The 72089-nt window shown below is 38.7% G+C and overlaps 2 protein-coding genes across 2 annotated transcripts; one reads left to right on the top strand and one right to left on the bottom strand.

The window, feature by feature from the left end:
* Nucleotides 1-31441: 31441 nt before the first annotated feature.
* Nucleotides 31442-32212, bottom strand: LOC140861011 (uncharacterized). The gene is made up of 3 exons (XM_073264010.1): nucleotides 32144-32212; nucleotides 31783-32052; nucleotides 31442-31714 (listed from the first exon to the last, which is right to left on the bottom strand). The coding sequence occupies exons 1-3, from the start codon at nucleotides 32210-32212 to the stop codon at nucleotides 31442-31444; spliced, it is 612 nt and encodes a 203-aa protein (XP_073120111.1).
* A 24689-nt stretch (nucleotides 32213-56901) lies between these two features.
* Nucleotides 56902-58524, top strand: LOC140861010 (uncharacterized). The gene has a single exon (XM_073264009.1). It carries the CDS (start codon nucleotides 56902-56904, stop codon nucleotides 58522-58524), a length of 1623 nt encoding a protein of 540 aa, XP_073120110.1.
* Nucleotides 58525-72089: the final 13565 nt, after the last annotated feature.

The following is a 72089-nucleotide window of genomic DNA, read 5'->3' as shown; positions in this document are numbered from 1 at the left end:
CGAATGGTGTATAATAACCCATGTGGTTTCTGAAAGAGTGGGTGCCCGGTGAGCCAACTTGTGGCTAAGGGCTTTGATGACTCTTTGTATAAACAATCTTTTGTTTAATATTATTTACACTTTTATTAAAGGCAATGACTTTATCTTTCTTCATATTGTTATATTGTGATATACTATTGTTGTTTTGATAAAGACCTTGAATATACTATAGTGTATGTAAGATGTGGTAGAACATGGAGATGTCTATCATGAAACACATCTTATAGTCACTGTATATTCTAAACTGTTCCTAGTCGATTGAGCCGTCCGATAATAAGGATAAGGATCGCTCGAGTTTGAGACTAGAATTTGCGATGCAGAGTACCACGTTTTATTGGTAAGGAACATAGAGATGTTCGAAGCATGCAAATGGATATTCATACGATGAATGATCGAACTACCCTATCCGGACTTTCCAAGTGGTTATCACTTATCGAGTGGATATAGTTCGCGGTTTTGGTTGTACACCATTAGTCCTTACTACTTGAAACATCATTGAGACTCTATATGCTAGTACTGTGCTTTGACTCATTTACCGACTCTATTGGGGTCATCAGGTGTCGGGATTGGGTACAGTTACAACACATATAGGAGTCGATGCTTTGTTGTCAAGGATTCACCACATACTTGCGAGTGTGGATATCCTATGCGATCTGAGGAGATATTAGTGTGACGAATCTCTGGCCAGAGTACATGATGTGGTTTAAGAAATGGTTTCTTAGTAGCACATGCGATGTCACTATTTGATCTTCAAGATGTGTTGCATAGTTATCGAATCTCGAGCGACTCTCGATATACCAATGGTTGTTGATTCGATCGGGATATATGGATGAAGGGACCGTACTGTACGCTAACCAAAATCTATTGGTTCTTGTAGGCACTATCAGTGATACCTAGGGAATCATGGGGCGATGTTGCTAGACGCTCTTACCATGATTCGATGGGCAAGTCGAAAATTGTTGTTCCGAGTCACAAGGAGTTGTGAGCCCACGGCTAGCTGTATCCCTGAACCATTGAGGGTCACACAGTGTAATGGATTTTTAATCCCCGTTGAGATAGTTAAATTTAAAGAGTTAAATTTAATGAACAAAGAAGTTGGACTTCTTATATATGAGTATAGGAGTAAGATTTCCTAAAATGACATAGGGATGGACATTTTTGGAAATCACTGAATTCGGATTCAGAAAAATTTATCTTGACTTTAAAAGGTGCAGAAATGGTTTCTGTGCACATTGGTGAAATCAGTTTATCAATCGGAGTCACGATGAATTTTATATTAATTTCTGAACATGCGGGCTTTGCTTGTCGGGCTTGAACTTATGACTAATGGGCCCTAAGCTGTTAGTGGCCTACATTATAAATAAGTTATTGCAGTACAGAAATAACACACAACAAGTCACAATTTTCGAAAACCTAAGTATTTTCTATCAATAGTGGCCGCCCCCTCCCCTCTCTACTCGGTAAAATCCAGCCTGTGATTTTGAATTACAGTCTGGTTTAACGGATCAAATTCGTTAATCTCTTCGTAGAAACTTCTGATAGATTTTCTGTAAGAGTGGGTGCCCAGTGAGCCAACTGTGTGGCTATGGGCTTTGTTGACTCTTTGTATAAACAATCTTTTGTTTAATATTATTTACACTTTTATGGCAATGACTTTATATTACTTCATATTGTTATATTGTGATATACTATTGTTGTTTTGATAAAGACCTTGAATATACTATAGTGTATGTAAGATGTGGTAGAACATGGAGATGTCTATCATGAAATACATCTTATAGTCACTGTATATTCTAAAACCGTTCCTAGTCGATTGAGCCGTCCGAAAATAAGGATAAGGATCGCTCGAGTTTGAGACTAGCATTTGCGATGCGGAGTACCACGTTTCATTGGTAGGGAACATGGAGATGTTCGAAGCATGCAAATGGATTTTTCATAGGATGAATAATCGAACTACCCTATCCGGACTTTCCAAGTGGTTATCACTTATCGAGTGGAAAAAGTCCGCGGTTTTGGTTGTACACCATTAGTCCTTACGACTTGAAACATCATGGAGACTCTATATGCTAGTACTGTGCTTTGACTCGTTTACCGACTCTGAGGGGGTCATCAGGTGTCGAGATTGGGTACAGTTACGACACATATAGGAGTCAATGCATTGTTGTCAAGGATTCACCACATACTTGCGAGTGTGGATATCCTATGCGATCTGAGGAGATATTAGTGTGACAAATCTCTGGCCAGAGTACTTGATGTGATTTAAGAAATGGTTTCTTAGTAGCACATGCGATGTCACTAATTTGATCTTCAAGATGCATTGCATAGTTATCGAATCTTGAGCGACTCTCGATATACCAATGGTTGTTGATTCGATCGGGATATATGGATGAAGGGACCGTACTGTACGTTAACCAAAATCTACTGGTTCTTGTAGGCACTATCAGTGATACCTAGGGAATCATGGGGCGATGTTGCTAGGCGCTTTACCATGATTCGTTGGGCAAGTCGGAAAGTGTTGTTCCGAGTCACAAGGAGTTGTGAGCCCACGGCTAGCTGTATCCCTGAACCATTGAGGGTCACACAGTGTAATGGAGTTTTAATCCCCGTTGAGATAGTTAAATTTAAAGAGTTAAATTTAATGAACTAAGGAGTTGGACTTCTTAAATAAGAGTAAGGGAGTAGGATTTCCTAAAATGACATAGGGATGGACATTTTTGGAAACCACTGAATTCGGATTCAGGAAAATTTATTTTGACTTTAAAACGTGCAGAAATGGTTTCTGTGCACATTGGTGAAATCGTTTCATCAATCGGAGTCACGATGAATTTTATATTAATTTCTGAACGAGCGGGCTTTGCTTGTCGGGCCCCAGCTTATGACTAATGGGCCCTAAGGTGTTAGTGGCCTGCATTATAAATAAGTTATTTCAGTACAGAAATTACACACAACAGGTCATTATTTTGAGAGACAAAATTCGAAAAACCCTAGCCCCTATTCTCTCACAATTCGGCCGAACCCTCCCTACCTCTGCCCGAGATTTTCCGGTCTGTGATTTTGAATCGCAGTAAGGAATAACGAATCAAATTCGTGTATTCTCTTCGCAGAAAACTTCTGATAGATTTTCTAGTGCAATCTATCAGAGGGATTAAACCTCTGTTCGTGGACCTGATTGAAGGCGTTCATCGGTTCCAGGGAGAGACAACAAGAGCAGAATTGTTCTGTTGGTGTCCATTAATCTCGTTGCGAGATTTGAGGTAAAATTTATTTAATTGTTATTTAAATTTTACACACACGTAATTCAATCGATGAACGGTTGATACCCATACCATGGAAACGTTCCATGAAAAATTTTTAAACTTCCGCTGCACCGGGTATCAATCGTAATTGGTCTGGGAACTCGCCAGTTTTCCAACAGTGGTATCAGAGCCAGGTTGCTCAGATCAATCGATTGAATTAATCAATTGTACAAAATTTTTGAGTCTCGGTTTATGAAACAAAATAAATATTTTTAATAAAAAAAATTTTTTTCGGGGCAAAACCCGGGCAGCGATTGGATCGCTGCCCGGTGGGGCAGCAATTGTTGCTGCCCCGGGCGGCGCACGGCGCCGCCCAAAGGGGGCGCACAGCGCCGCCCAAGGCGGCGACCGTCGCCGCCCAGGGCGGCGCACGGCGCCGCCCAGGGCAGCGCTGTGCGCTGCCCAGCGCAGCGCTGGGCGCTGCGCAGGGCAGCGCTCGGCGCTGCCCAGGGGCGGCGCTCGGCGCCGCCCAGGGCAGCGCACGGCGCCGCCCAGGGGCGGCGCCAGGCGCTGCCCTAAGGGGGCAGCCGGGCTGCCCCCGGCCCGCGCCCCGGGTGCGGGCCGACCCGGGAGTGTCCCGGGTGGCCCGCGGGAAAAATTAATTTTTAATTTTTTATTAATTTTAATATTTAAAAATTTTATTTTTGGTCCGGTCAAAAATTGTTTTTGATTGGTTCACGAGATTTCGGATCGAATTGTTCGAGTCCGTAAATTTTAAAATTGATTTTGGATAAATTTGAATTTTTGGAAAATTTTAATATTTTATCCGTAAATTGAATTTTGAAATCAATTATTTTGGTACAATTGATGATAAGATATGATCTTATGATATATTAGATAAAATATGATTTTATTTGTAAAATTGGATTTTATAGATAAAATATATGATTTTATATGTGAAATGTGATTTTATATATAAAATATGATTTTATCTTGTTTAAATTTGAATTGCCACAGCATGTTATCCAATAAATTAATTTTGAATTAAATGTTATTGGATAAGGATGATCGATTGCCATGACCAATTTTGTAGGTGTATGTTAGGAATTTACATTTTGTCTTTATTGTTGTTGGTTTTATTAATGGGCCTGGTTTATGGCCCGATATGAATGTCATATGTAATAAAAGTGGGCTTGGTTTATAGCCCGTTCCCACCCCCTAAAAATGTATCCCCTACTTGTCATTGTTATTTAATTGTAAATACATTAGATTTAGTGGGAGATCAAGATTTGAAGATGGTGGGCCCAGCAGACAATGAAGACTGAAGAAATGTAAATTGGAAGCATATGTAATAGGATTGCATTTGCATACTGCATATTACCTAGGATTGGACTAAGACCCGTGATTGGCAACCACGGATCAATTAGAAATGGAATCGATCATCCTATATAATATGTGATATTATGATTGTATGCATGTTTAGACATAAATTGCGTGAATCCGGCAATGCATGCAATAAATTAAAAATGATGAGACAAATATTTTTTATAAATAAAATCCCTCATTTTAAATATGATTTAAAATTTATATCAAGATAAATAAAGGAAATTTAAATATTGTTTAAATGTTCCTACCTTCCATCAACGGTCAATGTATGTGATGCTACCCGTGGATACGGTCCGGCTCATATTATTGGGGGGGCCCGTCCGTCGGAAAGCTGTACATTGGATCGACAAATGTTGTAAGTTGGGTGGAACTCCCATGGGATCGGCTCATATTATTGGGGGATCCACATGGCGACCGTCCATCACAACTTAATATTGATGGGTCATCTTGACATGTCACTTTAAACGGCGTCATATTATTGGGCCCTTATTGGACATGAGGTAAAAACATGGGGGTTGCTTTGGAAGCAATTGGGCTCTACCTTTTGAGAATTATGGTTGGCTGATATTATTCGGGACCATAAGTTTGTCAAATGGACTCCATGTTCTCACTAAGGAAAAAGTTTCCCGTTTTCACTAGAGGGTGGTGAAATCGTTAAAATAGTGGGAGTGAGATTCATAAAATTAAATTCGCCTATTTTATGTCTTAGTAAATTGTTAAACAATCATTGATATATGTCTGTTTTTCCTTTTCAGTATTTCATACAATGAATTCGCGAAATCCTTTATTCTCGATCCTCGAACAAAACAAGCTGACTGGCGCCAACTATACGGAATGGTTCCGGAAGTTGAAGATTGTCTTAACTTCGGAGAAAATGCTCTACGTGTTAGAGAAAGCACCTCCGAAGGAAGCACCAGCTGACATAAGTCCGGAGGAATTGGCCAAACTTGATGCATGGTGTGACCATGACATCAAGACCAAATGCTATATGCAAGCCTCGATGTCTGATGAACTCCAGAGGCGATTTGAGGACACGGTGAATGCTGCTGACATTCACACGCAACTCAAGGAACTTTTTGGGCTCAGTCGAGGGCTGAAAGGTTCTCTACTGTTAAGGAGTTGATGACGTGCCGCATGCGTGAAGGGACTTCGGTCCGTGATCATGGGGTACGAGTGATTTGGCTCATACAGAAGTTAGCGACCCTTGATTTGGTGTTGGAGCATGAACTCAATGTGGACTTGCTGCTTCTATCTCTTCCTTCTTCATTTGATGGATTCGTGATAAATTTTAATATGAACAAGATAGAGGCCACCCTTGAAGAGATGGTCAATATGCTCGTTACATATGAATCCACACTTAAGAAGGATAAGCCAGCTTTCTTGGTGGGCTCCTCATCTTCTGCAAAGAAGGGGCCAAGTATGAAGGGCAAGAAACGTTCTGCCCCACCCAAGAAAGTGGAACCCGAGAAGAAGCAAAAGACAAAGGCTTCAAACGATGGAAAATCCAAGGATGTTTGCCATTACTGCAAGAAGCCGGGTCATTGGAAGCGCAACTGCAAGGAGTATCTTGGGCAGTTAGGAACTGCAAAGGGTATGTTCTATATCGAAATAAACATGTCACTTAATACAACTTCTTGGGTATTGGATACCGGATGTGGATCTCACATTTGCAATGATTTGCAGGTGATGACAAGAAGTCGCAGGCTTAGAATGGGTGAGACCCAGCTGAGGCTCGGGAATGGTTCCAGAGTTGAAGCTACGGCCATTGGAGATGTTTGTTTGATTTTGCAGAATGGTTTTAAATTATTGTTGAGAGATGTTTTATTTGTGCCAGATTTAATTAAAAACATTATTTCTATTTCTATGCTTGATAGAGATGGTTATTCTTGTAATTTTGTGAATGGGATTTGCAGTATTTACAAGAATGAATGTTTAATTGGAAATGGACAACTTGAAAACGATCTATACAATTTAAAACTAAAAGACGTTCCAGTGAATTGTATTGACAAACCGGCAACAACAAACAAAAGGAAAATCGATAGTCAAAACCCGGCAAACCTATGGCACGCTAGACTAGGTCATATTTCCTCAAGGAGGATGAACAAGCTAGTGGGAGAGGGCATGTTTGATATGTCTGATATTAACTCTCTACCTACTTGTGAATCCTGCCTAAAAGGGAAAATGACTAAATCTCCTTTTAAGGGGAAGCCTGAACGTAGTCAAAATCTGTTGGATTTGATCCATACAGATGTTTGTGGTCCATTTAGAGTAGGGACTCAACATGGCCACACCTACTTCATTACCTTTACTGATGATTATTCTAGGTATGGGTATTTATATTTAATGAAATATAAGTCTGAAGCATTTGAAAAGTTCAAAGAATTCAAGGCTGAAGTAGAAAACAAGCTAGGTAAAAGTATTAAAGCACTTCGATCGGATCGAGGTGGAGAATACTTGAGTACCGAGTTTTTGGACTATCTAAAAGAGAATGGGATTCTCTCTCAGTGGACTCCTCCTATGACACCACAGCTTAATGGTGTATCGGAGCGTCGTAATCGAACTTTGTTGGACATGGTTCGATCCATGATGAGCTTCACTGAGCTTCCACCTTCGTTTTGGGGCTATGCGCTTGAAACGGCGGTATTGTTGTTGAATAACGTCCACACTAAAGCAGTGGACAAAACACCATACGAGTTATGGAATGGCAAAGCTCCTAAGTATTCGTACTTGAGGATTTGGGGATGTCCTGCTTACGTGAAGCGGACAGTGGGAGATAAGTTGGATAGTCGATCCAGCTTGTGTTATTTTGTGGGGTATCCGAAGAATTCAATCGGATATTATTTCTATTATCCTGCTGAAACAAAGGTGTTTGTTTCACGGAATGCCACCTTCTTGGAGAAGGAGTTCTTATTGGATAAGAAAGGCGAGATGATGGAACTCGAAGAAGTTCGAGAAGAACCCGAAATACAAAATAACGATCCCACACCTCAGGAACCATTGCTGGACACGCCTGCACCTAGAAGATCCGAAAGGACTTCTAGACCTCCAGTTCGATATGGTCTTCTTCTTGAAGAGGGTCAAGATGAACCCGACATTGGATGTGATCCAAGAAGCTTCAAGGAAGCAATTTCTGATGCGGATTCGAATTTATGGCTTGAAGCTATGCAGTCAGAATTGGATTCGATGCATACTAACCAAGTCTGGTCTTTAGTGGATCCTCCCGATGGAATTGTTCCAATAGGGTGTAAATGGATCTACAAAAGAAAGCTTGGGCCTGATGGTAAGGTATTGACCTACAAGGCGCGATTGGTGGCGAAAGGTTATACTCAAAGGCAAGGAGTTGACTATGACGAAACCTTTTCACCAGTTGCAATGTTCAAGTCCATAAGAATCCTTATTGCCATAGCTGCATGGTATGACTATGAGATATGGCAAATGGATGTGAAGACTGCTTTTCTTAATGGAGACATTAAGGAAGAAATCTATATGAAGCAGCCTGAGGGGTACACATCCATGGGAAGCGAGCATAAGGTATGCAAGCTTCAGAGATCAATTTATGGTCTAAAACAAGCATCAAGAAGTTGGAACCAGAAATTTGATGAAACAATAAAAGATTTTGGTTTCATCAAGAACCCGGAGGAACCTTGCGTGTACAAGAAAGTAGTTAAGGATGCGGTGACATTCTTAGTACTTTATGTTGATGACATCCTACTCATTGGAAATGATGTAGGGATGTTGCAGTCAACAAAGATATGGTTATCAGGTAGATTTTCGATGAAGGATTTGGGTGAGGCATCCTACATTCTTGGGATACAGATCTATAGGGATAGATCTAAGAGAATGATAGGACTCACTCAATCAACCTACATCGATACCATATTGAAACGGTTTTCAATGGATGGGTCCAAGAGAGGACATCTACCCATGTGTCATGGAGTTTCTCTATCCAAGTCTATGTGTCCCAAGACTGATGCAGAGATAGAGAATATGACACATGTACCATATGCGTCAGCTATAGGTAGTATCATGTATGGGATGATATCTACCAGACCGGATGTAGCATTTGCTCTGAGTGTCACGAGCAGATATCAGTCTAATCCTGGTCAGATGCATTGGAAAGCCGTGAAGGACATTCTTAAGTACTTGCGAAGGACTAAGAATATGTTCATGGTTTATGGAGGACGAGAACTCAAACTGGAAGGCTATACCGACTCTAGCTTCCAAAGTGATGTGGATGACTCGAAGTCAACCTCTGGATTTGTGTTCATGCTCAATGGTGGTGCTGTCTCTTGGAAGAGTTCCAAGCAGGACACCACAGCGGATTCCACCACTGAGGCTGAATACATTGCAGCATCAGCTGCTGCTAAAGAGGCCGTTTGGATGAGGAATTTCGTCCAAGAGTTGGGCGTCATTCCTGAATTTGTTGGTCCAGTCCCGGTGTACTGCGACAACACGGGTGCCGTTGCTCAAGCAAAGGAACCAAGGTCTCATCAAAGATCCAAACACGTACTGAGGAAATACCACATAATCCGGGAGATTGTGGAAAGAGGAGACATCAGTGTCGAACGAGTGGCCTCTGCAGACAATATCGCTGATCCACTTACTAAGCCTTTGCCAGGACCATTGTTTGACAAACATCGCGAAGCAATGGGTCTACGTAGTATGACTAGTTGGCTATAGGGCAAGTGGGAGATTGTAAGAGTGGGTGCCCAGTGAGCCAACTGTGTGGCTATGGGCTTTGTTGACTCTTTGTATAAACAATCTTTTGTTTAATATTATTTACACTTTTATGGCAATGACTTTATATTACTTCATATTGTTATATTGTGATATACTATTGTTGTTTTGATAAAGACCTTGAATATACTATAGTGTATGTAAGATGTGGTAGAACATGGAGATGTCTATCATGAAATACATCTTATAGTCACTGTATATTCTAAAACCGTTCCTAGTCGATTGAGCCGTCCGAAAATAAGGATAAGGATCGCTCGAGTTTGAGACTAGCATTTGCGATGCGGAGTACCACGTTTCATTGGTAGGGAACATGGAGATGTTCGAAGCATGCAAATGGATTTTTCATAGGATGAATAATCGAACTACCCTATCCGGACTTTCCAAGTGGTTATCACTTATCGAGTGGAAAAAGTCCGCGGTTTTGGTTGTACACCATTAGTCCTTACGACTTGAAACATCATGGAGACTCTATATGCTAGTACTGTGCTTTGACTCGTTTACCGACTCTGAGGGGGTCATCAGGTGTCGAGATTGGGTACAGTTACGACACATATAGGAGTCAATGCATTGTTGTCAAGGATTCACCACATACTTGCGAGTGTGGATATCCTATGCGATCTGAGGAGATATTAGTGTGACAAATCTCTGGCCAGAGTACTTGATGTGATTTAAGAAATGGTTTCTTAGTAGCACATGCGATGTCACTAATTTGATCTTCAAGATGCATTGCATAGTTATCGAATCTTGAGCGACTCTCGATATACCAATGGTTGTTGATTCGATCGGGATATATGGATGAAGGGACCGTACTGTACGTTAACCAAAATCTACTGGTTCTTGTAGGCACTATCAGTGATACCTAGGGAATCATGGGGCGATGTTGCTAGGCGCTTTACCATGATTCGTTGGGCAAGTCGGAAAGTGTTGTTCCGAGTCACAAGGAGTTGTGAGCCCACGGCTAGCTGTATCCCTGAACCATTGAGGGTCACACAGTGTAATGGAGTTTTAATCCCCGTTGAGATAGTTAAATTTAAAGAGTTAAATTTAATGAACTAAGGAGTTGGACTTCTTAAATAAGAGTAAGGGAGTAGGATTTCCTAAAATGACATAGGGATGGACATTTTTGGAAACCACTGAATTCGGATTCAGGAAAATTTATTTTGACTTTAAAACGTGCAGAAATGGTTTCTGTGCACATTGGTGAAATCGTTTCATCAATCGGAGTCACGATGAATTTTATATTAATTTCTGAACGAGCGGGCTTTGCTTGTCGGGCCCCAGCTTATGACTAATGGGCCCTAAGGTGTTAGTGGCCTGCATTATAAATAAGTTATTTCAGTACAGAAATTACACACAACAGGTCATTATTTTGAGAGACAAAATTCGAAAAACCCTAGCCCCTATTCTCTCACAATTCGGCCGAACCCTCCCTACCTCTGCCCGAGATTTTCCGGTCTGTGATTTTGAATCGCAGTAAGGAATAACGAATCAAATTCGTGTATTCTCTTCGCAGAAAACTTCTGATAGATTTTCTAGTGCAATCTATCAGAGGGATTAAACCTCTGTTCGTGGACCTGATTGAAGGCGTTCATCGGTTCCAGGGAGAGACAACAAGAGCAGAATTGTTCTGTTGGTGTCCATTAATCTCGTTGCGAGATTTGAGGTAAAATTTATTTAATTGTTATTTAAATTTTACACACACGTAATTCAATCGATGAACGGTTGATACCCATACCATGGAAACGTTCCATGAAAAATTTTTAAACTTCCGCTGCACCGGGTATCAATCGTAATTGGTCTGGGAACTCGCCAGTTTTCCAACATTTTCTAGTGCAATCTATCAGAGGGATTAAATATCCGTTCGTGGACCTGATTGAAGAACAGTTCGTCCATCAGTTCCAGGGATATACAACAAGAGCAGAGAAATCTGTTGGTGTCCAAAATCTCGATTCGAGATTAAAGGTAAAAATTTTATAATCGTTATTTAATTTTTACACACACAATTTAATCGTAAGGTTGGTACCCATTATGGAATCGTTCCATATAAAAAAAATTTTAAACTTCCGCTGCACCGGGTATCAATCCTGATTGATCTGACCGCCTCGTTCTCCAACAGTTTCAGTCCAAAGAGATTCTCCACTCGTAGCTGGAGAGATTGTCAGATAGACCTTCATAGGAGATACCTTGAGTGCCTAAGGCATGACAGGTTTCGAGCGTAAGGTCTGTAAACTTGTGCAGAACATGGTTTTGCCGGTATGCTTGTGGTAATGGATTAACATGGGGTTAGTCTAGGTGTTTTCCTAGGATTGACCTAATTGGTCGTTCGACTAGGTTAGTGACAGTGATGAGGTGATTCATCTGGGGGCATGGAAATTTTGATCTTGTTTGAAATTTTGAGTTTCGTTATAGGTTGTTTTCGTAGAACAATAGCCTGATTGACCTTCATAGGTTGGGAATTCGTGATGATGGAATTTCATCATGAACCAGTTGAGTACATATCGAGAGTTGTGGACTATGATCATGACTAGACATGATGGAGCGCGACCCTATGCTAGTATTACTCTGGGAGTCTTTTGTACTTTGGAGAATACCTGGAAGCCTTCGTGCTTCAGGATTGGCGGTGGGAAAGCTACCTAGTCTAGAGTTTTGGTAACAGTCACGATGGGGTATGACATTGGATTAGATGCCTGGTTAGGTATCAGCAGTTTAGATATTGACTGACTGTCGTCAGAGATATTGGTTTGTAGTTTTGTCATAAGGACCAGTCTTGGAGGGATTTCCTTGACAAGTGCGTTTGGATGCTCTTGTGATAAGGGCTATCCAGGAGATGGTTTGTGAACTTCCTGTAACATTTGACTTAGGGATGAGTATTTTCCGGCAAAGATAGTTTTCTTCAGTGATAGATTATATCTGATGCTAAGGATTGTACATGACTATTTGAGGTGTGAGGAAAGCATGACTTATGCCAGTGTACACTTGGTGGTGATTTCAGGTGGGATATCGTGGAAAGTTACCTCAGTCTCGATTTTCTGCCGTCATAGAAAGAGATATAGTTATCAGGAACATGTTCAGCGATAGCTGGAATCTTTCGGACTTGTATTGCGGCTTGGGTTGAACAAGTCCTTATGATCATCTTGAATGAATATAGACAGTGGATAGTATGTCTAGACTGGGATATCGATTTGATTGATCAGATTATTCCAATCTGTACTGATTGGGATATAGTGAATCAAGAAGTACTTGGAATAGTACTTAAGTATGGTATGCTTTGATATAGAGATTCAAGTGCATTTAGGGAATTCTTTAGTCTCTAAGGAATCTCCAGGGATGCTAGAATCGGGGATTTTGGATTCTGCAGATCACGAGAGTAGCCATAGCATGGCTCTTGTGATCATTTTCTAGTTAATAACATTACTGAGATTATCATTGACGTATTTGGATCTGAACATTGCTTGGTTTTAGCAATGCTTTATCCAGTTTGCGGAAATAGGATTCAGTGATTGTCCCAGGATTGTCAGTGGACAAATTTTGGGGAATATTAGTCAGAATGTTTAGCTTGAGGGCTTCCAGCAGATTTCTCGAGATTTGTTCTTGAGAGGCGATTCGACAAGTGCTCATGGATTTCAATGAACATTAGCAGGTTAGCATTAGTTGTTTCATGGGATGAGACAGCAGCTGAGACTTATGTTTCTGAGTCTGGCAGGATTGTTGTCACTGATATCCTTGTGCGTTTTGATATGTTGTGTCATAGAAAGGATCAGATAACGTAATTGCCACTAGTATTGATAGATTCTGTGCGGGATCAAGGTGAATCAGTTTGGTTATCCCCTCTAGTGAGCCAAGGGTTTGGTTATCTGGAACAGGATAATCAGAATCATTTCGTCGATACTATCTCTAGTTCCGAGATAGAAGTAAGCATTCGATATAGGCTACTAATGCTGAGGGTGGTGTTGGTCCATCTGAGGGTTTCAGCAGGATGGTAGTGAATTTCGAGGCGACGACCTCGAAGGATGCATTTAGACAAGAAATTGTGTATAAAGATTTTGTCATCTGTTTACTTAGTTGGTGTTCTTTGGGAAACATTCATCGGGCAGAGTGAGTACTAAAAGTGTGTACTATGACGCCAGGAATTGTCAGGATTTTGTTGTTATCCATGGAAGGATGACTAATGCGATCGAGTAGATGCTATCTACGATAGCGGGATTCGGATCAAGGTTTATCGCAATCAGTCTGAGGATTTCAGATGGTAAGAGTGGTGGCAGTGATGCGATTGCTTTGCGAACTGGTGGCCGGTAGTTGCCATTTCTATTCACATAAGGTACTGTTTTGGGAAGAAATATTTTATCCTTAGTGATAAAGAGTAACTCACATGAGTTCTTGGAAAAAGGATATCTAGGATTTGACCGAAAGTCAAATCTAGATCAATTTGTTTAGAACTTTGCGATAACGTCAAGGGATGCGATGTTACCATTAGACTAGTGAAATACAATGTGTTGTATCTGGTTTTATCGTGGGCAGCGATGGAGTTCGGGCATGTCTAGAAAATAGCTGATGGCTAGTTACGATCTTAGCAGGAGTGTCATCGCTAAGATTTGTAGGCAGTGTGGCTGATACAGTCGGCAATTTGGACCGAAGGTGCCGTGTTGTTGCGGTTATCGATGGATAACTGACGATAGTCAGTAGTGTTACTCGATTATCGCAGGATTGCTGATAAGAAGGCAGTGATTTCCAGAGTGATCGTTAAAAGCGGGCGAGTTTGAAATCAGTGCGAATAATAAATCGAGTTTATGTTCTGATGTGGTTCAGTGAATGAACAGACCCTGCAGGTTTAGCGAGGTTTGGTATTGTCGAAGGTTATTTGACCAAATGTTTTGAACCGGAACTACTAATGAATTGGACGAATGGTTTATACTATAGTCCCGAGGTTTACCTTAGATTTCGAGGACGAAATCCTTTTAAGGTGGATGGAATGTAGTGGCCCATATCCAGAATTAACGATAATGAGTAATTATCATGAGATCATGTTAGATTTAGAAAATGTGATTAAGAAGACTTCTAAATGGATTAACGGAGCCCGAAAATAGACCCAAAATGATCAGAAATGGTCCGGAGGGTCAGAGAGATCGGAAGCTCCGAAGTTAGGATCGGATGCTCCGAAGGTCATCGGAAGCTCCGATGAACGATCGGAAGCTCCGATCGAATTACGTCATCCATGACGTGTGGTTGATCGGAAGCTCCGATCACCCCTATCCGAAGTCAACCAGTGAGATTTTGACACGTGGCAGATGAGGATGTTCGGAAGCTCCGATGGCAGGATCGGACATTCCGATCAAGGATCGGAAGTTCCGATCGAGGATCGAAGGTTCTGATCGATGCCTATAAATATAAGGTTTGAGACCTTCATTTCTTGCCAATTCCGAATTCTCTCCTTCGCCCTCGTGGCTCTATTTTAGGGCTTTGGGTACTCTTATTTTAGAGTTGGAGTAGAATATTTGTTTTAATATAGTCAGACAGTGTCTGACATAATAGCGGAGTAGTGCTCGTGTTGTAGAGCCGTGTTTGAGGCTGTGGATTCGCAGCAGGGGAGTGCCCTAGTTGCAGGATAGTCGCCATCAGTGGGCTGACGACGGACGCAGATATAGCTATGGTATCTTTAAATTATTTAGGAGTATGCAATAGCTTAGTTAAGGCTTTAAGAGCTTATTGAATGATGCATGGGTATTTGCATTGTAGACTTGATGATAGGCTTGGAACCTAGAGTGGGACTACTAGGACTGCCTTAGAAAGGTTCGTAAGTACTGACTGAGATTGCCAGCGGATATGCATGCTTATATGTTGCATTTATGAGTTTGCATGTTATTATTGTTATGCGGCATGTGCATATCATCTTGTGCTTGAACATCTGTATATCTTTCGAGATGAGCCAGTTAGGGTTGCTCAGCCCTGTTAGGACGTTTGATATCGAGTACCCTTAGGTTCTGATACCTCGAGGACTCCGTGGTCCGCGTCCGTGATTCGGGAATGAGTGGTCGCACACAGTGGTTAGCTACCCCGATGTGAGGAGCTTATATCCCAGGCACCAGTCTGAGCAGTTCGTATACAGTTATCCCAAATATGGATACCCTGTCATTTGCATGCATCATATTTGTATGTTTATCCATGCTTTCGTATTGAGCTTAGAGCTCACGTCCAGTATTTTCTGTGTATCTGGATACCCTATTCGACGGGGCAGGTGTAGGTGCAGGATTGAGCACCAGGAGCCTGGAGTAGCCAGTGACCTTGAAGACAGCAGGATTAGCTGTAGATTTGAAATTTTTTAAATTTTGGGCGAATAAATTATTGTCATAGCTTGATGTATGTCTTACAAATTTAAATTGTTGAATTGATGGAATTGTTTGAGATTTTTTACGATTATAGAGGTGGTGTTGAGTTTTCGTGCATCGAGTTAGTTTTACAGATTAGCTTACCAATATCAATTTTTACGTATGTTGCTGGGAATGCAGTTCATTTGATGAGCATTTGTGATAGATTATTAGCTGATATTTTGTATTGTTCTCGATTATAAAATTTAATTCTTAATTTGGGGGCTTTAGTGTTGTACTATTACATTTATTATGTGAATAAAATTATTAGAATTAAAATCTAATATTCTTAAAAAAATTTATTTTGTACTATTTGTGTGTAATATATTATGAAAGAATGTATTATGCTTCGATTTAATGTATTGATGAACATTCCCCTTTTGTAGTTTGAGAATGGAATCTGGAAGTGGTCCTTGCAATCTTTCGTTTTTGGGATATTGTAAATTCAAGAAGCAGTTGTTTGTCATCTCAATCTTGAGAAAAAAATGTGCAGAAATATCTCCGAAATACATTATTCTTCAATACGTAGCTCCATTGCATAAGATGCGTGTGTCATTGAATGATGATGATGATGTCCTAAATATGATTCATCTTCATATGTGTGTAAAGCTTACGACGATTTAATTGAGGGCAAAGAAAAGAAATGAACACTTCAACAACTTGAATGATGGGAGGTAAAATACTTTATTAGACGTATTTTCATTATCCTGTTTTGATATGTTTAGTAACATGTTTAATAAAAAAATTAAAGTTAAAATTTTGTAATAAATTATGAATTAGATGGTTGAAACCAAGATTAATTTTTAAAATTTTAAATTTTGTTTTTGTGGTTATTGTTCTTTTTTATATTATTAATTGTATATTAAACTGATAAGGGTTGATTACGAAGACACGCAGTCGAAGAGTGATAACGAGGTTGAACAGGCCCCTTGCTCCAACACTATAGATGCGTGGATTAATTGCATTTGTGGTGTATGACAAACATTCAAGGGTTCCGGTGAATTTAGGAAATGTTTGAAAAACTTTTCTCTTGCTACAAGACGTTCATTTTTTTATGTAAAAAATGACAACGAGAAGGTTATTGTGATTTGTAGTGAAAAAAGCTGTGATTGGAGAATTTATTCTTTGAAACATAAACGAGACAATCTTTTTGCTATCAGAAAATGTAAACTGCAACATAGATGTTGTAAGGCCCGGGATTATTTAATTTAATCCGAGTTTATTTAATTTTAATTTTAGTATATTTAATTTGAGAATATTTAGAGTTTCGATTTAAATTCTAATATTCTTAAATTATTTAGGATTGAAATTGAATTAAAATAAGGGCCGAGGACCGAATTGCAAATACTGAAGAATATAGGGGCTAAACTGCAATTATAATGGAAGTTATCCGCTTATTATTTGATTTATCAGCATGTATACGTGTATTTCACATAAAATTTCAGAAACTTGAACTGAGGAAGCCGAGATTTTCATATTTCTTTTGTTTTCCGATTTTCAAAACCCCGTAACTTTTGATCCGATCGTCCGATTTTGATTGCGAAAATTGTTCTGGAATCCTTGCAACAAGGTCTTTGATCTAGTGTAAGTTTTTATTTATTTCGGCATGGTTTGAAGATTAAGATATGGTAGAGATCATAATTTGAGTATATTGTTATGTTCTTGAGATTATTTGTTGTATTGTATCGCCACCGACTCAACGAACGATTATTGTTTAGAGTTGATATGATTTCTACCATGTATTTCAAACTAAATAGCTTCTAAGATGCTGGTTATGCTGAGTTTGTTGGTTTGTTAATGATATGAAGTGATTCGATGTTGATATTGGTTTCGATATTATGTCGGTTACCGATTTTCAATCGCTACATTGTTGGGTTGTGTTTTAAGACCGTTTTGATAGCCGATGATTGAGCTGAGATGTTCTTAGAGATTTTGTTGACGTTGTAGTATTTTTATTCTTAAATTTCAGACTAGTTTTTAAGGCTAACGAATCAAGAACTTGAATTCAAACCGAAGAAGAAGAAGTCGAGGTTGAAGTGATTTTGATTGAAGATATATTGATGATTTTGAATCGATTTTGAAATGATAGAGTTGAATGAAGTTTGATATGAATGTTTTGATGTTATGTTTTAGATTTGAAGCGTTCAAAACCAAGAAAACCAGAAGGTATAAGACGACATTGCAAGTCAGATATTTGAAACTCGAGAATGAAGCTTCTTGAGTTGTCCCGCCAAAATCACATACTTGTTTATTGTAGGGACCCTACCCGGATCCACTACCTAATCAGAGTTAAGGGCATAATTAAACATGCATTAAATAAATCGTTGCGGAAGACTTTAAATAAAAACAGACCGGCAGAATACAATCGGTTAAATAAATTCGATTATACAACCCAATCGAATAAATAAATCCTAAAGGCAAAACCTACAGCTAATCCTGTTGTCTTCACTGGTCACTGGCTACTTCAAGCTCCTGGTGCTCAATCCTGCACCTAAACCTGCCCCGTCGAATGGGGTGTCCAGATACATAGAAAAGACTGAACGTGAGCTCTAAACTCAATACGAAAGTACAGGGTAAAACATACAAATATGATGCATGCAAATGATAGGGTATCCATATCTGGGATAACTGTATATAATTGCTCAGTAATGGCACCTAGTACATGAGTGGTACAACCCGGGGAGCAAACCCTGTGTACACTGCTCATTCCTACAGGACGTAGACTGTGTCCCCAGATGCTAATCACCCATGACCCGTCAGTTACTAGGCCCTAGACATCAACCGTCCTAACAGGGCTGAGCGGCCCTACATGGCTCATCTCAAAAGATGGACAGGCACAATATGATATGCACATGCTGCATAATAATATGACACATAAATGCAACATATAAGCATGCAAAACCCGCTGGCTATCTCAGTCTGTACTTACGTACCTTACTACATGCAGTTCCTAGCTGTCCCGCTCTAGGTTCCAAGCCTATATCAGTTCTACAATGCAAATACCCATGCATCAATAATTAAGCTCTAAAAGCCTTAATTAAGCTATTGCATACTCCTAAATAATTTAAGAAGACCATAGCTATACCTGCGTCCGTCGTCAGCCCGCTAATGACAATTGCCTCAAAACTTAGGCACATCTCCGCCTCGACGTCGGGATCGCTATGCCACTTTCGGATTTCCAATAGGATGCCTAGAACTCCCTAGATCTGAGTTAGAAGGCTAAGGAATCAGAGAGAAAAGAGAGAAAGGTGCGAGTTGAAAATGAAATTTCGGACCTCTATTTATAGACGAAGTTCGGAGCCTCCGAACCCGGTTCAGAACGTCCGAACACGATCGGAACCTCTGATCCCATCTTCGGAGCGTCTGATCGCCCAATATTATGTCAGCCATGATGTCACCTTGCTGACGTAAGCGATGACGTGCGCCCTAGTCCCGATCGGAACGTCCGATCTCACCGACGGAGCTTCCGATCTCGATCGGAGCCTCCGATCAGAGTTCGGATCCTCCGATTTTTGGTTTGGATCCTCCGATCCATCCGAACCCTCGGAACCTTCCCGACCATTTTCGAGTGTCCTGAATCCATTTCTGGACTCCGTTAACCCATTCGGAATTTCTTTAATCATGTTTTACTTAATCTAAACATGATTACACGATTAATATACTCATTAATCGCTAATTCTGGATATGGGTTACTACATTCTCCCCTCTTAAAAGATTTCGTCCTCGAAATCTAGGGTAAAACCTCGAGAACGTACAAGAAACCTTGGCTCGAGTGTCTGGTCGAAATATCCTCCGACACACTCAGACTCCCGTCGAATTCTTTGCAAGCTTCATTAATGCTGAACCGCATTAAAATTTTCCCAGCTGAAAATTTCTGCGCTACTGGTCGACAATCGAACTTCCTTAATGCTAGCGTATCGTAACACTGATACACCTTTCACTCGGACCACGATCTTCCTGACCACGAAGGATACAATACCCGCTTGATCAATATCATCGTCCCAAAGTAATTTTAGACTAACGAAGACCAAGTCATAACTTGACTGGCTTACGACAATCATCGAATCACTAATCAAATTAACCATCCAATGGTTCCAAAAGTTCCCGGTGCTCAACACCTCTAGTTAGGAAAACACTAATCCCCAACATTGTGCTGACACATTCTAACATGAATCTCTCTTTAAGATAATCTAGTTGACTCAAGTCTATACTTCAACATAACTGCTCACAATGTTCCCTAGACTGGTTACCCTCCCCACTCTCCCTGAAGCACAACCGGTTTCCCAAGGAATACTGGGACTTAAACCATCATGTCTAGTACATTCTATTGTCCACGTTTCTCAGTATAACCTCAACACTGTGCCCTGATGATAACTATCATCACTTGCAATTCATGACGCTACGTCATCTCCTAGCCATTGGCCTGCGAAGTCACGCATACATTGCAATGGAAGTAATCACGCCGCTGATGATCTACATCACCTCGATCATAGGTTATTCACCTCATGAATTTCAATCGATAGACATCCTCTGGTTAGTTATACATACTCGCAACCACTGTACACACATCAAGACTAAGGCAAGCTCCCACCAATATGCTCGACTGGGACATTCCACAGTGCACAGACATATGGAAAAGCTTCCTATTCTGTCTCGAAACTCGACAGTCATTGTACCTGGTATAACTCAACTCAGAATCTCAGATAATACCATCAGCTCATACCAATCTCCCAAGGTTGAACATACTGATCCTGGAACTAAATCCCAACGGATTCTCAATAGTCAAATCGCTTCCTTGCTAAACGCATCATCTTTAGCACTGAAAAGCCGAAGATCCCTGATGAACACGTCATCCCTGGAATATCGCAATTCACTTTTTACCAAATTACTTGTCACCTAACACACGTCCGACTATCGTCCATTGCTAAAGCTCAATATCCTTGACAAATAGTCCGCACGGATGTGACTCACAGCTTGAAAAGAACAAACCTGATCCCTCCCGATCTTGCGAAATCTTCAATTCCCACAACAATCTTGTTGGCTACTAAGTTGAAATTCTACTATCTCTGTCATTTCAGAGACATCGTTCATCACACGCTTGAAGGCTAGTAACAACTCCTGCTAGACCTCGAGGATCAGATCCTAGCTAATGTCACACAGATCAGACAACTGATGTTTCCTTGCTAATGTCCATTAGCATTTCCAACTACTTGTCGGATCCAACCACAACGGTACACATAGATGCCCTCACTTAACCAAAATGTCCGGTCAACAATCTTCACTATTGTTGTTCAATGGAAAACTCTCACATGAAACAACAACATGATCCTTTCTTGATCTATTGCTATCACTAAGCAATTGATTGGATCAATATCAGTTTTCTTCTTAACAAGAATGCACTATACTGGAAACTACCAACTCTCTTTCTTGTCTCCACTATCAAGTTAGCACCTAACTTAATCATACAAGTCCACTTGCAATCATTCCCGATTACAGCAATCCCAAAAGATTCATCTCTGACGATCATTGAGACCAAATAACTCAAATCTCCGATTTCTCTGAGATGGTATTCAGTACTCTTCCCATAAGCATTCTTGACAAAATACTATCCCAAGTATTTCTTAATTTCTACATCCTGATCAACCCTGATTGGCTCAATCAATCGAACTCGTCGATCTACTTAAGCTCGCACACATTTGGTCAGACGACCACTGATCATTCAACCTGCATGGCTCGGTCAATAACTATGACTCAGCTTCCACAAAGAACCATTTCCAAACGGTGTCAGATCACAGTACATAAGTAGTTTACTTGGCACAAGTCCTGCGCCTTTTCAGCACTACTAACCGTTGCTTCATATTCTGAACTTAATCATCCTAACTCTGACAGAGTTACCCAATAACCACTAGTAGTCACTGGCACAGATCCCGTGCCACCTTAGTACTACCAATCGTTGTCTTATTCACCCAAGGCAAACATAAACTAAGCCCATTTCATCCCATGGAAAATCCTACGCTCAATCTCTGAAAATATCAGACAGTACTTAGCGCAACCACTGGACTCAATATCCTTACCTCGTTCATTCAGAATGAACACCACGACTCGTCAAGTCCAAGAAGAATAACTAAAGAATCCCAAAGATTTCCACAATCTTCGGACACAATCTTGATTATATCCCTCGCTAAGATTGTTCAACAAATTAAGACCGAGGTAGCCTACCACTATGTCCCACCTGGAATCACCACCAAGTGTATACTGGCATCACGCTTCCCTCATGCCTCAATTAGTCTTATACAATCCTTAGGATGAACAAACCCATTACTGATGAAAGACTAACATCGCTGGAATTACTCACCTCCGAGTCAACATCTTTGATAGTCTTCACTCTCCCCTCCTAAATAAGTCTCATATCAGGAGAATCCAATCATATTTCTAATATGATACTAGTCAGATGATATCCCCAATCATCATGGTGTAGTCCTCGTATTCGAGTCAAAGTCTCGTAACAACATCCCATCCAATATCTTGGATAATTCCTATCACAAGGAAATTCTAACCACAACTTTGATGACAACCCATAGCCATCGCTGGTAGAATCCGTCCACCTACTAGATCCATACGTCTAGTAGTAACCCAAAGGTTAAAACCTATCTGCCCAGAGTACACACTTGTCAAGAAAATCCCTCCATGACTGGTTCCTACAGCAGAATACTCAAACTATATCTCTGGCACACCAGAAGATATCGAACCATTGATATCAAACCTGATATCTAATCCAAGGTCATACCCTGTCGTGACTGTCACCAAATCTCTAGACTGAACAGCCTTCCCATCGCCAATCCTGAAGCACATGGCTCCGAGATAACCTCTGAAGTACAAGGACTCCCAGAGTAACACTGGCATAGGGTCGCGCCCCATCACGTCTAGTCCTGGTCATGGTCCACAACTCTCGGCATATAATGGACCTGGCATCCTGATGAAAACCCATCATCACAAGTCTCAACCTAACGAAGGTTAGACAGCCTACTGTTCTAAGGAAACAACCTAGAACAAAGCCCAAATGTTCTAAACCGAACAATACCCTTATGCCCCTAGATTAGTCCACTCATCGCTGGCACTAACATAGTCCACTGACTAACCAGGTCAATCCTAGGAAAACGCCTAGACTAACCACAAGTAAAACCGTCATAGTCGGCCCACTCAAATCCCATGAGCTACAGCAGTTGAACACTAATCAACTAAAACAATGCCAATCCTAGCAAAATCACTTGCAATCGTCCACGAATTTCTGGATAAATAAAATATGTATCATTGCTTCCATTTATGTACAATTTCTCAATTATAATCCCATGTAATACATACAGTATTCAAAATACAATGAAATATACAATCGAACTTGAAATGATACAACCATAGTATGATGATTCATTATAACTGAAATACTGTTTACAACTACAACGATACAGTATTTAAATCATCGTACTAGTCTTCGTTTCTTGAGCATGAAGTTTCTAATCGACACACGCATCGATACAATCATACTCCCGACCAAGTCTCTCTACATGTCCTCCTACGAAGAACTCTGGAGAAATGGCTCGTGATAGCTAACCAGCTATGCTCTGCGTCAGTGCATGTCAGTCGACCCCTTCTGCTCACGATCTACCATCAGCGTTCTTCTTGTATTCATATCATGCTTTTGAACATGAAGTTTTCCGTTTGCCTACCGAAAGCATCGATACAAGCATACCGGCAAAACCATGTTCTGCATGAGGTTAAAGACCTCACGCTAAAAACCTGTCATGCTTTAGGCACTCGAGGCATTCTCTGGTGAAGGTATATCTGACAATCTCTCCATCTACGACTGGAGAATCTTCAGAGTAGTGTTATCATGGTATGGACGATACAGATGCAAGCATCAAGTGCATCCCATCCAATGCTCTGCCACTGCCTCTGGCATCCGGTACTTGATCCAAAGCTAGGATCCACATGAGTAGAAGTCTTGAAAACTCGGACACGATCCATCACTCCTATCCGCACTTGCTGGTATCCCATAAGCCAAATCTTTAGAAATCCTGCCGATGATGATAGTCTCTGGGCAAACTAATTGCCGCATCATCACTTCTTCCAAGGTCTCATCCATCCTATAAGGATAACCCAAAGTCTCATAACTATATCCCAAGTCTCTTGCATGCATATGCTCTGATACCAAAAATTTAGGGACCCTACCCGGATCCACTACCTAATCAGAGTTAAGAGCATAATTAAACATGCATTAAATAAATCGCTGCGGAAGACTTTAAATAAAAACAGACCGGCAAAATACAACCGGTAAAATAAATTCTATTATACAACCCAATCGAATAAATAAACCCTAAATGCAAAACCTACAGCTAATCCTGCTGTCTTCACTGGTCACTGGCTACTCCAAGCTCCTGGTGCTCAATCCTGCACCTACACCTGCCCCGTCGAATGAACGTGAGCTTTAAGCTCAATACGAAAGCACTGGGTAAAACATACAAATATGATGCATGCAAATGATAGGGTATCCATATCTGGGATAACTGTATATAATTGCTCAGTAATGGCGCCTAGGACATGAGTGGTACAATCCGAGGAGAAAACCCTGTGTACACTGCTCCTTCCTACAGGACGTAGATAGTGTCCCCAGATGCTAATCACCCATGACCCGTCAGTCACTAGGCCCTAGACATCAACCGTCCTAACAGGGCTGAGCGACCCTACATGGCTCATCTCAAAAGATGGACAGGCACAATATGATATGCACATGCTGCATAATAATATGACACATAAATGCAACATATAAGCATGCAAAACCCGCTGGCTATCTCAGTCTGTACTTACGTACCTTACTACAGGTAGTTCCTAGCTGTCCCGCTCTAGGTTCCAAGCCTATATCAGTTCTACAATGCAAATACCCATGCATCAATAATTAAGCTCTAAAAGCCTTAATTAAGCTATTGCATACTCCTAAATAATTTAAGGAGACCATAGCTATACCTGTGTCCGTCATCAGCCCGCTGATGACAATTACCTCAAAAATTAGGCACATCTCCGCCTCGACGTCGGGATCGCTATGCCACTTCCGGATTCCCAATAGGATGCCTAGAACTCCCTAAATCTGAGTTAGAAGGCTAAGGAATCAGAGAGAAAAGAGGGAAAGGTGCGAGTTGAAAATGAAATTTCGGACCTTTATTTATAGACGGAGTTCGCAGCCTCCGAACCCGGTTCGGAACGTCCGAACACGATCGGAACCTCCGATCCCATCTTCGGAGCGTCCGATCGCCCAATATTACGTCAGCCATGACATCACCTTGCTGATGTAAGCGATGACGTGTGCCCTGGTCCCGATCGGAACATCCAATCTCACCGACGGAGCTTTCGATCTCGATCGGAGCCTCCGATCCGAGTTCAGATCCTCTGAACCCGTTCGGATCCTCCGATCGATCCGAACCCTCAGAACCTTCCCGACCATTTTTGAGTGTCCTGAATCCCTTTTTGGACTCCGTTAACCCATTTGGAATTTCCTTAATCATGTTTTACTTAATCTAAACATGATTACACGATTAATATACTCATTAATCGCTAATTCTGGATACGGGTTACTACATTTATTGTTTTGATTTGATTTTGATGTTGTAGATCCATCTCAGGTAGCGGATCTTTGAGTCGATATGATTACGATGATAATATGATATGATATTGAATTGATTCTATGCCGAGGTCGGAGGCGATCTTATTTTCTACTCCAGAATCACAACGATAGACGGATATCCATGTCAAGATCATTTACGAATCTTGATGGCAACGACGTTATATGAATCAATTCTTGATCGATATATGCGTTATTTACTCTATTGTTGAGTCGATTATGATTAGAATCGATATGATTTATTTAACGCTTTATATATGTCGACTATACTGAGAATGATTTCTCATCGGAGTTTATCCGGCTGTTGCTTTGTTTTGTATGTGTGCATGGCAACAGAGGGGGCAGGAGCTGGTCAAAGACATCATTGACAGTTCAGGAAAGAGTTTAGCACGTGAGGACTCGGGTTTTAGCTAAAATTAGAAGGTTTAGAAACATCAAACATGATAGAATATTATGGTTGGAAGTACACTTTTGAGAGTTTTTATAGTTGTGTCGTTTATCGCTTTATTATCGACAAGTTTGATGTAATAAATGCATGAATTGATGCTTGAGACTTATTTTATGTATATATGCATGTTTGAGAATTCTTAAACCAAGATTCAAGTTGATTTTTGGATGTTTGAGATTTAATTTCCAGATTGTGACAGCAAAATGGTTCTGTAGATTTTTCTGGACAGGGAGTCCGGTCGATCAGGTGAACTCCTTCGATCAAGCGCGACCCGTGAATTTGCAAACCAGAGAATTTGATTTTTGGGCTCGCTCGATCGGGTGAGTTCCACCGATCGAGTGCAGCCAAAAATATTTCAAACCCGAGAGTTTGAACTCCTAGCTCGCTCGATCGGCTGAATTTGCCCGATCGAGCGAGGTCCTGTGTATTTTAAAAAAATAATTTTTTTCATTTGGTTTGAGTATTATTTTAAATACTTGATTAATTGTTTTATTAATCATTAATTGCCCTAAGATGAGATTAGCAACCCGAGGTCCCCACAGATGTCGTGAGAACATTCTACGTAGCAGAGTGCATCCTAGAGCCGATGCTTATTGGATAGCGAATGTTGTGAAAGAAAAATTTATAGGAGAACCCTCTTATCGTCCGTGTACAATGCAGATGGACTTGCAAAGAGATTTTGGGGTAGAGTTAGAATACCGCAAAGTGTGGAAGGGTAAGGAGTTGGCGATGCATGAAATTCATGGCATAGATGAAGGATGCAATGATAGATTAAGATGGTACTGTGATGCTGTTAAAAAGACTAATCCAGGTAGTGTTGTATAGTGTGAGATTGAACCTTTGACTAAAAAATTCAAACGATTGTTCATTTGTTTTCATGCATGTGCCGTTGGTTTTGTTAGTGGTTGTCGGCCATTGATATTTTTTGATGGTACTCATATAAAGAATAAGTATAAAGGATGTATCTTAGTTGCAGTGTCGAAAGATGAGAACGATGATCTGTTCACAATTGCTGATGCCAGAGTAGATGCGAAGAATGTTTCGAACTGGGATTGGTTTTGTTATCATTTGAGTCGTGTGCTCCTTTACTATCAATGCATTCCATTCGACGAGTTCACATTTTTCTCGGACAGACATCCCAGTATCATCAAGGCAGTGAATCAAGTATTTGTTGGGAGTCTCCATGCTTATTGCTTGAGACATTTAGTGGATAATTTCGTGAAGCAGGTACATTCGAAATTACGCATCCTTGAGATATTTGAATTTAATTTTTTCATATTATCTGATCATTTTTTAAGCTCACTCTAAATTGTTATTAATCTTTTTAAGTTTTGAGAAGTTATCCCAAACATAACAAAAAGAATTGGTCTTCGGTATTCAAGAAAGCTGTGTATGCTCCGTCTTTTCAAGAGTACGAACAACATATAAACAATATATTTGAGTCAATTCCACTTGCCAGAGGGTTTATTGTAAATTCTTATCCACATATTTGGGCCAATGCATTGTTTTTTGGTAATATATGGGGTGTTATAAATAACAATATAGCTGAGTGTTGGAATAGTTGGGTTAGGCCAGCTCGTCATCTGTTTATTGTTGTTATGGTTGATCACATACGCGTGCAGATAATATAATGAAAATGATGCACCGATGACGTGAATCAACTTTACTCATGACCAGGGAATTAAGTCCAAGAAAATAAAAGTCTGTTGCAAACGTATATATTGAATCCCGAACATTGAGAGTTCAGCGTTTGTGGGATTGGAAGTTTGAGGTTGTTGATGGTGAAAAGTGATTTGTCGTGGATTTAGTGGATATGACTTGTTCATGTAGATCTTGGAAGATCAATAAGCTTCCGTGCAAGCACGGCTGCTCTGCCATTGAGACGAAAATGCTGTCTGTGTATGATTTTTGTGAAAAGTATTTCAAGATCTAAGTGTATCGTGTTGCGTACAAAGAACATATTAATCCTATCCCAAACTTTGACATCAGTGAGTCTTGTGTTGCTGAATCCGATGTAATCCAGGCTCCTTTTGTGCGTAGTCAGCCCGGTCATAGATTGACGAAGAGAATACCATTTCAAGTTAATACACGTGTCTTAACATGTGGTCGTTGTCATGAGAGAGGAAACAATAGACGCAATTGCAAGGAACCTATAGAGTAGATGTAATTGTTTCAAAAAATAGTGTTTCAATTATTTGTTATTTATTAGAAAAACTTTTTAACAAAACTTTTTCAGAAATTAATCTTGACTATTCTACAAATATGGAGGAGAAAGCGATTACTGGAAGGGGGTTCGATCATGAAATTGCAATCGAAAAGGAATACACGTTCGAGTGGAAGCATTGCTGGATTGCGCTTGGTTTGAGGCTTTTGGTGGAACCATCTGATGTGTCATTTTAACTTGAGTTGTGGTTGTAGTGTAGTCAAGTGTATTGTATTGTCTTAGGTTCTTCTAAAACCATCTCTGTTTGTGGTAAACAATCATGCTACACATTGGACAAATATGTAATTTTCTAATTTGAGAAATGATATTTGTCATTAATGTTTCAGTGAAAGATGTCTTCCCACTTAACTAAGAAAATAATTCGTTGCTTTAAATTTTCATATTTCAGGGACTAACTGATATGTATTTTGAACAACTTGTATTTAATATGAAATAAAGCTTCATAAATTTGGAACTTATTATCTGATTATTACAATAAATAGAGCTACAAGTAATATTAGCACAAGAACAAAACATGTGCAACCAAAACAACAACATATTCCTATGATATGGTCGGGAGCTGGTGCACTAATAGACTGGTTGTGTAGCGCATCAGAGAATGAATTCTCATTACGCTTGTAATTCAGCTGTTCCGTTGAATCATGGATGGTGGAAGATGCAGATTGTTGAGGCATTGAATACACACAGCTCTCTTTACCTTGCTTACTTGGGGTTGGTTTCAACTTAGACGATTCCTAAAGAGATTCACCGTGATAATCATCGTACCAGAAAAATCGATTCGGATGTTGCAACTCACAAGGACAGAGGTAATACAACTCTCCCGGGCTGGTCGAACGGGTTCCAACTCTTCATAATATCATTTCCCCGAAACCACACAGACATTGTGGTGCAATCTTTATCTCCATTGTGCTCGATCTCGAAAACAGAAATTTTATTTTAAAAGGTAAAACCCTAACCAAACTGGAATCAAAAAGTGAGTGGATAGGATGAAGTGTACCGACAGAGATTAATAATGAGGGGTAGGTGGTGGTCAAAGTCTTTGATTGGTCAATGTGAGTATGACCCTCATGGCCCATAATGTGTGTCCTACAATCAGAACAGATTGTTCTCGATTCAATAATATTTATCCCATCCCTGCGTACTAGTTGTGCTCGATCTCGCACTCAAATGTTCTGAAATATTCGTGGAATTAGAGTAATTGATAGTCCTTAAATATGAGAAACTATCATATTAAACAAGTTACGAGTTTGGATTTTGTAAAGTATACCCATATTGTGTACATTGAGTGGCAATGAACATCCACAAATGGTGCTCGCATGGGGTAATGATCAATATCTTCCTCCTGCACCTTAGAAAATAGGGCAAGACACATTACTATACAAACACTCGGGTGATGGTTCTACCAATATCTAGGGATTGAAACTCCTCTCCACTTGTGTGATGCAGTGTTTTATAGGGTCTTGGTGCTTGCTAACATGGGCATGAATTCTTGTTCCCCAAATCAAATAGATTATTCTGCATAATTCTGAGATTGTTCCTAATACATGACATTTTGATCCAAATCCACTTTAACTAGAAGAGTGTGACCCTCATGGCCCGCAATGTGTGTCCTACAATCGAAACAGATTGTTCTCGATTCAATAATTTTATCTCATCCCTGCGTACTAGTTGTGTTTGATCTCGCACTCAAATGTTCTGAAATATGAGTGGAGTTAGAGTAACTGATAGTCCTGAAATATGAGAAAGCATCATATTAAACATGTTACGAGTTTGGATTTTTGAAAGTATACTCCTATTGTGCACATTAAGTGGCAATGGACATCCATAAATGGTGATCTCATTGGGTAATAATCAATGTCTTTCTCCTACACCTTAGACAAGAAGTGTGGCACAATACATTACAAGAAAAACACTTGGGTGATGGTTCCACCAATCTCGGGGTATTTAAAACTCCTCTCCACTTGTGTGATGGAGTGTTTTATAGGATCTTTGTGCTTGCTAACATGTGCATGACTTCTTGTTCCCCAAATCAATAGATTATTCTTCATAATTCTGAGATTGTTCCTAATACATGACATTTTGATCCAAAGCCACTTTCACTAGGAGAGTGAGACCCTCATGGCCCACAATGTGTGTCTACAATCGGAACAGATTGTTCTTGATTCAATAATATTTATCTCATCCCTGTGTACTAGTTGTGCTCGATCTCGCACTCAAATTTTCTGAAATATTTGTGGAATTAGAGTAATTGATAGTCCTCAAATATGAGAAAGCATCATATTAACAAGTTACGAGTTTGTATTTTTGAAAATAAACCCCTATTGTGTACATTGAGTGGCAATGGACATCCACAAATGGTGATCTCATTGGGTAATGATCAATGTCTTCCTCCTACACCTTAGACAAGAAGTGTGGCACAAGACATTACAAGAAAAACACTTGGGTGGTGGTTCCACCAGTCTCGAGGTATTGAAAACTCCTCTGAATGGGTGTCTTGCAGTGTATTAGAGCATCTTGGAGCATGTTCACAAGGACATGTCATCTTGTGCTATAATTCAAGAAGATTATTCCAAATTAAAATTGGATTGTTCTACATAACTGACATTTTGATCCAAAGCCACTTCCACTAGGGGAGTGTGATCTTAATTACCCACAATGGTTGTCCAACAATCGGAACGCAATGTTTCTGATTCAATGAAATTTATCTCATCCATGCGTACTAGTTGTGCTCGATCTCCCGGTTGCATGTTCCTAAATTTGAGTGGAATTAGAGTAAATGATAGTCCTCAAATTGTTTAAGTAGACAAGATAAAATCATATGAAGCATCTCACGAGTTTGGAATTTGGAAAATAAGCCCCTATTGCATACATTTTGTGTCAACGGACATTGTGATCCAAAGACACTTCCACTAGGAGTGAGTGATTCTCATTGCCCACAATGTTTGTCCTACAATCGGAATACATTGTTCTCGATTGAGTAATATTTATCCCAACAATGTGCACTAGTTTTGCTCGATCTCACAGTCACATGTTATTAAAGATGAGTGGAATTATACTAAGTGTTAGTCCTCAAATTGTTGTAGTAGATCAAAAAATAATAGTCATATTTTATTCTATCACTGCATACGTCTTACAAATTCTGTTCAAGTCCATGATTCGCACCACACAAGAGAGATTATTCCATTTATTCAAGAGATTATTCTTAATATGTGATAATTTATTCCTGAATTCAATTGAACAAAATATGAGGCTACTCGAACTTGTTTCATCCCAAATGGACTTTTACAAAATAATATAAACAGACATGCGTACTATAGATTGCTCCATCAATCACAAACCTTACAAAGACAGTTGATCAAAATTGTTTTTGAGCAATCCCCTTTCATGAGATAAAATACTTGCAGCCAGTCGAGCACGATATGTGTCAATCTTCACTGTATTCTGATATTCCCACATCTCAGCCGAGTCACGGGCTAGACAATCTACCCAAATGCATGCAAAAACACCACAATCAAGCGAGACACCTTGATGACGCGTACGTTCTCTCAACACATTATAGTCGGATATGACAAAATTTGAATTATGGCGAACCCAACCAACCAGAAAACTTGCCTTTAAAGATAAAGATTATGAAAAAAACATTCGTACAAATCACATGACATGACACAATAAAGACTCACCAAATTTCTACACGCCCTTAAGATGAAAGAATCAGGAAGTGAATTCCACATTTTGAATATCCCCTCTTTTGCGTGAAATACTAGCAAGAACCAATGCACTCTGCTATTAATTGGGAAAATGAGGTATTTGCATCTCTTGAACGTATCTCCGTTAATTTTCTGCAAACAAGACTTAGAGGCACCAGAGAGTCCCGCAAAAAAGGAGTCGTAGTCATTGTTTTGGACCTTCATTTTTTTCCCGACTCTTTCGAGGAGATTAAACACTTCTCTCTACGTTAGAAAAAACAAAATAACATTAAAAACCAAAAACTCACTAAAATTTATACTAACTCACCGATCACGCTTTTATATTTCTACTAACCTGCACCAAAGTGTCCATGAAAAATATTTCATTTCCTTTATCCACACTGTATTTTTCCATCATGCGCATTTAAACATTGATAATTTCATGGATAAAAAGCTGACCAAATAAGAAACCACAGAACACGAACCCTGACATATGGACAATTTCATCTTGCCAAACATCGACACTAAAAAAATAAATGAATTCAATTGTATTAAAAATTATTGTAAAAAAAGTGATAAACAAATAGAGCGAGCTTTGAGTGAGAAAATTCATACGTTATGTTATCCCTAGAAAGATAATCCGTCAACAACGTTTTCTCTTTGGCAGTGGCTTCTTCATGTCCACTGAAATCTGTTCTACTTTGATATTGACTAGTCCACTGGCTACTCAAATAATTATTTTGTTCAAGCTCAACATCAATTATTTTTCCTCCCTACGGCAGAATACACAAACATGGTCAACATCAGTAACACAAAGTAAAATATAGGTCCTCAAAATCAAATAACCAAGGTTAAAGTTGGTTATGAGCAATGTCAAACCTTTTTCCTGCCCTTCCTCTTGGGTGTGGTACTGGGTGGAGTCACAAACATTGATGGCTTTCTTTTCTTCACCCGATCACCCCTCGTTCGGACATTATCGACGATGGAAGATTGGAAATTAGTGTTTTTCGCAGCCTTCTTTTTATTATCATCACTCTCATTGACCCTACAACTTTTTTCAAAGGTATAGCCACCAGTATCCCTTTCAAACACATTGGTTGATGCGTTTGTTGAAATACCAACCTCAAAATCATTATTTTCCTTAACGACTTTTGATACAATATTATCCAAAAATTGATCAATCTCATTCAGGTCCTCAGTACAAGAATTTTGTCCATCTACTTTGGTACTTTTTGTTCCCAAGTGACCACTTTCTGCATTTTTTTCACCCTGAGGCTTAGCACCAACAAAACTTTTTCCATTTCCAATATCCAATCCATCATCACATGCATCTTCACCTATCTTCAATTCACCAATATCTGGAACATTGGTCTTATCCAATTCACCAACAACACTTTTTCCCTTCACCGATTAATCAACACAATTCTTGATAGGCACATCAACAAAATCATATAAATTACCACATATGTGAGACCTCGGTTCTAATCATCTAAACTCGGGTTAAACAATAACTAAGCATACAAGATCCAAGATTTAAAAGCAAATAAAATAATTTTTTTTAAATTGAACAGTGCCTCGCTCGATCGGTAAAACTCAACCGATCGAGCGGGCAAGTTTCTACACTCTGTTGTCCGCCTCAAGGAGTAGCTCTGCTCGATCGGTAAAATTCAACCGATTGAGCGAGCAAAGTTTTTTGCAAAACAAAAATACGGCTACAACTCCCTCGCTCGATCGGTCAAACTCTACCGATCGAGCGATGGAAACTCTGAACAAAAATTCCAAAAATAACTTACCAACTTCAACTAAAATATCCATTCAATACATCACGATGAATATAATACATGCAACGAAAACATTCAATCCATAATATTCGAATATTAGATACTTCAAACATCTACAAGTTCGAGTTCTAAACATGATTCAAAACATAAACTAGATTGACATGTTAATTCGACTTCTAAATCAAGTCTCGCTTCTATTCCTTGATCTCAAAGCTAACCAAGCCTCCTCTGACTTGATCTTGCCCCATCTGTTGCCAAGTACACATACAAAACAAAGAAATAGCCGGATAACTCTGGTGAGAATGATATTCCCAGTAAAAGTAACATAACATGCAATAACAAGTAATAAATCAACAACATGATATAAAGACAACATATTCAAAGTTAATACAAATGAAATGCATGTCTTTAAAACCAGGATATCAACTCTCATAATCAAGGAATTGCTGATATGCTTTTGGGATCCATGAGATCACGTAGCAACTCACCGACTCTCCCAATTGAGGTGGTGCCCCGTGTCTCCATCCTCTAGACTTTGGTGTGACTATAAGGAGTATGCTGACACTAGGTGAACTTTTACAACCCAGGACACTCGCAATGTAGCCACCAAAACGTTTAAACAAAAAGGGTCGTACAGCCCGCTGAAATCAAATATTTAGGCTCGAGATGAATGCATATATAAAGTACAAAGCATTAAACCATAAATCAATTAATAACAAGAGTTCAATCACAAAATACAAGTTCCCCATCCTAGAACAAGTATTGATGCAAGTATGTGATTTAAGGGAAACTCAAGAACCAACTGTCTTGAGTGTGCTATCCCGCTAAAATGATGTCTACTTGTACCTTTCGATTCGAATAGCTCCAACTCTGGATAATCTACAATAAGAGGTTATATAAAAATCTATACAACCTAAAACAACAACAAAGGCTCAAGGTAAACTCTATACCGCTCTTCATCCAACTCTTCGACGATCAACTTCTGCTAACTCTGAGCTCAACTGACTTCAAACGAATATGTACGGAGGAAAAAGAATATCAAAAACGACGAACAACCCAATAGCCACAAGTTCAACAATTCAAACAGTTCAAAATCACAAAACTTAAACCGGCGGCATAACGGCTATATTCTAATCAATCCAAAAACTAGCATCGCAAACAACTCAAACTAATGCTAAAAAATTAATAACAATTTAAATCCAACACATCTCAAAATCCATTTTTTTCGAATTATGCTTCCAAAAATCATAACAAATCCGAACGACGCTCTATTTCAAAACCGACTGAGAATAAACGATAAGAACTAGCTCAAGAGAATCATAACCAAAACTCATTCGATTCTAAAAACATCCGGAAATTGAATTATAACTGATCGGAGAAATACTTACGATAGAACAAAGATCTCGCTATCGGGATCACGCATCTGCCTTCGAAAATAAATTCGAACAGACGGATCGAGCAGAAACCGAAATTTGGAAAGCTTGAAGAAGCTTTGGGGCATCTTCAATGGAGCGAGGAGTGATGGAGGAGGTGAAGAAGAAGTGAAGACAAGTCAACATGCTAATATATTATAACAAATCTCATATTTGCATTTTAGTCCTTGAAAAATCAAAAAATTGCAAAATAGACCCCGTCAAAATCAAATCGGCTCTTGAATTTTATAATCTCCGATTATCTCAAATAAACTTAATAAAGATAATTTTGGGGCGTTACAATTATCCCCCTCTAAGAAGATATTTCGTCTTCGAAATCTATAAAAATCAATCACATATGATAGAATAAAGTACCTAAGACAGTAAGAAGAACTCACGTCATCCGAATAACTCTGGAAACCGCTGTCTCATACCAGATTTTGTCTCCCAAGTCGCTTCCTTAACTCCGTTATGGCTCCACTTAAATTTCACCAAAGGAATCAACTTGGTTCTGAGCTGCTTCTCCTTTCGGTCAAGGATCTGAATCGGTTGCTCAAAGTTGCTCAAGAGTCTCGTCAAGCTCGGCTTCGTAAGGCTGTAGAATATGATAAGGATCAGGATGATATTCCGCAACATAGAGACGTGAAAAACATCATGAATATCAGATAAAGATGAAGGAAGTGCAAGTCTGTAGGCAAGATCGCCTAACTTCTCGAGAATCTCATACGGTCCGATGAATCTCGGAGATAACATCCCTCTCTTTCCAAATCTAACAGTGCCATTGAAAGGAGAAATCTTCAAGAATACTCGGTCTCCCTGAACAAAACTCATAGGTCTGCGTCTGATATTCGCATACTTTTCCTGTCTATCCTGAGCTGACTTCATTCTCTTCTGAATGATCTTTACTTTCTCTACCATATCTCGAAGCATATCCGGTCCCAAACCAGGTGACTCAGACACATCATCCCAAAACAAAGGAGATCGACACTTCTTACTGTACAAGGCCTCAAAAGGTGCCATACCGATACTCTCTAGGTAACTGTTGTTGTAAGAAAAATCGACAAGAGGCAAAGAATCCTGCCAACTAGTGTCAAAGTCTAGCACTACTGCTCGAAGCATATCCTCTAACGTCTAGATAGTCCGCTCTGACTGTCCGTCAGTCTGAGGATGATATATTGTACTCAGATGCAATCTAGTACCAAGTGCCTCTTGAAAACTGTGCCAAATGTGCGAAGTGCATCTAGGGTCTTGGTCTGAAATGATCGACTTCGGCACTCCATGCAATCTCACAACGTTTTTAACATAAAATTCATCCATCTGATCGTGACGATACGTCATTTTGTACGGAATAAATCAAGAAGAATTCGTCAATATGTTGATCACTACCCAAATAGCATCACATCCTTGAACAGACCGCGGTAGCTTGCTTGAATAAATCAAGAAGATTTCATCAAGATGTTGATCACTACCCAAATAGCATCGTATCCTTGAACAGACCGAGGTAGCTTTGTGACGAAATCCATCGAAATGTGATCCCACTTCCATTCAGGAACAACTAAACTGTGCAAAAGACCACCCTGTCGCTTCCTCTTTACTTTCACCTGCTGACAGTTCAAACATTGTGATACAAATCTCGCAACATCTCTCTTCATCTTCTTCCACCAGAATTGATTATTCAGATCGTTATACATCTTCCGACCTCCTAGATGAATACTGAACCGACTGCAATGTGCCTCTCGAAGAATACACGACCTTAACTCCGAAACATCGGGCACAACAATATGATTATTCACAAACAAAACATCATCTCTAACCTGGAATTCAGACAGATGCCCTGATCTGATTTTCTCTACTGAAATCTGAGTGCTCGGATCAGACTTCTGTGCTTCCTTGATCATAATAAATAACTCTCGCTCGGCTGGAATAACAAACACTCTGATAGTCCTCCTATCTGTTTCAAAATCCAAACCAAAAGTGCAACAATCATCGATCAACTGAGAAACACCGATAGTTGAAAGAGATAAAGAACAAAGCTTTCGGCTCAAAGCATCTGCAGCTGCATTCGACTTTCCCGGGTAGTACTTGATTTCACAGTTGAAATCCTTCAACAAATATAACCATCTTCTCTGCCTGTAAAAACAAATAATTAAGGCTCTTATGATCAGAAAAGATCTCGAAAGACTCACCATAAAGATAGCGACGCCAGATCTTCAAAGCAAAAACAATCTCAGCGAGTATAAGATCATGAATCGGATAACGAGTCTCGTGCAGCTTCAGCTACCTCGATGCATACATTATCACGTGCTTATGCTGCATAAGAACACATCCCAAGCCTCGGTTAGAAGCATCGCAATAGACGGTGAAACCTCCAGTACCTGATGGAATAGAAAGAATCGGAGCACTGGTCAGTCTCTTCTTCAGATCAAAGAAACTAGCCTCACAATCTGCAGTCCAGATAAAAGGCGCATTCTTCTGAGTCAGCTGGGTAATCGGCTTTGAAATAGATGAGAATCCCTCGATGAATCGACGATAATAACTATCTAAACCCATAAAGCTTCGGATCTCAGGAACTGATGTCGGTCTAGGACAATTCATGACCGTTTCAATCTTGCTGGGATCGACAGAAATCTCATCTCCTGAAATAATATGACCGAGAAAGACAACTTGGTCCAACCAAAACTCACACTTAGATAGCTTGGCAAACAATTGCTCAACCCGCAAAATATGAAAGATCATCCTCAAATGCTCTGCATGGTCAGTACGGTTCTTCGAGTAGATAAGAATATCATCGATCGATGAAGATAATAACAAACTCATCCAAATAACGCTGAAAGATACGGTTCATCAAACCCATAAAAACCGCTGGAGCGTTAGTCAAACCGAACGGAATGACTATAAACTCGAAATGACCATACCTCGGTATGAAAGCAGTCTTAGGCACATCTTCCTCACGCACTCTCAACTGATGATATCCTGACCTCAGATCGATCTTCGAATAGAAAAAAGAACCCTGCAGTTGATCAAAAAGGTCATCTATTCGAGGTAAAGGATACCTTTTCTTTACCGTCGCTTGATTCATTTGATGGTAATCAATACAAAGCCGCATAGAACCATCTTTCTTCCGTACAAAGAGTACAAGAGCACCCCAAGGTGACATACTAGGTCTGATGTATCCCTTGGCAATCAAATCCTCAAGCTGTTCTTTCAATTCTCTTAATTCGACCGGTGCCAATATACGATAAGGAGCTTTGGAAATAGTTTGAGTACATGACATTAAATCAATGTTGAGTTCGATCTCACGAATAGGAGGCAATCCCGAAATCTCATCTGGGAAGACGTCAGCAAATTCTCCAACCACTGGTATATCAACCAATTCTAGGCTAGATTTCAGTACGTCAATTGCATAAACCAAGAATATCTCTGCACCTTTCTGTAACAAACGAATCATCGATAACATAGAAATAAAAGGAATTCTAGATCAAGAACCCTTACCAAAGAATTTTCACTCGTCTGCCATTTCAGCTGTGAATCTGACAACCTTCTAAAAACAATCGACGGTTTCCTTGCCCTGTTCTTGTTTAAAACATCTATACCAACAATACAGTCAAAATATGACAGCCCAAGTACAATAAAATCGAATTCTATAAAATTCTCCTCAAATCTAAGTTTACAGTTCTTGACTAATCTGGCAGAAACAATTCCTCCACCCAAAGGTGAAGTAACAGCTATTACAGTAGGCAAAGGCTCAGTAGGCAAAGCATGCATCAACAAAAAGTTTTCAGAGATAAAGGAATGAGAAGCACCTGTATCTATCAATACAAGATAAGAATAACAAAAAATCAAACAATTACCTGCTATAACATCGTCAGGTGCTGCGTGATCCTGATCCTCAGTCAAAGCAAAGACTCGTGCATGCGGTCTTGGAGGCTGGTTCGCATTCGGGTTACCTCCCTGTCTATTCTAATGCTGAGGCTGGAAGGAGTGAACCGCAGAAGTCTGCCTCTCAGGCTGGGCTGTAGGTCTAGAAAAACTCCCACTCTGAGCTCGATCTTTACCTCGTTGATGGAACACCTTAGCAAAGTGTCCTGACTGCTGACAGATATTGCAGTTCCCGAAGTCTCCTACACACTACTCTTGGGTGTGTCTACCTCCAAACTTGCTGCAGAAAAAATATGAAAATCCAGAATTCTGTTCTGAACAAAACTTCTTGGAGCCACTGGAGCTAGAAGAACTGTTCCCTGGCTTCTTGAATTGTTTCCCTTTTTCTCTGAAATGATCCTTTCTGTTACCGCTACTGCTTCCTCCTTCATACCTCTGTGGATGGTTCTGATAATGCAATGGTTGATTCTGATACTAAGACGGTTGATTTTAAGACTGTCTCGGCTGCTGAGGCACAAATGAAGCTCCTCTTTGTCTCAAAAAACCTGCTTTAGCTCCCTTTGCATGATTCATGACATCCGCAAAATTATCCAGCCTAGAAGTGTTTACCAACGTGAAGATGTCGGGGTTCAAACCATTAATGAACTGGTCAGCTTTTGCTTCTTCGTTGTTGGAAATGTGCGGTGCAAATCTCAGCAAACTATCAAACTTTGCTACATACTCCTCGATATTCAAGTTCCCTTGCCTCAGATTGGCAAACTCGGCTCCCTTATCCTTTTGGTACAAAACTGGGAAAAACCGCTTATAAAACTCAGTTTTGAAAAGATTCCAAGTAATGATTGTACCTTGATTTTCCATGGCTCTCTTCGTCGTGATCCACCAGTTCTTAGCAACACCATGCAACTGATGAATGACTAACCTGGTTCGGCGGTCATCTGAATAATCAAGGGAATCGAACAATTGATCTATGTCGTCCAACCAGCTCTCACAGTCAACAGGGTTTTCAGTACCCTTCAAAGTTTGCGGCTTAAAGGATTGAACCTCTTCAAAAATGTTTCCATAGGAGTTGTTGTGGCATCCATCTGATCAGTTTCGGTACTAGCCTGTTCGTTCAGAGTAGTAACTGGCGGTGGTTTTCTGTTAATTACTCGACCAGGACCCATCTGATAATCAAAGGTTAGGACACAAGATATCTCAATCGCTACAATTCGGTGCCCTTCAACCTCTTAGAATTTCGAATACAAGTCGATAAACAAAACAATTATATCTCAAGTAGTCCATGCTTTATAAATTAAATCACATAATTATGTAATTCAAATAATTCTCAAATAATAAAGCATGCTCGCATAGAATTTAAATAATCAAATAAATAACTCAATCACATGCGAGGAGCCAATACACGCGGACTCGATCTACCCAGCTCACTTCTAGTTCAACCAAGAACTTATGGCTCTGATACCACTTAATGTGAGACCTCGGTTCTAATCATCTAAACTCGGGTTAAACAATAACTAAGCATACAAGATCCAAGATTTAAAAGCAAATAAAATAATTTTTTAAAAAAGTGAACAGTGCCTCGCTCGATCGATAAAACTCAACCGATCGAGCAGGCAAGTTTCTACACTCTGTTGTTCGCCTCAAGAAGTAGCTCCGCTCGATCGGTAAAATTCCACCGATCGAGCGAGCAAAGTTTTTTCAAAACAGAAATACGGCTACAACTCCCTCGCTCGATCAGCCAAACTCTACCAATCGAGCGATGGAAGCTCTGAACAAAAATTCCAGAAATAATTTACCAAATTTAACTAAAATATCCATTCAATACATCACGATGAATATAATACATGCAACGACAACATTCAATCCATAATATTCGAATATTAGATACTACAAACATCAAAAAGTTCGAGTTCTCAACATGCTTCAAAACATAAACTAGATTGACATGCTGATTCGACTTCTAAACCGAGTCTCACTTCTATTCCTTGATCTCGAAGCTAACCAAGCCTCATGTGACTCGATCCTGCCCCATCTGTTGCCAAATACACATACAAAACAAAGCAACAGTCGGATAACTCCGGTGAGAATGATATTCCCAGTAAAAGCAACATAACATGCAATAACAGGTAATATATCAATAACATGATATAAAGACAACATATTCAAAGTTAATACAAATGAAATTCATGTCTTCAAAATCGGGATATCAACTCTGATAATCAAGGAATTGCTGCTATGATTTTGGGATCCCAGGGATGAGATCACTTAAAAACTCACCGACTCTCCCGATCTAGATGGTGCCCCGTGTCTCCATCCTCTAGACTTTGGTGCAACTTTAAGGAGTTTGCTGACACTAGGTGAACTTCTACAACCCAGGCCACTCGCAATATATCACCCAAAACTTCTAAACAAAAAGGGTCATACAGCCCGCTGAAATCAAAGATTTAGGCTCGAAATGAATGCATATATAAAGTACAAAGCATTAAACCATAAATCAATTAATAACAAGAGTTCAATCACAAAATACAAGTTCCCCATTCTAGAACAAGTATTGATGCAAGTATGTGATTTAAGGGAAACTCAAGAACCAACTGTCTTGAGTGTGCTATACCGCTAAAACGATGTCTGCTTGTACCTTTCGATTCGAATAGCTCCAACTCTAGATAAGCTACAATAAGAGGTTATATAAAAATCTATAAAACCTAAAACAACAACAAACGCTCAAGGTAAACTCTATACCGCTCTTCGTCCAACTCTTCGAAGATCGACTTTTGCTAACTCTGGGATCAACAGACTTCAAACGAATCTGTACGGAGGCAAAAGAAGATCAACAACGACAAAAAACCCAATATCTAAAAGTTAAACAATTCAAACGGTTCAAAATCCCAAAACTTAAACCGGTGGCATAACGGCTATATTCTGATCAAACCGGAAACACAGACAGTATTATAGCATCGCAAACAACTCAAACTAATGATAAAACATCAATAACAATTTAAATCCAACACATCTAAAAATCCATTTTTTTCGAATTATGCTTCCAAAAATCATAACAAATCCGAACGACGCTCTATTTCAAAACCGACTGAGAATAAACGATAAAAACTAGCTCAAGAGCATCATAACCGAAACTCATTTGATTCTAACAACATCCGTAAATTGAAGTATAACTGATCAGAGAAATACTTACGATAGAACTAAGCTCTCGCTGCCGGGATCACGCATCTGCCTTCCAAAATAAATTCTAACGGACGGATCGAGCATAAACCGAAATATGAAAAGCTTGAAGAATCTCTGGGGAGTCTTCAATGGAGGGAGGCATGATGGAGGAGGTGAAGAAGAAGTGAAGACAATTCAACATTCTAATATATTATAACAAATCTCATATTTGCATTTTAGTCCCTGAGAAATCCGAAAATTGTAAAATAGACCTTGATCAAAATCAAATCGGCTCTTGAATTCTATAATATCCGATTATCTCAAATAAATTTAATTAAGATAATTTCGGGGCGTTACAACCTAGGTCATGTGAGTAAACTCAACTCCTCTTCCTCATCGGTTTCATTGATTCCATCAGCAGCGTCGTCAACACTCAGATTTTCTTTCAAATCAACCAGCTTACTCCTAGCTCCAACTCTCTCACGTTTCAACTGCGCACAAATTCTTTTCAACATTTTAATCTCAGTCATTTTTTTATTCACAGTTTTTTCTAGTTCACAATTATCTCTCCTGCCTCCTTGTTCCTTCGTAACCGGCAGCAACAACTACATCAATAAAGAAATTAATGAAGAAATTTTTTTTTCTAAAACGTGAAATGAAGGATGCTATCGACAAAACCTGATCCAAAAACAAATATATATAATGCAAATCTCCAACATTAGAAATATTATTAGTAAAATAGAAGATACCTTGGTTGACGATATGGCATCAAAAGCCACTTCAGCTTTCACAGCATCCAACTGGATCTTTTTTTTCCGAAACAAAATAGGCGGAGGTAGATATGAACACCACGTGGTATGACTAATGACGAAACTCTCTTATAGAACCAAGCCTAAGAAGAAATTCATATAAGTAAACAAATTCAACAAATTAATAGCACAATAACTCAGCTAATTATATACTTACCATCAATCCAACCGTGCAACCATCCAAATACAGTTTACTCGCTGGATAGTCTAATTATCGGTATAAAAACCGAAACGCAGCATATCCCCAAACAAACTCAAAAAAAAGTGCTCAGTTCATCAATATAAGGAAAGATAAAATCAGGAGTAATATAATTACCAGTCGAGAATATTACATAATTAAATATGAACAAAATGAACATTCGAATAAAATCATCAATGTCAGCTTCGACAAGTGAAACAAACTTCTTTTTTATAACAATCCTTTGAGTGTTGCTTATTTTTCCTCCAAAGTGTCGAGACGGGAAGCTTGATTCAAGATTGAGATCCAAATCAACTTGTTGACCTCTCTGATGCAAACCAATAACGATGGAGAAGTCTCTTGAAGTGAAAGGAATGGATATATCACCACCAACAAGGAACGAGAATGTAGGACTATCGAATATTTTAAACAGATAGTCTACCCTGCCACTAATCACAGGTAGAATAGGCATGTCTATCCATTTACCAACTGGAGTTTCTCTTATTCTGCTCATTTGTTCATTTCTTATGACCAGCTTCAACTCCTCCATAATTTGTTTACAATACTCAGGGGAACATCGAGTAAATATAACCTTGCCACTTTTGATCGACTCAAAATCATCACATATTTTCTCTTCATCATCCATTTCTAATAATTCAAAATCATTACAAATTTTTTTCATTATAAAAATCACAAAATGGAATATTGCATGGAAAAGAACAAAAACTTCAAATTTGGGAACAATTGGGTACTTCTGTACATAAATTTGTCAATTGTCTTCAATAATATAACATTATTGAATATATATTCAATAAATAAAAAACAACATAACAATATAACATTCATTTACCAAGATATACTTCAAAAATAATTTCAAGAAAAAAATCCTAAAAATTGGGGATAAATAATTAAAACTGAGGAACTGCCAAAATTAAATACGAAAATTAGAAATAATGATGCGAATGTTTCGACAAATATATGCAAAAAAGAACGTCAACAACACATTTGAGCCACAAAACCCTAAAAATAATGGAAACACATAATTATTAAAGATTCATACAATGAGGACCCAAATTATTTCTCTAAACGAACAATTTTCTCAGTTACTCGAGACAAATCATATATAGCGACCGATTTAAAAAATTAAACACAGGTTTCACCTATTTTTTTATTTCTTCGACTTCTTCATAGTGCTCGATTTCTTTTCCTTCCTCACTCCACAATCTCCTTCAATTGACTTATCTTTTGAGTGTCTGCTTCGTCTCTTCATCGGTTCCATTTTCTGAGCTCAAAACCTTGTCGCAAAATATCACTCCTTTCCTGCGAGAAGAATTGGTTGGGTGAGAGAGGAAAACTACCGATTGTCCCTGCCTTTTCTGGTTTTTTCTTTATTTGAAAATTAAAGTGTGGGGTAGTGTTGGGTGTTTAAATCATTTTAGGGGCATTTCGGTAAATTGACCGAAATAGGGAGTTGTAACAAACAACATACTTATGTCAGAGATTTAGAACAAAGAATTCCTGAAACGGGGACTAAAGAGGAATTCATGTTTGCTAGTGGGGATTTATCACTAATTCCCCATTTATTTAAATGCTTTTAAACATTTGTCTAGTTTGTTTCAATTATTTTAATCGCTCTTTTTATTATTTAAATATTTTATTTATTTTTGTGACATCAAAATATTTAAAGTTTTAGTTTTAATTTCTAAGTTAGTGTTTAAATTCCTTCAGATGTTTATTTGTTTAAATATTAAGTTAATTACTCTTGAGATTCTTGAGTTAAGACTTCTGGCTCCGGCACACCTTGATGGTGGATTTGGCGGTAAATCCTTAAATTTTATTTCGAGAGTTAAAATTAATGGGAGTTGAGGAAAATAAACGGAAATTTTAGCTTTTAAAATTTTCGGGTGCCAAAAAGCGCTTTTAGTGCATTCTTGAGCTTATTTTTAATATTTCACAAAATTAGCCTTTTCAAACCCGGACTAGTAAAAATTCAATTCTTATATTTAAAGGTTGGGATTTTTAAACTTAGAAATCAAAATAGGTGCAAAAAACTGTAGAGTTAAAGTTGTAAAGAGGGGAGTGACAGTTTCATAAGTGTAGTAGCACTTTTAGGTACACTCTACTCACACACTGACGTATACATACATACACCTATACATACACACACATATACACCTAACACTTAAATTATAACACAAAACAAAACCCAATCTCTAACCCTAGCCCCAAACCTCATGCCTCCTTCTCCCTTCTCACTCAAATCCCGTCGGCCACCTCTCCCCTTGAAGATTTCGGATGTTGTCGATCACTCACCACCACCACGCCGTTTGGAGGTCGCTCATTAGAGGTCCTAGCAGCTGAGTCTTGGCCGTCCAGCTTTTTTATCCCCCCCCCCCCCCCCCCCCCAATTTCTTGAGAATTTCGAAAATAGGCAAGATTTTTGCTATCTTTGAACAACAAGCATAGAATATTATGTTCCTTGCCCTAACCTTATATTTATTTCGATTTTTCCATCTTAAATATGTGTAGGGATTAGTTTTTTCACAAAAATCAGTAGGTCACAGTGTGTGATTTTTGAAATTTTCATTGGGAAGTTCCTAGGATGTGTTGTGTGTTGATTTGGGATGAAAACTTGAATGATATTGCTTGCATTCCGGAACTTGAAGAAAATTTCAGCATGGTAATTGATATTTTCGAACTAATGCATGTGTGTTGGGGTGAAATTGAGTTATAAATCATGTAATATTTGTTTCTTGAAGTTATATATCCAAAAGTTACAAATTCAACTTGAAATTGTGGGCGTTTGAACTTGAATTTTGATGAAATAGATGAATGTGTTAAGGGGATGTCAATGATGGTTTAAAAGGGTGAAAATGTGGTCTTGTAAATGTATTATATGGGTGTTAAGGGCGGGATCTAAAGGATTTTTAGGCTAGGTGTTTGTTTGTAGCGTTTGAAGAAGTCGGGTGAAACTTGTTGGGTTAAATCCTTGACTTGAGCTATCACTGGGCACATGGCTAGCTCAATGGCCCTTGTTAGTCACTAAGAAGGTCCTAGATGGTGCCTTGATGGTTGGTTTGTAGGGTAATCATTGAGTAAAGGATTTTGAAGGTTTTAGATATTGAAGGGCTAGAGCATATTTTTCGTGTCTATGCGGTTCACCTTTAGGAATGGGTTCTTATCATGGAAGTTTTAAACCTGGACAGGGTATGCCCTGATTTTTATTAATTTTTATGATGTTGTGGTCGTGCCGGTTCAAATTGGGCTTAATTCGGGTAAGTTTCAGGTAGGAAAATGGTGGCTTAAGTTGAAGCATCAAGAGCAGTTTTCCGAGAAGTTTAGGGGCTGTCTAGGAACCTAAATTGAACGGAATGATCGGACATACATTAAAGTTTAAGGACTGATCCTAGGGGTGATTTAGGATGTTTATGAGGTTTCGGCTCGATCGAGAAGTCTTTTGGATAAGAATGAGCTAGTTTATGGGTCGTACGGGCCAAACGCCCGTGTCGACCCATTGTGGGGTAAGTCTAAGTGATTCTAGGAATGTCTATAAGTTTAATGGTGGCCACCTACACGTCATTCATCAATTAATTCAAAGTTTATATTATCATTATGGATCGTGTCTTTATACTCAAAGCCCTTATCCTTCACGTTAGTTAACTTCAAAATTATTCATGTTTTAGTCATGAAGTATAAATGATGAAAAGGTGAAAAAATGAAAAGTTAAATGTGAAAAGGTTAAATTAAATGTAAAGTAAATGAATGAGGTGAGTTAGTTATGACTTAGATGTGCAATGTCGGTCGGGGGATGCCCTGGCTCACTTGCTAAAATTAGAGTGTAGTGTGCGGCTGGGAGACATCTCAGCTTCCCTACCAAATCGGACGTGTAGTGCGCGGTCGAGGAACATCTCGGCTCCCCTACCAACCAGACGTGTAGTACGGTCTCGGGAGAAATCTCGGCATCCCTACCAATTCAGAGGGGCAATGTGGTTTCAGGAGAGACCTCGATATCCTTGCCGGCATAGTACTGTAGCCATTTATCGATCAAAGTCATAGTCACAATCGATGATCTAAATTCACAAGATAATTAAAAAGGAAATGTTCATGAATTCCATGTGTTCATTGCATATTGTAAAGGTTCTACTTCAGGCATGAGTCATTTTTCATTTGGGTGAGTTCATCGTATAATTATTATTTTTAGTACGATGCATGTATTTTGAACCATCGTTATTCATAGTACAATCTTGTTGAGTCTTTAGGCTAAATACTATGCTTGGTGCAGGTTAGACTTTGTTGAGATTGATAAGTGTGTTTTATGCACTTAATATATTTATGATTTTGATATAGTTTTGTTGTGTTTCGAGCGGAATTATGTGGTTGTGTTTTTGTTTCTGTGTATGTAGGAATTATTGAGGAATTAAAGAAAAATCCTCAGAAAAAGAAGAAAATGCAGATTTTTAAGAACTGGAACATGCGCTTCTGCGGAGTTCAGATGCGCCTCTGCGGAAGAATTCCAGAAACTTGGTAAAAAATTGACAAATCTTCTGCATACACTTTGCACGTCTGCGGGAATAAAGACTAAGAAGGTGCGCAATTGCGGATGATATGCGCCTCTGCGCAATATGGACAAAAACTAGCTAAGTTTTGGAAAATATCTGCGCATGATTCACTCTTCTGCGTGAGATGTGTGTTGTTGCGTGAAATAGGCATTGTTGCATGAGAATTGTGCTTCTGCATGAGATTGGAGCATCTGCGCCATGTTGGGAAATTGAAGAACAAGCTTCTGCGGGAAATGAGAGCTTCTGTGTAATCTGATATATACATGGAAACATTACAGACTTTGGAAATTTTTCGAGACGTGAATTTGGGGTTTATTGTGGGCTTCTTAAGCAACATATAAAAGGGTGGAAAATCACAAGGCGTAAGATCAGCAGCTGCACTATACAAGATATCATAAGGAATCGAGAGTTGGAAGGTATTTTGGAGGAGAAGAGCGTGAAGAACAAAGACGGACGTCGATCGACTGGACACAGAAGACTAACTACGGATTTGTTATCTGTATTTAAACTTTTTATTTATTGAATTGATGTTTGGATATATAAACTTGTCTTGTGTTTATTCAAATTCGATTATGAACTATGTTCTTTAGTCTAGGGGTTGGATGTAACCTGGTGAAGACACAGTTATAATTTCTTAATTTTATTGAATTGAATTCCCCTAGATTAATTGTGTTTTTAGTTTAAATTATCTTTTCAATTTACTGTCCATAAATTGATCTGTTAAATTTATTTGGAATACGGCACTCGGGAGAGGGGATTTTGAATAGGACCCATAGAAACAACACTGTTAATTGTTTATATAGCTCTGGAGAGTATATAACTTTAATAGAGCCTTAAAAGAACATTTTTTACACATATCACTACAATTAGATTATTAATATGGATATTGAAATTGAACTTTAGTTGATACAATCTATTTGTTGCTCGGGAAAGGGAAATGGAATAACCTAAGTGTTCTTGGCTATTAATTGAAAGGAATTCATGAAAATAAATTAATTAGAAGTGATTGTTGTTGAAACCAGATGAAATCTAAACTTCTAGACCATTCTTCTCATTGATATAATCTCTGAATTTGTGCGCGTGTTTGACTAAATTTTCAACTGTAAATTTATTTATTTAAATCTGAAAAACAAAAATTCTTACTTAACTTATCTAAATAAAATTTATAGTATTCTAATTACAAGTACTTAATAATTATCAATTTTACTCCTCGTGGGAACGATACTTTACGCACTATATATATTAAAACTTGACAATCGTGCGCTTGAGAGCGTAAATTTCGCAACAAGTTTTTGGCGCTGTTGCCGGGGAGTATTTTGTTGATTTTATTTTAGTCTTGTTACCAATTCGTTTAGATTTTAATTTAGAGCTTTTCTTTATTTTATTATTAGTTACTAATTGATTTTAATTCTTCTTACTTGCAGTTCATGCGACGATCTGAAAGCGCTAATTCTCTACTCTTTGATCCGGAGATCGAACGTACTGCAAGAGAACTGAGATGAATTAGAAGAGAAGAAGAATTAAAAAGAATGGCTGAAGAGAACGTACAACAACCTCCCTTGATGCCTATCAGAGAACACTTTCGGCCGATGATCCAGGCTCACTATTCTAGAATCGCTCGAGGAACTATAAATGCCAACAACTTCAAATTGATGTCAGCTTTGATCAACATGTTCAGCAGAACCAATTCAATTGGAGCGCCACAGCTGATCCTCATCTGCACCTGCGGACTTTCTTGGAAATCACCGATACGGTAAAGATGAACGGTGTTTCAGAGGATATTATACTCTTACGTCTTTTTCCATTTTCTCTCAGGGATCAAGCGCGAAGTTGGTTACAATCACTACCGTTGGGTAACATAACTACATGGGAGGAAATGGCAGTCAAATTTCTTGAAAAGTACTTTCCACCTGCCAAATCCACCCAGGTGAAGATCGAGATCAGTACCTTCCAGCATATGGAATCTAAACAACTATATGAAGCTTGAGAAAGGTACAAAGATTTTTAAGATGTCCTAACCATAATTTTGCAGATTGGGAAGAAATCGAGCTTTTCTACAATGGTTTGAACACTCCTACAAGGATGTCAGTGGATTCTGCAGCTGGAGGAACAATCTTATCAGGGATCGAGGGTCATGACTCTCGAGTGGACTGCGATGCGAGTATGGCACATCCCTCCGACCTATGCTAGTCTTCCGCATAGTTTATTCAAACTTAAATGTTTAGAAGTAGTTATTTTGTTTGTTGAACTAAATGTAAATGTAATAATATTTAGATTTGTTGCTGGCATGAAAATATTAAATTGTTATATCTTTAGGTGTTTGAAATGTCGTATCCCTTTTTTTTAGATTCTCGTTCAATTTTTCTCTGTCTTGTTTATCTTTGTTGTTGTTTGTATTTTTAGGTTGCTGTCTGTGAAAGGTGGGTTTTAATATAAAAAGATAGGTCATGCCGAAAAAATTTGAAAAAAAAATCTGTATCTTATTTAATTATTAATTAAAGTAGAGTTAGTGGTCGTTTTAGTTGGTATCAGAGCATGGTTCTGATTGGGTTGTGCCTACTGCCGGTTGCAAGAAACTCGAGAAGTCTCGCCTCAAAGTCTGTAAGTTTTAATGAATCTTATATGCTAGGCAAATTAGAGTCACTACTTTAAATGTTTTGATGTCATCCTTCTAAAATTATTTTCAAAATTAGATGTTTAATTTATTTAAGTGCGTAGTCCAATGTTTATTCTGTTTAAAATTTTATTTAGTAGTTTAAAGTGTACCATTCAAATGTTTATTTCAACTTCAAGTTAAACGAAGTTGGTGTACTAATATTCCTTCCAGTTTTAGATAGTACGTGGAAGTTGTTTGAGTTATTAGGAAGTGTTAATAATTTTTATGGTATTGTAGGAGTTGTCGAAAAATATTAAACTTGCGCAATAGAAAATATTAATTGTTTTGTCTTTGTTGTAATTTATTCTATTATGAATGGATTTTAATCGGATCCAACTAAGTGAATAGTTTATTTAAAAATTTATAGGCGTGTGTTTTGTCTGTTAAGTTTATGAATCGAAACTCGTTCGAAGACTTGGGATACATACTTTGTATTATATTATAGATAGTTTGAGTCTTACTCTTGTTTCAGGGACAAATGTGATTTTGTACAATAGTGAATCGGTTACAAATGAGCTTTCCGATTATATGAACTATTATTCCGATCATTATTTTCTTTTTCTTCTTTGTGCTCGTATCCATTGCAACATATACTTTCGATTATCTGAAATCTCTTTGCACTTCCTTTGTGCATTTATGGAATCGTATGACATCAATCAACGTTGTATTATACTACTTTGACATTGGTTGAACTTTTTAATAAAACCTTGTTTGTATTTCACACTTCTTGAAATTTTTCTCCGATTCTAGAGCCGCATGTTGATGTGAGTGAGATTCACTTTGTCTTTCTTTTTAGTGATCGACTTATGTTGTGTGGTTGGAATCTGAATATGTCTTAGGACCATTGTTTTCCCTGATTATTGACTTGTGTGGACTGCTCTTGACCGAAGTCACACTGATTGCCCTTGATTGTGCTTTGATTGTTCGGGAATGATATCCCTACCCATGGATGAGTGATCACGAGATTTATTGTCTTGTTGACTCGCATATGTTGTTCTTGGAGCCTCCATTATTATTCACTCATCCCTAGAATTTTATTTACGAGTGAGTTGTATTCACTTATCTAGATTTCTATCTTCAACTCGCCTGTTTGCAATGCTTGCATTATTTTGTATTAAGCATCATCACTTGTATGTTTGTTTTCTTTTATGATCCATCACGGTGAAGACTTGGGTGGATTATAGTTTCAATTACCATTTCAAATTTTGTGTAGAGAATTGGCTCGTAACCACATAGAATGTTTTTTGACCGTTGGGATTTAGTATTAATACTAGATAACTCTTAAGTTATTGTTGTGATTCGAGGAATGACAACTACTAATTTTATCTAGTTCTAGCAAGAAGACGGCTAGTTAGTGAATTAATTGAATGAGTTGTTATAACTTTAAACATGATCGTTAAGAGTAAAAACCGACGACTTTGGTAAGCTGAATGGGTGTGTTAATAATCTGATTAGGATTTGGAGAATATTCGGGTAGGAAATTGTGAGGCCTCGGTTTGCTATCTTCGGGCAATTAATCACTAAACATAATTAACTAACAAAGGATCAAAGATAAATTAAACAACAAATTTTTATAAATATTTTTTTAAAGTGGGTTGCGCTCGGTCGGTTAAAAACTACCGACCGAGCGCCCTCCCTAACCCGACTCTTGGGTTGGGGAGTTTTGGGTTGCGCCCGGTCTTGCAGATCGGGCGCTGATCTGGGCAGCAATCTACTCTGTTTTCCAACAACACTTTTTGATCCTATAAGCTCAATTCAATCCATGCTTAACAAGTCTAGAACATGTATAAGTACAAATAACAAGATCTAATCATGTCTACAAGCCATAGATACATCAACTAAGTATTTTGAGTGACATAAAAAAACTAGTTATAACAAAACTCAACTAGTGTTCTTCAAACTACTACAAGCATAATCTTCTAGCATGCTTGATAAGATCTCAAATACTTCAATTCAGCTACAAACCGAGTTCCCACATCTACAACTCTCTCATGAGCTACCCATATCAACTCTGGCCAGCTTCTGCCCCACCTGTTGCTATGCACACATACAAAACAAGACAACAGCCGAAAACGTCCGGTGAGAATATAATTCCCAGTATAAAAGACATATACATATAGAATTCATATCAATTCAATTCGAAATACTTCAAATTAAAGCTTCAAATCAATACATCAAATTATACTTCAAATCAATAGATTTATATAGCGCGCTAACAAATTGATTCATAAGAAATCATTGCCATCAAGATTCGTATATGATCTTGACATGGATATCCATCTATCGTCGTCTCATCAGACTCGAAAATAAGGTCCATCTGACCTTGGCAAAAGAATCAATTCAGTTTTCTTCATATCATATATAACTCAATAAAGATCCACTACCTAAGATGGATCGACAACATCAAAATCCAAATCAAGAATAAAGAGCAACAAGTATGTGGTTTATCGGGACAACTCAAGAAGCTTCATCCTTGAGTTTCAAACTTCTGACTCTTGATGTCGTCTTATACCTTTCAATCGTTCAGTCCTGGTTGAGATGCTCCAAATCTGGACAATCAACACCACAAACTCATATCAAACTTCTATTCAAAACTTCAACTCAATCTTCAAGGCTAACAAGTCACAACCCTTGTTCTTTTATCAACCGGTTTCGAAGTTGTCTTCTTAACTTGAAGCCCCCTGTTTTCAATTTGAAAACATAGCATATATATCCAAGAATATCAGAAAGAACTCAAACAATATCCAGCTCAATCAATCTAAGCTCAACACTTGCCAATTCTTGACTCTACGGCATAATGGTTAAAATTCGGCAATAGTAACTCATTTCTACCAACTATATCATTCAAATAAACTTCAAGTACAATTCATACCAGCTATATATCATCAAAAATCAGCAAAATGAGAAGCATAGGATCGAATATAACTTCTAAAAAATCATAGCAATTGCAACCGACGCTTGTTCTTCGATCCAACTTCGATATCGTAATATATATCAAGTCTAACAATCATATTAGCTTCAAATACACCTCCTAAAACAATATATCAGCATTAACCAGCAACATCAAAGGTGTAATAATTCGAATATAAGGTGGAAGTTCATATCAAAGTTCAACAACATCAGTTCTTCGATTCGGTAACACATTAAAACTCAAGAAAAATAATTCATGCTTCAATTCTGATTTACCAACATTATAATTTCGAAATATTCTGTAAACATCATAATACTTACACCAATTCGTATCCCTCGTCGCAAGGATTCCGGAACTATCTTCAGAATTAAAATCGGACAGTCGGATCTTGAGTTATCAATTTTTGAAGATCAATTCTAAAGAAGAGGATGAAGTCTCTCGATCTCTTGGTCTGAGTATCTGATGTGAATATATGTAATACACGTTCATATACCTCCAAGTGCCATGTGTCAAAGTCAAATTTCAAGTATTTTCACTTTGGCCCCTCAACTCTTCATTAATTGCGATTTAGTCCTCGGCCAATCATTTAATTCAATTTCAATCCTAAATAATTTAAGAATATTAGAATTTAATTCTAAACTCAAAAAATTCTCAAATTAGATATTCTTGGATTAAAATTAAAAAATTGCATTTTAACCCTCGAAACTCTGATATTTACAAAACAGTCCCTGCTCGAGTTTCACCTTCGAATTAAATCCACTTCAATTCCTGGAACATGGAATTTCCATCTTAAATTCCAAAATATTCAATTCAAATATTTTATTCTTTTAATTTAAGAATCCCAGAATTTAAATCTCATAATCCGTAAATTCACAAATTAAATATTTTCGACTCGAAAATTATATCTCTAGTTTCCATAAATAATCCAATTGAATATTTTTTAATATTCGGAAGTTAAATCTCTAATTCCATAATTAATAACTTAATATTTTTGGACCTTACAATTCCTCCCCGCTAAGGAATGATTTCGTCCTCGAAATCACAATCCAATCTTACTACGGAATCTCGTCAGTGTAAAGTTAACTCAAATACTAGTAGAAAAATGGGCTTTTACTTCGTCAGTTTTTACTTCGTCAATTAGTAAATACGAAGTAAAAGGTAACAATATACTTCGGTACTAACCAGGATGAAGTAAAAACACACCTTTTACTTCGGTAATTGAAAAACGCGGGCTTCACTAATTATTTTGGACAGTATTTTACTTCGGCACACTATAATTGCTGAAGTAATAAGTAAAAAAATTAATATTTTTATTATAATTGATGAAGTAAAAAATAAACGGATATTTTTACTCAACACTTGTGAAAATTAAACAACACACGATCCGATCCCCTTTCTTCTTCGTTGTGGGAAAGAAAACCTAGCTAGCTAGCTGCTCGATCCCTTTCTTCTTCAGCCGCCCCCCATCAACCACTGCCGGGAACCGACGCCAACACCCTATTTCGAAAGAAAAAGGTCTTAATCTCTCTATTTTTTTTTTCAATTTATGTTTTACATGTTTTGGAAGATTTCAGTGCAGAAAGTATGTTTCCTTTTCTATCTCTGAACCTTTTTTGCCGAACAAAATCCTTCTCTATTGATTCATTCAACTTAAATATTAGCCATCATTAATTTCGTTTTGATTAAAATCTTTCTCACGGCCCAACTTCTTTTCCACCGTATGAGAAACGACCATTTAGTTAAATCTTTGAAGTGCAAGGTTAATCATCATACATATTTATTTTTTCTTGTCAAAGGACGAACCCTATATATCTCTGTGTTTAGGCCCGCGAGCAAATGTGTTCTTTAAGCTTTGTTCCCGTTAAAAAAAATTCTTTAGTAATTCAGGTTTTGATTTGATTCATCGTCTCTCTGTTCCATTTGTGTTAGCTGTGTTATTGTGATACTCTATCTATATAGTTATGCTTGCGCATATAGAGGAGTGTTGTATGTGTGGTGTGTGTGTGTGTGTGTGTGTAAATATAGTTTATCTGTGGAGGAATTTGGTTTTTTAAACATTCTGTAGGCTAGATTTTGTTTTGGTTTGGGTTTTACTTTAAAATGCAGGTATTTTTTTTCTTGAGTGGTTTCCACAAATATGTACCTTGAACATTGAAAATTATAAAGCATATTGTGGTACTAGAGCTGCTTTAGGTGTTTTGAAAATAGAGAAATGTCAAATGTTAGCCTTTTTTCTTAAAGGAAATGACTTTGAGTTAGTCGCCACATCATAGTTTTCATAATTCTGCTATTTCTTAAAGGGCTTAGCTTCAGTTGTTCATAATGCATGAGTTGTTGTGTCACACAGTAGCTTGGGAATGATGTCAAATAATTTGTGCGAGTTGCTATTTCAAGTAACAACATTTTTTACGTGAGTATATTCTATGCCATTGTGGTTAGAAGCAGCTTTGGTCTTTGGTTAGAGAGTTTTTCATGTAGGGGCTTGGGGACAAGTTAAGCAACATGTAAGGGTTTGATGCAAAATATAATGGGAAATTGATACTGAGTAGATGACAGTTTGAATGGAGGAAACACTGAAAAAAAGTTACCTATCAATTCGTTTGGTCTTTGGAGTGTTGGATCCAACACTGGACATGCCTGAATCATTCGACAATATAATGCTAGTAATTTATTTTATGTTGCTTTCTTTGCTAAACAATCTACTATTCTGTTAGTTACCACTCCATCTGGTGTATTTTTTTTTTGTTTTCCTGCACTATAGCTTCTGTTGCTTCAGCAACAATTTGACAAGTATTTATTATTTCCCCTCGCGTAAACATACAAACAGTACTTATTATATTTTGTTGATTCAAATTGTGTCGTACATTATTTAATTTCCTCCTATTAACTTACTTGATTTAAAAAAGATGCAATTTTCCCTTGTGAAACGTAGGTTTACTCAATATGGCATGTTATTCCTTTCAACATGTATCAATTTCAAAGAGGATTCGAGATGCACAAAGAAAATAATTGTGATATTGTGTTGGTTTATACTCTATACACCAGTAGGGCAATGATAAAGCATTTGGTAGTTTTCTTTCACTCACAATGAGCTAAAAACTATAGCATGTGTTATTGATTTTGCTGCAGCTACTTTTCAGACACAAGCTGAACTTGAAAGTAGCATCCTAGCTCTAGCCGCAACAAAAGCAGGTATTTTTTGAACTTTTTCTGCTTCAGTGGACGTTTAATGTGCTTTGAAATTAAACCTGGTCGCATATTTTCTCCATGTGCTTACAATATTTTGATTATATGATGATTCATTGTTCGCATTGGGAATTTCGTTTCTTATGCTTGTAATTGTGCTCGATAAGACTGCTAAATTAATTTCCTAGCCTTTGTGCTTGAAAAATTAAGTTATTTGTCATTTTTTGTTTAAATAAATTAATATTTTGCATATTATATTTTTTATTTCTGTTCACTAGTAAAATTAATTTCCCGTTTTTACTTTGAAACCAAAAGTATTCATTCTTGATTTTGAAAATAGTTTACTGTATTAGAGCTTGGCTCGGTCATATTTGAATTTAAAATTTTTTTCTGGAACTATTCCTAAAATTAGCATTGATTTTTGAGTCACAATGATTTTTTAAAAAATCCCTTTGGTTTTTAAAAACCAAGTAACTAGTGCTTGAAGTGGAAATCATTCATGATTCTTGTATATTAATCTTTTAGTATTTGTTATTATATATAAATTTCATAAATTTAATTGTTTGTTGAAGATAAGTTGTGAATTATGGATAAATCTTGGATTCGCTCGGATAGAAGATCCAAACAGTATCAGGAGGGTGTTGAACAGTTCATCAACAGTTGTTTGCAAAATCTCCACGTTGACCCCAATTTCATTCATTGTCCTTGTTGCAAATGTATAAATCTGAAAAAAGGACCGGTTACATCGATTCGAGAGCATCTTTTTTTTCATGGTTTTAGTCAAAATTATGTTAATTGGATTTGGCATGGCGAGTCTGCCGAAAATGATAGAGTAAATTGGAGTACCAACCAGGATCCAACTGATGATTATCACAAAGACTTTGAAACAACTAATATGTGTGAGGCAGCATACGAGAACTACACAGAAAATCCAGAAGAATTTGTGAAGTTTTTGGAGGACGCAGAGAAACCATTGTACAATGGATGTAAGCGTTACACAAAGTTGAGTGCACTAGTGAAACTATACAATACCAAAGCCAGGCATGAGATGAGTGATGCTCTATTTTCAGATCTATTAACAGATTTTGGGGATATGCTACCAGATAATCACAATCTGCCATCTTCAACGTATGATGCAAAAAAGACATTGAGTTGTTTGTCGTTGAGCCATGAAAAGATCCATGCTTGTTCCAATGATTGCATCCTTTATAGAAAACAATATAAAGACTGTGTAAGTTGCCCTAAATGTGGCTTGTCGCGTTGGAAGCTAAACAAGAAGAACATTGAGAAGAAAGGTGTTCCTGCCAAGGTGATGTGGTATTTTCCCCCCATACCAAGATTCAAACGTATGTATAAATCTTTAGAGACCTCAAAAAATTTAACTTGGCATAAAGAAACCACAAGAGTTGCTGGTCAGTTACGTCATCCGTCTGATTCACCATGTTGGAGGTTGGTTGATCATATGTGGCCCGACTTTGAAAGTGAGCCAAGAAATCTTCGCTTAGCACTTGCAGCTGATGGCATTAATCCCCATAGCAACCTTAGTAGTTGGTACAGCTGCTGGCCAGTCATGTTGGCCACATATAATCTGCCTCCAAACATGTGCATGAAGAGGAAATTCATAATGTTAGCTATGCTCATTTCTGGGCCTAAACAGCCAGGTAACGATATAGATGTCTACCTTGATGTGCTAGTTGAAGATTTGCAACGATTGTGGGAAGGAGTTGATGGTGTCTATGATGCTTATCGAAAACAGTTTTTCACTCTTAAAGCAGTTTTATTATGGACCATCAATGACTTTCCAGCCTATGGTAACCTTAGTGGATGTACTACACATGGTTATTTTGCATGTCCAGTATGCGGAGAAAATACTTATGCAAAGCATTTGGAAAATGGGAGGAAAATGTCATTTTTTGGTCATAGAAGATTCTTACCAAGGTTTCATCCCTATCGGAGGCAGACTAAGGAGTTCAATGGCGTAGAAGAAGATGGAGATACACCTACACCATTATCTGGGGTTACCTTATATGACAAGCTTTCGAACATAAAGTGTGAGTTTGGAAAGAAGATCGGTGTGAAAGGTAAAAAGAGAAAGAAGGAGAAGGAGAATAATGTGGAAGGCAGTACAGATGAAAAGGATTTAGGAGCAACAGATTTCAGAAAATGTTGGAAGAAAAAGTCAATTTTTTTCAATCTTCCTTATTGGTAACACCTGCATGTTAGACATTGTCTCGATGTGATGCATATCGAGAAGAATGTTTTTGAGTCCCTCATTAATACTTTGATGAATGTTAAAGGAAAAACTAAGGACAATGTGGCAGCTAGGTTGGACATGCTTCAAATGGGAGTTAGGCCTGAATTGAGACCTGAATTTGGAGAGAAAAAAACATATCTTCCTCCTAGTGCATGCTCATTCACAAAAAAAGAGAAGTTACAAGTGTGCCAGTCGTTAATGGATATAAAAGTTCCAGAAGGTTACTCATCGAACATGAAGAATCTTGTGTCCATGTCTGAGCTGAAGTTGTCTGGTTTGAAATCTCATGATTGTCATGTTCTAATGCAGCATTTCCTGCCAATACTCATACGTGATGCGCTGCCAAAACATGTTAGATACGCCATCATAAGATTTTGCTTCTTCTTCAAAGATATTTGTAGTAAGGTTATAGATGTAGCCAAGTTAGATAAGCTGCAATCTGACTTGGTTGTTACGCTGTGCTTATTGGAGCAGTATTTTCCCCCTTCTTTCTTTGATGTTATGGTGCACTTAACAGTCCATCTTGTTCGAGAAGTCCGATTATGTGGACCTGTTTGCTTCCGGAGGATGTATCCATTCGAAAGATGCATGAAAGTGTTTAAGAGTTATGTTGTCAGTCGAAAACATCCTGAAGGTTGCATTGTTCAGAGATATTCAGCAGAAGAAGCAATTGAGTTTTGTTCTGAATACCTCAATGAAGTTGATCCTGTTGGGATCCCTCAATCAATCCGAGACCCCAATTCAAACGTTCCTGGCTTCTTAGCATGTAACACACCAATGACAGTGCGACAAAGTGATATGCTACAAGCACATTGACAGTGCTGGAAAATACTGGAGAAGTATTTCCCTACATAATGTAAGTTATGGCATTAATACTTAGTTCTGCACTTCTTTGATCTGTCAATATCTGCTGTCTTTTAAAAATTAATGGAAAAATATTTCCACAGTGAACACAAGACCTTTCTGAAATCGATATTTCCGAAAAAAAAGAAAGATGAAAGATGGATACAAGATGCCCACAATAAGAGGTTCATTGACTGGTTTCGTGCAAAGGTTGGGTGGATGAATAAATATTTTTTGAAGCATTTTGCGGTAATTTGCATCTACTATTTTAATCACTCTTTCAAATTAAATAAATTACAGGTGGCTGCTGAAATAGACAGCCGCAATGGTGGAATGACATCGACATTGACATGGTTGGCTCATGGACCACGCTCCCAAGTCATCAAGTATAGTAGTTATGTGGTAAATAACAATTTATACCAGACAAAGGCGCGAGATGATGAGAGAGTTTGCCAAAACAGTGGGGTTTCTCTAGTTGCAAACACCATGCTTGTTAGTAGTGCCAAAGATAAAAATCCTTTGATGGCCGATGTGTCTTTCTATGGTGTGATTGAAGAAATATGGGAGTTGGACTATCATCAATTTCAAGTTCCACTTTTCAAGTGCGCTTGGGTTGCAAATGACAAAGGAGTAATAAACAACGACGAATGTGGCTTTACCTTGGTCAATTTGAACAAAAGAGGGCACAAGAATGATGAATTTGTCCTTGCAAGTCAAGTCAATCAAGTTTTTTATATTGATGACCCAGCAAGAAAAGGATGGTCTATTGTGCTCCCAGTGCCAAATAGGTGTTACGAGGGGGAGGATGATTGTTCGACTAATATTCCCGAGACCCAACCAATTGACAATGTTGTTACTCATGAGATTCCTGTTCATGGAAGATACTTTGGAACAGAACATGAGGGTGTCTGGGAATCGAACAGAAAAAAATGATGTTTTGCACTTTTATATCATTTTTTGTTATGTATGAGTGAAGACACTCTTTGTACTTCTAAAATATATGTTATGAACTTTTATTAGTTTTATTATTGTTATTATTTATTTTGTTGTTATGAACTATCTTGTCCCTTCCTTACGTTTATGTATATGTTATTATGTTTTTGTTATTATTTATCATGCTTATTTTTATATTTATGTTATCATTATATGTTAATAGTGGTTTGAATATTCTTATGCAGTGGACAGCACATATAATGAGTAAGAGAAGGCAGAAAAATAAAAATGCAGTTGAGGAGATGCATGGATTAAGTGTTGGTAAGACTAGTGAAGATGCAGAGCCACATGCACTTACTCATGGAGAAGAACATGTAGATGTGCAAAAGAACAAGCGAGGTCGTACGATAATGGCTAAGCAAACTGCAGCTGCAAGATGGGGAAAAAAAGCAAAGATTGACTATGATGACTTGGGGCGGCCAACATACAACTCAAATGGGAGGGCACTTCAATCATACATTGGCTCCATTGCTAGATCAATGGTGCCAATCAATATAAAATCGTGGCCTGATGTTCCAGAAAACATAAAACAGAAGGTTTGGGAAGAGATATCGGTAAGTTTATCTTCCAAACATAATAAATATGAACATTAATTGGTTCAATGTTGTATTACTCTCTACATTGACAGCTTTTTTGTCTATACACAGAAATTTTCTTTATGGGATTGAATCCATTCGATTCAATAATTCAACTAACATATTCTGGTTTCAGAATGTCTTTGAAGTAGCGCCACAAAGCCAGCCAGCTGTGATGAGTTCAGCAGCTCAAAAATGGAGAGATTTCAAAAACAAATTGACTAGTCGATATGTCTGGCCCAACAGAAATAATCCAGAAACGTTGATTTCTCCACCAAGTCAATATCAGCTACCAGTAGCAGATTGGAAGGCTTTTGTGGATGCACGACTAGATCCATCGTGGGAGGTATTTTAAGTTTTTCCAAGTATATTTTAACAAATACTAATTTCCGTACTTAACTGAATTAAATTCTGATATAGATTACTCATGAAAAGCAAAAGGAACGGACCAAGCATTGTAAATATCACCATAGACTGTCTCGAAAAGGTTACATTGGATTGGAGGCTGAGCTGGTAAGCTTTTGATCATTCGTTTAACAATTTTTTCGTGTATAATACACTGTCTTCTTTTGTTGAATTCACGTACTTGTAAGATTCTAAATTTTTGAATTGCAGAAGGAGAAAAATATAATTGCCAGAGATGAAGAAGTTGACAGATCAATTCTTTGGCGCAAAGCTCGTGAGGACAAAGCTGGAAAAATTATAAACACAGAAACATCAGAAATCGCTGCAAAAATTGTAAATTTTTAATTTTATCGATTTCCATAATGCCTTCATATATATATATATATATTTCTTGGATTAATTTGTTATGCTTATAAATGTAGGATGACTTGTTGGAAAAGAAGGAGAGTGGAGAGTTCAAAGTTTCTGGAATGAATGATGTCCTAACCATTGCATTAGGCAGCCAGGAACATTATGGGAGGGTTCGAGGTGTCGGCGGATTTGTAACACATCAAGTTTTCTTCAAAACTCCTAGAAAGAAAAGGGAATCAGTCCCTACAACTACGATGGAAATCTCCCAAAAACAGTTGGAAGAGACTAAACTTTTGAAGGAGGAGTTGGAGAAACTGAAGGCACAACTTGCTGCTGTTATGCCAATCATGACCGATCGAGCTTCTGAGATGGTAGCATCAAACAAGTCATCTGAAATTCAGGGCCCAAATGCATCCAAAAATCTGACCCCAAAGCTTTCTGATGATTTTGAAGGTTTTTATGAATGCGGCCCTCCAGACATGAAGGTTATTTATTACTCTAAGGCCTGCATAGCCAGCCTGTTTTATTTCCCTTGGCTAAAATAATTGAAGTCAGTTTTTATAATAAGTGCATGCCATATATATCACTATATAAGGCCTGCATAGCCAGCCTGCATCATCCCTAACTCCCTCAACCATAATCTGCAAGTTGGCCATGGCTTACTTGGTAGCTGTTAGTGCAGTACCTGATTAATCAGTCGACCACTTGGTTGGCCAAAACCGTGGGTGTACCAAGTTTTTCGGTTATTGAATTATATATGTATATATGATAATTTATTGTTCTTGAAGGGGAAAAAATGCCACCTTGTCTTTATTTAATGAAATATAAGTCTGAAGCATTTGAAAAGTTCAAAGAATTCAAGGCTGAAGTAGAAAACAAGCTAGGTAAAAGTATTAAAGCACTTCGATCGGATCGAGGTGGAAAATACTTGAGTACGGAGTTTTTGGACTATCTGAAAGAGAATGAGATTCTCTCTCAGTGGACTCCTCCTATGACACCACAGCTGAATGGTGTATCGGAGCATCATAATCGAACTTTGTTGGACATGGTTCGATCCATGATGAGCTTCACTAAGCTTCCACCTTCGTTTTGGGGCTACGCGCTTGAAACGGTGGTATTGTTGTTGAACAACGTCCACAATAAAGCAGTGGACAAAACACCATACGAGTTATGGAATGGAAAAGCTCCTAAGTATTCGTACTTGAGGATTTGGGGATGTCCTGCTTACGTGAAGCAGACAGTGGGAGATAAGTTGGATAGTCGATCCACCTTATGTTATTTTGTAGGGTATCCGAAGAATTCAATCGGATATTATTTCTATCATCCTGCTGAAACAAAAGTGTTTGTTTCAAGGAATGCCACCTTCTTGGAGAAGGAGTTCTTATTGGATAAGAAAGGCGAGATGATGGAACTCGAAGATATTCGAGAAGAACCCGAAATACAAAATAACGATCCTACACCTCAGGAACCATTGATAGTCACGCCTATACCTAGAAGATCCGAGAGGACTTCTAGACCTCCTATTCGATATGGCCTTCTTCTTGAAGGGGATCAAGATGAACCCGATGTTGGATGTGATCCAAGAAACTTCAAGGAAGCAATTTCTGAGGCGGATTCAAATTTATGGCTTGAAGCTATGCAGTCGGAAATAGATTCGATGCATACAAACCAAGTTTGGTCTTTAGTAGATCCTCCCGATGGAATTGTTTAAATAGGGTGTAAATGGATCTACAAGAGAAAGCTTGGGCCTGATGGTAAGGTATTGACCTACAAGGCGCGATTGGTGGCGAAAGGTTATACTCAAAGACAAGGAGTTGACTATGATGAAAGCTTTTCACCAGTTGCAATGTTCAACTCCATAAGAATCCTTATTGCCATAGCTGCTTGGTATGACTATGAGATATGGCAAATGGATGTGAAGACTGCATTTCTTAATGGAAACATTAAGGAAGATATCTATATGACGCAGCCTGAGGGATACACATCCATGGGAAGCGAGCATAAGGTATGCAAGCTTCAGAGATCAATCTATGGTCTAAAACAAGAATCAAGAAGTTGGAACCAGAAATTTGATGAAAAAATAAAGGATTTTGGTTTCATCAAGAACCCGGAGGAACCATGCGTGTACAAGAAAGTAGTTAAGGATGCTGTGACATTCTTATTACTTTATGTTGATGACATTCTACTCATTGGGAATGATGTAGGGATGTTGCAGTAAACAAAGATATGGTTATCAGGTAGATTCTCGATGAAGGATTTGGGTGAGGCATACTATGTTCTAGGGATACAGATCTATAGAGATAGATCTAAGAGAATGATAGGACTCACTCAAGCAACCTACATCGACACCATATTGAAACAATTTTCAATGGATGGGTCCAAGAGAGGACATCTACCTATGTGTCATGGAGTTTCTCTATCCAATTCTATGTGTCCCAAGACTGATGAAGATATAGAGAAAATGACACATGTACCATATGCGTCAGCCATATGTAGTATCATGTATGGGATGATATCTACCAGACCGGATGTAGCATTTGATCTGAGTGTCACGAGCAGATATCAAGCTAATCCCGGTCAAATGCATTGGAAAGCCGTGAAGGACATTCTTAAGTACTTACGAAGGACTAAGAATATGTTCATGGTATATGGAGGAAGAGAACTAAAATTGGAAGGCTATACCGACTCTAGCTTCCAAAGTAACGTGGATGACTCGAAGTCAACCTCTGGATTTGTGTTCATGCTCAATGGCGGTGCTGTCTCTTGGAAGAGTTCCAAGCAGGACACCACAACGGATTCCACCAATGAGGCAGAATACATTGCAGCATCAGCTGCTGCTAAAGAGGCCGTTTGGATGAGGAATTTCGTCCAAGAGTTGGGTGTTATTCCGGAAGTTGTTGGTCCAGTCCCGGTGTACTGTGACAACACGGGTGCCGTTGCTCAGGCAAAGGAACCAAGGTCTCATCAAAGATCCAAACACGTACTGAGGAAATACCACATCATCCGGGAGATTGTGGAAAGAGGAGACATCACTGTCGAGAGAGTGGCCTCTGCAGACAATATCGCTGATCCACTTACTAAGCCATTTCCAGGACCATTATTTGACAAACATCGCGAAGCAATGGGTCTACGTAGTATGACTAGTTGGCTTTAGGGCAAGTGAGAGATTGAAAGAGTGGGTGCCCGGTGAGCCAACTTGTGGCTAAGGGCTTTGATAACTCTTTGTATAAACAATCTTTTGTTTAATATAATTTACACTTTAATTAATGGCAATGACTTTATCTTTCTTCATATTGTTATATTGTGATATACTATTGTTGTTTTGATAAAGACCTTGAATATACTATAGTGTATGTAAGATGTGGTAGCACATGGGGATGACTATCATGAAACACATCTTATGGTCACTGTATATTCTAAATTGTTCCTAGTCGATTGAGCCTTCCGTTAATAAGGATAAGAATCTCTCGAGTTTGAGACTAGCATTTGCGATGCAGAGTACCACGTTTCATTGGTAAGGAACATAGAGATGTTTGAAGCATGCAAATGGATATTCATACGATGAATGATCGAACTACCCTATCCGGACTTTCCAAGTGGTTATCACTTATCGAGTGGATTAAGTCCGCGGTTTTGGTTGTACACCATTAGTCCTTACTACTTGAAACATCATTGAGACTCTATATGCTAGTACTGTGCTTTGACTCGTTTACCGACACTATTGGGGTCATCAGGTGTCGGGATTGGGTACAGTTACAACACATATAGGAGTCGATGCTTTGTTGTCAAGGATTCACCACATACTTGCGAGTGTGGATATCCTATGCAATCTGAGGAGATATTAGTGTGACAAATCTCTGGCCAGAGTACATGATGTGTTTTAAGAAATGGTTTCTTAGTAGCACATGCGATGTCACTATTTGATCTTCAAGATGCGTTGCATAGTTATCGAATCTAGAACGACTCTCAATTTACCAATGGTTGTTGATTCGATCGGGATATATGGATAAAGGGACCGTACTGTACGCTAACCAAAATCTATTGGTTCTTGTAGGCACTATCAGTGATACCTAGGGAATCATGGGGCGATGTTGCTAGGCGCTCTTACCATGATTCGATGGGCAAGTCGGAAATTGTTGTTCCGAGTCACAAGGAGTTGTGAGCCCACGGCTAGCTGTATCCCTGAACCATTGAGGGTCTCACAGAGTAATGGATTTTTAATCCCCGTTGAGATAGTTAAATTTAAAGAGTTAAATTTAATGAACAAAGAAGTGGGACTTCTTATTTAAGAGTAGAGGAGTAAGATTTCCTAAAATGATATAGGGATGGGCATTTTTGGAAATCACTGAATTCGGATTCAGAAAAATTTATCTTGACTTTAAAAGGTGCAGAAATGGTTTTTGTGAACATTGGTAAAATCGGTTTATCAATCAGAGTCAAGATGAATTTTATATTAATTTCTGAACATGCGGGCTTTGCTTGTCAGGCTTGAACTTATGACTAATGGGCCCTAAGCTGTTAGCAGCCCACATTATAAATAAGTTATTGCAGTACAGAAATTACACAACAGAGGTCACAAAATATTTTTGAAAACCCTAGCCTTGTTTTCTCTGAAGTGGCCGCCCCCTTCCCCTCTGCTCGGGAAAAATCCAGCCTGTGAATTTTGAATTACAGTCTGGTTTAACGGATCAAATTCATTAATTCTCTTCGTAGAAACTTCTGATAGATTTTCTAGTGCAATCTATCAGAGGGATTAAATCTCTGTTCGTGGACTTGATTGAAGAACAGTTCGTCCATCAGTTCCAGGGATATACAACAAGAGCAGAGTAATCTGTTGGTGTCCATAATCTCGATTCGAGATTGGAGGTAAAAATTTATAATTGTTATTTAATTTTTACACACACAATTTAATCGTAAAGTTTTGATACCCATTATGGAATCGTTCCATATAAAATTTTTAAACTTCCGCTACACCGGGTATCAATTCTGATTGATCTGATCGCAGTTCTCCAACACGGGTCTCGTGAGGTTTCAATTGTCTCAAAGCATAAGCTATGACGTGACCTTTTTGCATAAGAATACAACCCAAACCTTTATGAGACGCGTCAGAATAAACTGTAAAGTCACCTATACCAGATGGAATAACTAATACAGGTGCACTGGTCAATCTTTTCTTCAATTCCACAAAGCTAGCTTCACAATCAGTTGTCCAAATATAAGGAGCATTCTACTGCGTTAACTTGGTAATTGGCTTAGAAATACTAGAAAATCCTTCAATAAATCGACGATAATACCCGGCTAAGCCCATAAAACTGTGTATTTCAGGCACTAATGTAGGTCTAGGCCAATTGATAACCGCCTCTACCTTGCTAGGATCAATAGATATTCCATCTCCTGAAATAACATGGCCAATAAAAACAACTCTATCTAGCCAGAATTCACATTTGGACCGCTTTGCATATAACCGCTCTGTTCGCAAAATCTGCAAGATAATCCTCAAATGCTCTGCATGCTCAGTCTTATTCTTAGAATAGATTAGAATATAATCGATAAAAATTATAACAAACTCATCTAAATACTTCTGAAATATTCTATTCATTAAACCCATAAAGACTGCAGGAGCATTTGTTAATCCAAATGGCATAACTATAAACTCATAGTGGCCATACCTCGTTCGAAAAGCAGTTTTAGGCACATCTGCTTCTCTTATCCTCAACTGATGATATCCAGACCTCAAATCAATTTTTGAATAGACAGAGGAACCTTGAAATTGATCAAACAAGTCCTCTATTCGAGGTAATGGATATTTATTCTTTATCGTAACTTTATTCAATTGACGGTAATCAATACATAATCTCATTGATCCATCCTTCTTTCTTACAAATAGAACCGGAGCGCCCCAAGGTGAAACGCTCGGTCTAATGTAACCCTTGGCCAACAAATCTTCGAGCTGCTCTTTTAACTCTTTTAGTTCCAGTGGTGCCATCCTATAAGGAGCTTTGGATATCGGCAACGTACCTGAAATCAACTCAATACTGAAATCAATCTCATGGGCTAGAGGTAAACCCAGAATTTCATCAGTAAACACATCCGCAAATTCTCTTACAACTGGAATGTCTGCCAATTCATGACTAGCTTTCGATGCATCCAGTGAATAAACTAAAAATCCTTCAGCACCTTTTTGCAATAACTGTGCCATACATAAACTAGAAATCAAAGGAATTTTAGCTCGAGAACCTTTACCATAGAATTTCCGGTCATCTGCCATATCTGGTCTAAATCTGACCACCTTGTGAAAACAATCGACTGTGGCCCTATACTTGGTTAGTGAATCAATGCTAATAATGCAGTCAAAATCAGACACACCAAGTACTATACAATCAAGCTCAATTACATTGCCATCGAAAATTCACTCACATCCCTTGACTAAGCTCACATAAATCTTATCTTTTCCCATGGACAACGAAATAGCAAATACAGAAGACAAAGGCTCAACAGGTAAATTGTGAAATGAAACAAAGTTTTCTGCTAAAATGTATGCAATTCACCAGTAAAAATTAACACATAAGCAGGATAACCAGAAATGACACAGTTACCTATAATTATGTTGTCAGGTATAGCCTGAGCCTGGTCTTCTGTAAGTGCAAAGACCCTTTCTTGTTGCCTAGAAGGTTGGTTTACACTCTGGCTCTCTCCCTGTCTGCTCTGCTCTAGTCTACTTGGTGGTTGAAAAGAATGCACAGAAATAGCTTGCATGTCACGGTGAGTTGAAAATCTTAATGTACCTCCACCTTGTGAAGTTTCAGCTCCACGTGTAGGGAATACTCGAGCATTATGTCTTGGCCTGTTACATAGCTTGCAATTACCTGTAACTCCTTTGCAATCATCACTAGAGTGTCGTCCCCCAAAATTACTGCAAAACCAGCCAAAATACCCTGAACTCTGGGTTGAACCAAATTGTCTCGAACCACTAGAACTAGAAGAGCTGCTCCCACTCCTCTTAAACTGTTTACCTTTGGGTTTAAAACGAAAATGATCTTTTCTGTTGCTACCACTACCACTTCCCTCATACCTGCTCTGCTACTGTGGAAATTGGGACTGAGGTGGCGGTGGTTGTGGCTGTGACTGTTGAGAATATTGAAGAATGAACGAAGTTCCCCTCTGTCAAATAATACCAACTTCTGCTCCCTTGTCTTTATTAAGGGCATCTGCAAAATTATTAGGTTGCCCAGCATTTACCAAGGTGAATACATCAGGATTAATATGGTTAATGAACTGGTCAGCCTTCGCTTCCTCATTGTCAGCAATATGAGGTGCAAATCGGAGTAAAGTGGAGAACTTAGACACGTAGTCCTCAATATTCATGTTACCCTGTTTCAGATTAGCAAACTCCGCTCCCTTGTATTTTCTATACGAAGTAGGGAAGAAACGCTAGTAAAATTCAGTTTTAAACACTGTCCAGGTAATAACAGTACCTCGGTTTTCCAAATATTTCTTTGTCATGATCCACCAACTTTTAGCCACATCATGAAGTTTATGTACAATCAGCCGGATTCGGCGGTCATCAGAGTAATCAAGTGAGTCAAACAGTTGCTCAATATCTTCGAGCCAACTTTCACATGCAACTGAATCCTCCGTACCTTTCAGAGTCGGTGGCTTGAATGACTGAAAGCTCTTCAACAAAACTTCCATCGGTGTAGGATTCATATTCATAGGTTCAGCAGCAGTACTTCCTTTGTAGTGACCCAACCCGGATCCACTACCTAATCAGAGTTATAGTAAAAGCGCACGCAATAAAAGCTTTAAAGTGTAAAGAGCGGATAATTAAAATACAACAAATCCAATCGGCAGAATACAACCGACGTTATCACAAGTGTATAAATACTGTTATACAACCAAATCGAAGGTTCAGGGTAAATATATCCCTACCCTCTACAACCTCGCACTCCCCAAGCTCAATCCTGCTGAGAGCCGCCTGGACCGTCCAGCCTCAAACCTGCCCCGTCATAAGGTACACAATACCCAAACACAGGGGCGTGAGCTAGAACACTCAATACGAAGCAATGATATAAATACAAATATGCGCACACAGATGATTTAAAACTCAAGTGAAAAAACTTGCTCATGGCGCCGAAAATATACAGTACCGGCTAGAGAGCTACTCCGTGGGGTACTCGTATATTCCATATCAGGGCTGAGCCAACCCCATCCTGACCCGAATCCAAAACAGGACACAAGCCTCATATGGAAACTGTCATACCTGACTCGAGTCCAAAATGAAATCATTGTTCCCTATGGAGACTGTCAATGACTCACATCTCTTCGGATGCAGTCACACGTAAAATCATGTATGTGCGAAGACGGTAAAATATGCTAAAACATGATAAAACATATAGCACATACTCATGCAACATATAAGCAAATATATCATGCCGGCTATCTCGGTCAGTACTTACGTACCTCTAACACTGCTGGTCAAACCTAGCTCCACTTACCTAAACTCCAAGCCTACTAGTCCAGTCTATTGCTACTACAATGCAAATATCCATGCATTAACAATTAAGCTCTAAAAGCCTTAATTAAGCTATTGCATACTCCTAAATATTTTTAGGATGCCAAAGCTATACCTGCGTCTGTCGTTAGCCCTTTGCTGACGATAGCCTCAAAACTAGTCCAAAGCTCCGCGATGACGTCTAGATCACTAAGCCACTTCCGGATTTACCGTAGGACGCCTAGATCTCCCTAGATCTGAGTTAGAAGGCTTAGTAATTGAGAGATAAGAGAGGAAATTGGTGCGAGAAAATGAATTCTCGGACCCTCTATTTATAGGAAACGTTCGGAGCCTCCGAACCCGGTTCGGACCGTCTGAACTCGATCGGAACCTCCGATCGCACCTTCGGAGCATCCGATCGCTCAATATTACGTCAGCCATGATGTCACCTTGCTGACGTAAGCGATGACGTGTGCCCTGGTCCAGATCGAAGCTTCCAATCTCGCTGACGGAGCGTCCGAACTCGATCGGAGCCTCCGATCTTGGCACGGAGCTTCCGATCCACTTCGGATCGTCCGAACTTCCTCTTCGGACTGTCCGATCTTGTTGAACCAATTCAACTAATTCGAGTGCTCTGAATCCATTTCTGAAGTCCGTTATCCCAACAGGAACTTACGTAATCATGTTTTACTTAATCTAAACATGATCGCGTGATTAATTACTCATTTAATCACTAATCAGAAATGCGGGTTACTACATTCTCCCCCACTTAAGAAATTTCGTCCTCGAAATTTAAGTCTTAGAGGAAAACATAAATACCCAACCAAATGTTCTTTATTACAATTGAACAAGCACAAAATCGATACAAAGAAGTACAAAATCTCAAAATAACTCGGGGTTCTCGGCTAACAACTCCCAAGTAGCTTCCTCTGTACCTCTGCGCTGCCACTGTACCATAACCAATGGTATGCGCTTGTTACGAAGTACCTTGTCCTTCCTGTCAAGAATCCGTAGGGGTTTCTCCACATACGATAGATCTCGATCTACCTTTACCTCTGTCGGATGAAAAATATGCAACTCGTCTGCCACATACTGCCTCAACAAGGACACGTGGAACACATCGTGGATCTCCGAAAGATCAGGTGGCAAGGCCAGACGATAAGCCACATCCCCAACCTTCTCGAGAATCTCGAAAGGACCAATAAATCTAGGTGTCAGCTTACCCTTGCGACCAAACCTCATCACCTTGCGGAAAGGTGACACACGCATGAAAACATATTCCCCTACCTCAAAATGAAGTGGCCTGCGATGAGTGTTCGCGTAACTAGGCTATCGATCCTGGGCTGCCTTAACCATGTGTCGGATCAACTCTACTGCATCAATCATTTTCTGAATCATCTGAGGACCCTCAACCTGACGCTCGCCAACCTCGTCCCAAAACAATGGTGTACGACAACGGCGTCCATAAAGAGCCTCAAATGTTGCCATGCCAATGCTACGATGGTAACTATTGTTGTAGGCGAACTCCACCAAGGGTAAATGATCATGCCACGCTGGGCCAAAATCCATCACCGCCGCGCGAAGCATATCCTCTAAAGTGCAAATAGTACGCTCCGACTGTCCGTCCGTCTCTGGATGATAAGTCGTACTCTAGCTCAAAGTAGTACCAAGGACTCGCTAGAAACTACCCCAAAATCTCGAGGTGAATCTCGGATCTTTATCGCTGACAATGCTCAACGGAATCCCATGCAATCGCACAATCTCTCGTACATATAATTGCACCATCCTACCAAAGGTGTAATTGCGGTTATAAGGAAGAAAATGCGCTGACTTCGACAACCGATCCACGACAACCCAAATAG

Source organism: Henckelia pumila, chromosome 4, assembly GCF_033568475.1.
Source record: "Henckelia pumila isolate YLH828 chromosome 4, ASM3356847v2, whole genome shotgun sequence".
NCBI lineage: Eukaryota > Viridiplantae > Streptophyta > Magnoliopsida > Lamiales > Gesneriaceae > Henckelia > Henckelia pumila.
The sequence above is the reverse complement of the archived record's forward strand: the minus strand, read 5'-3'. Positions and strand labels throughout refer to the sequence as shown.

Bases quoted from the DNA above. Each gene is read 5' to 3' on its own strand.
- LOC140861011 (XM_073264010.1), bottom strand. From the start codon at position 32,212: ATGCGCATGATGGAAAAATACAGTGTGGATAAAGGAAATGAAATATTT. The intron at 32,053-32,143 runs GTTAGTAGAAAT...TTTCTAACGTAG, and splicing joins TCATGGACACTTTGGTGCAG to AGAGAAGTGTTTAATCTCCT. The intron at 31,715-31,782 runs GTGAGTCTTTAT...TTATCTTTAAAG, and splicing joins TAAGGGCGTGTAGAAATTTG to GCAAGTTTTCTGGTTGGTTG.
- LOC140861010 (XM_073264009.1), top strand. From the start codon at position 56,902: ATGGATAAATCTTGGATTCGCTCGGATAGAAGATCCAAACAGTATCAG.